The sequence below is a fragment of the Triticum urartu genome, chromosome 6 (genome assembly GCF_003073215.2).
Source record: "Triticum urartu cultivar G1812 chromosome 6, Tu2.1, whole genome shotgun sequence".
Taxonomy (NCBI): Eukaryota; Viridiplantae; Streptophyta; class Magnoliopsida; order Poales; family Poaceae; genus Triticum; species Triticum urartu.
The window spans coordinates 165,541,045-165,612,472 of record NC_053027.1 but is presented as its reverse complement, the minus strand read 5'-3'; the positions used below and the strand labels follow the sequence as shown (position 1 = coordinate 165,612,472).

General features: G+C 48.0%; 3 protein-coding genes and 1 pseudogene across 3 annotated transcripts; all 4 read left to right on the top strand.

Moving 5' to 3' along the window:
* Positions 1-25,184: 25,184 nt before the first annotated feature.
* LOC125517634 (nicotianamine aminotransferase 1-like) lies at positions 25,185-28,744 on the top strand. The gene is made up of 7 exons (XM_048682840.1): positions 25,185-25,575; positions 25,973-26,312; positions 26,411-26,629; positions 27,006-27,065; positions 27,221-27,376; positions 27,474-27,567; positions 28,356-28,744. The coding sequence occupies exons 1-7, from the start codon at positions 25,250-25,252 to the stop codon at positions 28,475-28,477; spliced, it is 1,317 nt and encodes a 438-aa protein (XP_048538797.1). The 5' UTR covers positions 25,185-25,249; the 3' UTR covers positions 28,478-28,744.
* A 3,176-nt stretch (positions 28,745-31,920) lies between these two features.
* Positions 31,921-34,822, top strand: LOC125517633 (zinc finger CCCH domain-containing protein 14-like). The gene is made up of 3 exons (XM_048682838.1): positions 31,921-32,163; positions 32,780-32,840; positions 33,894-34,822. Exons 1-3 carry the CDS (start codon positions 32,097-32,099, stop codon positions 34,678-34,680), a joined length of 915 nt encoding a protein of 304 aa, XP_048538795.1. The 5' UTR covers positions 31,921-32,096; the 3' UTR covers positions 34,681-34,822.
* A 134-nt stretch (positions 34,823-34,956) lies between these two features.
* On the top strand, positions 34,957-40,537 carry LOC125517632 (annotated as a pseudogene).
* A 1,474-nt stretch (positions 40,538-42,011) lies between these two features.
* On the top strand, positions 42,012-43,589 carry LOC125516675 (zinc finger CCCH domain-containing protein 14-like). The gene is made up of 3 exons (XM_048682025.1): positions 42,012-42,199; positions 42,697-42,760; positions 42,978-43,589. Exons 1-3 carry the CDS (start codon positions 42,034-42,036, stop codon positions 43,579-43,581), a joined length of 834 nt encoding a protein of 277 aa, XP_048537982.1. The 5' UTR covers positions 42,012-42,033; the 3' UTR covers positions 43,582-43,589.
* Positions 43,590-71,428: the final 27,839 nt, after the last annotated feature.

Below are 71,428 nucleotides of genomic sequence, written 5' to 3'. Positions count from 1 at the left end.
TTTAAGTAATATGATTAATTGAACCTAAATTTATCATGAACTTAGTACCTGATAGTATCTTGCTTGTTTATGTATGATTGTAGATAAATGGCCCGTGCTGTTGTTCCGTTGAATTTTAATGCGTTCCTTGAGAAAGCAAAGTTGAAAGATGATGGTAGCAATTACACGGACTGGGTCCGTAACTTGAGGATTATCCTCATTGCTGCACAGAAGAATTACGTCCTGGAAGCACCGCTGGGTGTCAGGCCTTCTGCTGGAGCAACACCAGATGTTGTGAACGTCTGGCAGAGCAAAGCTGATGACTACTCGGTAGTTCAGTGTGCCATGCTTTACGGCTTAGAACCGGGACTTCAACGACATTTTGAACGTCATGGAGCATATGAGATGTTCCAGGAGTTGAAGTTAATATTTCAAGCAAATGCCCGGATTGAGAGATATGAAGTCTCCAATAAGTTCTATAGCTGCAAGATGGAGGAGAACAGTTCTATCAGTGAGCATATACTCAAAATGTCTGGGTATAATAATCACTTGATTCAAATGGGAGTTAATCTTCCAGATGATTGCATCATTGATAGAATTCTCCAATTACTGCCACCAAGCTACAAGAGCTTCGTGATGAACTATAATATGCAAGGGATGAATAAGACTATTCCCGAGCTCTTCGCAATGCTGAAAGCTGCGGAGGTAGAAATCAAAAAGGAGCATCAAGTGTTGATGGTCAACAAGACCACTAGTTTCAAGAAAAAGGGAAAAGGGAAGAAGAAAGGGAACTTCAAGAAGAACAGCAAGCAAGTTGCTGCTCAAGAGAAGAAACCCAAGTCTGGACCTAAGCCTGAAACTGAGTGCTTCTACTGCAAGCAGACTGGTCACTGGAAGCGGAACTGCCCCAAGTATTTGGCGGATAAGAAGGATGGCAAGGTGAACAAAGGTATATGTGATATACATGTTATTGATCTGTACCTTACTAATGCTCGCAGTAGCACCTGGGTATTTGATACTGGTTCTGTTGCTAATATTTGCAACTCGAAACAGGGACTACGGATTAAGCGAAGATTGGCTAAGGACGAGGTGACGATGCGCGTGGGAAACGGTTCCAAAGTTGATGTGATCGCAGCCGGCATGCTACCTCTACATCTACCTTCGGGATTAATATTAGACCTAAATAATTGTTATTTGGTGCCAGCGTTAAGCATGAACATTATATCTGGATCTTGTTTGATGCGAGACGGTTATTCATTTAAATCAGAGAATAATGGTTGTTCTATTTATATGAGTAATATCTTTTATGGTCATGCACCCTTGAAGAGTGGTCTATTCTTATTGAATCTCGACAGTAGTAACACACATATTCATAATGTTGAAGCCAAAAGATGCAGAGTTGATAATGATAGTGCAACCTATTTGTGGTACTGCCGTTTAGGTCATATCGGTGTAAAGCACATGAAGAAACTCCATACTGATGGACTTTTGGAACCACTTGATTATGAATCACGTGGTACTTGCGAACCGTGCCTCATGGGCAAGATGATAAAACACCGTTCTCCGGTACTATGGAGAGAGCAACAGATTTGTTGGAAATCATACATACAGATGTATGTGGTCCGATGAATATTGAGGCTCGTGGCGGATATCGTTATTTTCTCACCTTCACAGATGACTTAAAGCAGATATGGGTATATCTATTTAATGAAACATAAGTCTGAAACATTTGAAAAGTTCAAAGAATTTCAGAGTGAAGTTGAAAATCATCGTAACAAGAAAATAAAGTTTCTATGATCTGATCGTGGAGGAGAATATTTGAGTTACGAGTTTGGTGTACATTTGAAACAATGCGGAATAGTTTCGCAACTCACGCCACCCGGAACACCACGGCGTAATGGTGTGTCCGAACGTCGTAATCGTACTTTACTAGATATGGTGCGATCTATGATGTCTCTTACTGATTTACCGCTATCGTTTTGGGGTTATGCTTTGGAGACGGCCGCATTCACGTTAAATAGGGCACCATCAAAATCCGTTGAGACGATGCCTTATGAACTATGGTTTGGCAAGAAACCAAAGTTGTCGTTTCTAAAAGTTTGGGGCTGCGATGCTTATGTGAAAAAGATTCAACCTGATAAGCTCGAACCCAAATCGGAGAAATGTGTCTTCATAGGATATCCAAAGGAGACTATTGGATACACCTTCTATCACAGATCCGAATGCAAGACTTTTGTTGCTAAGTTCGGAAACTTTCTGGAGAAGGAGTTTCTCTCGAAAGAAGTGAGTGGGAGGAAAGTAGAACTTGACGAGGTAACTGTACCTGCTCCCTTATTGGAAAGTAGTGCATCACAGAAAACTGTTTCTGTGACACCTACACCAATTAGTGAGGAAGCTAATGATAATGATCATGAAACTTCAGAACAAGATACTACTGAACCTCGTAGATCAACCAGAGTGAGATCCGCACCAGAGTGGTATGGTAATCCTGTTCTGGAAGTCATGATACTAGATCATGATGAACCTACGAACTATGAAGAAGCGATGGTGAGCCCAGATTCCGCAAAATGGCTTGAAGCCATGAAATCTGAGATGGGATCCATGTATGAGAACAAAGTATGGACTTTGGTTGACTTGCCCAATGATCGGCAAGCAATTGAGAATAAATGGATCTTCAAGAAGAAGACTGACGCCGACGGAAATATTACTGTCTACAAAGCTCAACTTGTCGCAAAAGGGTTTCGGCAAGTTCAAGGGATTGACTACGATGAGACCTTCTCACCCATAGCGATGCTTAAGTCTGTCCGAATCATGTTAGCAATTGCCGCATTTTATGATTATGAAATTTGGCAGATGGATGTCAAAACTGCATTCCTGAATGGATTTCTAGAAGAAGAGTTGTATATGATGCAACCGAAAGGTTTTGTCGATCCAAAGGGAGCTAACAAAGTGTGCAAGCTCCAGCGATCCATTTATGGACTGGTGCAATCCTCTCGGAGTTGGAATAAACGCTTTGATAGTGTGATCAAAGCATTTGGTTTTATACAGACTTTTGGAGAAGCCTGTATTTACAAGAAAGTGAGTGGGAGCTCTATAGCATTTCTGATATTATATGTGGATGACATATTACTGATTGGAAATGATATAGAATTTATGGATAGCATAAAGAGATACTTGAATAAGAGTTTTTCAACGAAAGACCTCGGTGAAGTTGCTTACATATTAGGCATAAAGATCTATAGAGATAGATCAAGATGTTTAATTGGACTTTCACAAAGCACATACCTTGACAAGATTTTGAAGAAGTTCAAAATGGATCAAGCAAAGAAAGGGTTCTTGCCTGTGTTACAAGGTGTGAAGTTGAGTCAGACTCAATGCCCGACCACTGCAGAAGATAGAGAGAAAATGAAAGATGTTCCCTATGCTTCAGCCATAGGCTCTATCATGTATGCAATGCTGTGTACCAGACATGATGTGTGCCTTGCTATAAGTCTAGCAGGGAGGTATCAAAGTAATCCAGGAGTGGATCACTGGACAGCGGTCAAGAACATCCTGAAGTACCTGAAAAGGACTAAGGATATGTTTCTCGTATATGGAGGTGACAAAGAGCTAATCGTAAACGGTTACGTTGATGCAAGCTTTGACACTGATCCGGATGATTCTAAATCGCAAACCGGATACGTGTTTACATTAAACGGTGGAGCTGTCAGTTGGTGCAGTTCTAAACAGAGCGTCATGGCGGGATCTACGTGTGAAGCGGAATACATAGCTGCTTCGGAAGCAGCGAATGAAGGAGTCTAGATGAAGGAGTTCATATCCGATCTAGGTGTCATACCTAGTGCATCGGGTCCAATGAAAATCTTTTGTGACAATACTGGTGCAATTGCCTTGGCGAAGGAATCCAGATTTCACAAGAGAACCAAGCACATCAAGAGACGCTTCAATTCCATCTGGGATCTAGTCCAGGTGGGAGACATAGAGATTTGCAAGATACATACGGATCTGAATGTTGCAGACCCGTTGACTAAGCCTCTTCCACGAGCAAAACATGATCAGCACCAAGGCTCCATGGGTGTTAGAATCATTACTGTGTAATCTAGATTATTGACTCTAGTGCAAGTGGGAGACTGAAGGAAATATGCCCTAGAGGCAATAATAAAGTTATTATTTATTTCCTTATATCATGATAAAAGTTTATTATTCATGCTAGAATTGTATTAACCGGAAACATAATACATGTGTGAATACATAGACAAACAGAGTGTCACTAGTATGCCTCTACTTGACTAGCTCGTTAATCAAAGATGGTTATGTTTCCTAACCATGGACAAAGAGTTGTTATTTGATTAACGGGATCACATCATTAGTTGAATGATTTGATTGACATGACCCATTCCATTAGCTTAGCACCCGATCGTTTAGTATGTTGCTATTGCTTTCTTCATGACTTATACATGTTCCTATGACTATGAGATTATGCAACTCCCGTTTGCCAGAGGAACACTTTGTGTGCTACCAAACGTCACAACGTAACTGGGTGATTATAAAGGAGCTCTATAGGTGTCTCCAAAGGTACATGTTGGGTTGGCGTATTTCGAGATTAGGATTTGTCACTCCGATTGTCGGAGAGGTATCTCTGGGCCCTCTCGGTAATGCACATCACTTAAGCCTTGCAAGCATTGCAACTAGTGAGTTAGTTGTGGGATGATGTATTACAGAACGAGTAAAGAGACTTGCCGGTAACGAGATTGAACTAGGTATGGGATACCGACGATCGAATCTCGGGCAAGTAACATACCGATGACAAAGGGAACAACGTATGTTGTTATGCGGTCTGACCGATAAAAGATCTGCGTAGAATGTGTAGGAGCCAATATGAGCATCCAGGTTCCGCTATTGGTTATTGACCGGAGACGTGTCTCGGTCATGTCTACATTGTTCTCGAACCCGTAGGGTCCGCACGCTTAAGGTTACGATGACAGTTATATTATGAGTTTATGCATTTTGATGTACCGAAGGTTGTTCGGAGTCCCGGATGTGATCACGGACATGACGAGGAGTCTCGAAATGGTCGAGACATAAAGATTGATATATTGGAAGCCTATGTTTGGATATCGGAAGTGTTCCGGGTGAAATCGGGATTTTACCGGAGTACCGGGAGGTTACCGGAACCCCCCGGGAGGTATATGGGCCTTAGTGGAAGAGAGGAGAGGTGGCCAGAGATGGGCCGTGCACCCCTCCCCCCTTGGTCCGAATTGGACTAGGAGAGGTGGCCGGCCCCCCTTCCTCCTCTCTCTCCTCTTCCCCCCCCCCTCCACGAATCCTATTCCAACTAGGAAAGGGGGGAGTCCTACTCCTAGAGGGAGTAGGACTCCTCCTGGCGCGCCTCTCCTGGCCGGCCGGCCCCCCTCCCTTGAACCTTTATATATGGAGGCAGGGGCACCCCCTAGAGACACAAGTTGATCCACGTGATCATATTCTTAGCCGTGTGCGGTGCCCCCTTCCACCATAGTCCTCGATATTATTGTAGCGGTGCTTAGGCTAAGCCCTGCGATAGTAGTACATCAAGATCGTCACCACGCCGTCGTGCTGATGGAACTCTTCCCCGACACTTTGCTGGATCGGAGTCTGGGGATCATCATCGAACTGAACGTGTGCTAGAACTCGGAGGTACCGTAGTTTCGGTGCTTGATCGGTCGGGCCGTGAAGACGTACGACTACATCAACCAAGTTAACGCTTCCGTTGTCGATCTACAAGGGTACGTAGATCACACTCTCCCCCTCTCGTTGCTATGCATCACCATGATCTTGCGTGTGCGTAGGAAATTTTTTGAAATTACTACAAAACCCTACAACAAATAACTTCCCAAACTCGGTCGGACCGAATAGTTAAACTCGGTCGGACCGATTCAGCAAAGCTAGTGACCATTAGGGTTTTCAGTGGGACCGACATGCAACTCGGTAGGACCGATATGATTAGGGTTAGGGCATAATGTAATCTCGGTGAGACCGATTACATAAACTCGGTGGGACCGATTTTGGTAATAAGCTAACCAGAGAGTTGGTCAGGTAAACTCGGTGGGACCGATCGTTCATTTCGGTGAGACCGAAACGTTACGAAGGGAAAATAGAGAGTTTACATTGCAATCTCGGTGGGACCGATCACTCATCTCGGTGAGACGAAATGTTACGAAGGGAAATAGAGAGATTACAACCCCATCTCGGTGAGACCGAGATCCCTATCGGTGAGACCGATTTGCCTAGGGTTTGTGGCAGTGGCTATGACATTTGAAACTCGGTGGCGCCAGATAGGAAGAATCGGTGGGGCCGAGTTTGACTTTTGGTTTAGGTCATATGTGGATGTGAGAAAGTAGTTGAGGGCTTTGGAGCATATCACTAAGCATTTTGAGCAAGAACCTCATTAAGCAACACCTCATCCCTCCTTGATAGTATTGGCTTTTCCTATAGACTCAATGTGATCTTGGATCACTAAAATGGAAAATGTAGAGTCTTGAGCTTTGAGCTTGAGCCAATCCTTTGTCCTTAGCATTTTGAGGGGTCCACTTTTCTCATCCATGCCATGCCAAATATTGAGCTTTCCTGAGATGTTAATCTTGAAATAGCATTAGCTCAATGAGCTATATGTTGTTAGGAATTACCAAAACCACCTAGGGATAGTTGCACTTTCATTATCAGGTTGAAGCTTTTTCACATAAGCATCGCAGCCCCAAACTTTAAGAAATGACAGCTTAGGTTTATTGCTAAACCACAGTTCATATGGTGTCGTCTCAACGGATTTAGATGGTGCCCTATTTAACGTGAATGCAGCCGTCTCTAAAGCATAACCCCAAAACAATAACGGTAAAACGGTAAGATACATCATAGATCGCACCATATCTAATAAAGTACGGTTACGACGTTCAGACACGCCATTACGTTGTGGTGTTCCAGGTGGCGTGAGTTGTGAAACTACTCCACATTGTTTCAAATGAAGACCAAACTCATAACTCAAATATTCTCCTCCACGATGAGATCGTAGAAACTTTATTTTCTTGTTACGATGATTTTCCACTTCACTCTAAAATTCTTTGAACTTTTCAAATTTTTCAGACTTATGTTTCATTAAGTAGATATACCCATATCTGCTCAAATCATCTATGAAGGTTAGAAAATAGTGATACCCGCCGCGAGCCTCAACACTCATCGGACTGCATACATCAGTATGTATTATTTCCAATAAGTCAGTTGCTCGCTCCATTGTTCCGGAGAACAGAGTCTTAGTCATCTTGCCCATGAGGCATGGTTCGCAAGCATCAAGTGATTCATAATCTAGTGATTCCAAAAGCCCATCAGCATGGAGTTTCTTCATGTGCTTTACACCAATATGACCTAAACGACAGTGCCACAAATAAGTTGCACTATCATTATTAACTTTGCATCTTTTGGCTTCAATATTATGAATATGTGTATCATTTGTTGGGGAACGTAGTAATTTCAAAAAAATCCTACGCACACGCAAGATCATGGTGATGCATAGCAACGAGAGAGGAGAGTATCGTCCACGTACCCTCATAGACCGTAAGCGGAAGCGTTATGAGAACGCGGTTGATGTAGTCGTACGTCTTCACGATCCGACCGATCCAAGTACCGAACGTACGGCACCTCCGAGTTCAGCACACGTTCAGCTCGATGACGTCCCACGAACTCCGATCTAGCAGAGCTTCACAGGAGAGTTCCGTCAGCACGACGGCATGATGACGGTGATGATGTTGCTACCGACGCAGGGCTTCGCCTAAGCACCATTACGATATGATCGAGGTCGGTTATGGTGGAGGGGGCACCACACACGGCTTGGAACAATCAACTTGTGTGTCCTAGGGTGCCCCCTGCCCCCGTATATAAAGGAGCAAGGGGGGAGGTCGGCCGGCCCTTGCAGGGCGCGCCAGGAGGAGGAGTCCTCCTCCTAGTAGGAGTAGGACCCCCCCCCTTTCCTACTCCTACTAGGAGGGGGAAGGAAGGAGGAGAGGGAGAAGGAAAGGGGGGCGCCACCCCCCTTCCCTAGTCCAATTCGGACTAGAGGGGGACGGGGCGCACGGCCTGCCCTGGCTGGCCCTCTCTCTCTCCACTAAGGCCCATGTGGCCCATTACTTCTCCGGGGGGTTCCGGTAACCCTCCGGCACTCCGGTTTTCTCTGAAATCACCCGGAACACTTCCGTTATCCGAATATAGTCTTCCAATATATTAATATTTATGTCTCGGCCATTTCGAGACTCCTCGTCATGTCCGTGATCACATCCGGGACTCCGAACTACCTTCAGTACATCAAATCACATAAACTCATAATATCGATCGTCACCGAACGTTAAGCGTGCGGACCCTACTGGTTCGAGAACTATGTAGACATGACTGAGACACATCTTTGGTCAATAACCAATAGCGGAACCTGGATGCTCATATTGGCTCCTACATATTATACGAAGATCTTTATCGGTCAAACCGCATAACAACATACGTTGTTCCCTTTGTCATCGGTATGTTACTTGCCCGAGATTCGATCGTCGGTATCTCAATACCTAGCTCACTCTCGTTACCGGAAAGTCTCATTACTCGTTCTGTAATGCATCATCCCGCAACTAACTCATTAGTTGCATTGCTTGCAAGGCTTATAGTGATGTGCATTACTGAGAGGGCCCAGATATACCTCTCCGACAATCGGAGTGACAAATCCTAATCTCGATCTATGCCAACTCAACAAGTACCATTGGAGACACTTGTAGAGCACCTTTATAATCAGCTAGTTACGTTGTGACGTTTGGTAGCACACAAGGTGTTCCTACGGTAATCGGGAGTTGCATAATCTCATAGTCATAGGAACATGTATAAGTCATGAAGAAAGCAATAGCAGTAAACTAAAACGGTCAAGTGCTAAGCTAACAGAATGGGTCAAGTCAATCACATCATTCTCCTAATGATCTGATCCCGTTTATCAAATGACAACTGAAAGTGCAACTACCCCTGGGTGGTTTTGGTAATTCCTAACAACATATAGCTCATTGAGCTAAAATTATTCCAAGATTAATATTTCAGGAAAAGCTTAATGAATGGCATGGCATGGATGAGGAAAGTGGATCCCTCAAAATTCTAAGGACAAAAAGTTTGGCTCAAGCTTCAAGATCAAGACTCTACATTTTATATTTTAGTGATCCAAGATCACATTGAGTCTATAGGAAAAGCCAATACTATCAAGGAGGGATGAGGTGTTGCTTAATGGCTTGCTTGCTCAAAATGCTTAGTGATATGCTCCAAAATCCTCAACTACCTTCCCACATCCACATATGACCTAAACCAAAAGTCAAACTTGGCCCCACCGATTCTTTCTATCCGGTGCCACCGAGTTTCAAATGTCATAGCCACTGCCACAAACCCTAGGCAAATCGGTCTCACCGATAGGGATCTCGGTCACACCGAGATGGGATTGTAATCTCTCTGTTTCCCTTCGTAACGTTTAGGTCTTACCGATATGAGCGATCGGTCCCATCGAGATTGCAATGTAAACTCTCTGTTTCCCTTTTGTAACATTTCGATCTCACCGAGATGAGCGAATCGGTCCCACCGAGTTTACCTGACCAACTTTCTGGTTAGCTTATTACCAAAATCGGTCCCACCGAGTTTGTGTAATCGGTCACACCGAGATTACGTTATGCCCTAACCCTAACCATATCGGTCCTACCGAGTTGCATCTCAGTCCCACCGAAAATCCTAACGGTCACTAGGTTTGCTGAATCGGTCCGACCGAGTTTAACCATTCGGTCCCACCGAGTTTGGCAAATTGTGTGTAACGGTTAGATTTTGTGTGGAGGCTATATATACCCCTCCACCCACTCTTCGTTGGTAGAGAGAGCCATCAAAACATACCTACACTTCCAATACACATTTTCTGAGAGAGAACCACCTACACTTGTGTTGAGGTCAAGATATTCCATTCCAACCATATGAACCTTGATCTCTAGCCTTCCCCAAGTTGCTTTCCACTCAAATCTTCTTTCCACCAAATCCAAATCCCGTGAGAGAGAGTTGAGTGTTGGGGAGACTATCATTTGAAGCACAAGAGCAAGGAGTTCATCATCAACACACCATTTGTTACTTCTTGGAGAGTGGTGTCTCCTAGATTGGCTAGGTGTCACTTGGGAGCCTCCGACAAGATTGTGGAGTTGAACCAAGGAGTTTGTAAGGGCAAGGAGATCGCCTACTTCGTGAAGATCTACCGCTAGTGAGGCAAGTCCTTCGTGGGCGACGGCCATGATGGAATAGACAAGGTTGCTTCTTCGTGGACCCTTCGTGGGTGGAGCCCTCTGTAGACTCGCGCAACCGTTACCCTCCGTGGGTTGAAGTCTCCATCAACGTGGATGTACGATAGCACCACCTATCGGAACCACGACAAAACATCTGTGTCTCCAATTGCGTTTGAATCCTCCAAACCCTTCCCTTTACATTCTTGCAAGTTGCATGCTTTACTTTACGCTGCTCATATACTCTTTTGCATGCTTGCTTGAATTGTGTGGAGATTGCTTGACTTGTGCTAAGATAGCTAAAATCTGCCAAGAACTAAAATTGGGAAAAGGCTCGATTTTTATTTGGTCAAGTAGTCTAATCACCCCCCCTCTAGACATACTTTCGATCCTACAACAACTCATGTTTATGGTTAGGAAACATAATCATCTTTGACCAATGAGCTAGTCAAGTAGAGGCATACTAGTGACACTTTGTTTGTCTATGTATTCACACATGTATTATGTTTCCGATTAATACAATTCTAGCATGAATAATAAACATTTATCATGAAATAAGGAAATAAATAATAACTTTATTATTGCCTCTAGGGCATATTTCCTTCAGTCTACCACTTGCACTAGAGTCAATAATCTAGATTACACAGTAATGATTCTAACACCCATGGAGCCTTGGTGCTGAGCATGTTTTGCTCATGAGAGAGGCTTAGTCAATGGGTCTTTAACATTCAGATTCATATGTATCTTGCAAATCTCTATGTTTCCCACCTAGACTTGATCGCGGATGGAATTGAAGCGTCTCTTGATGTGTTTGGCTCTCTTGTGAAATCTGGATTCCTTTGCCAAGGCAATTACACCAGTATTGTCACAAAAGATTTTCATTGGACCCGATGCACTAGGTATGACACATAGATCGGATATGAACTCCTTCATCCAGACTCCTTCATTTGCTGCTTCCGAAGCATCTATGTACTCCACTTCACACGTAGATCTCGCCACGATGCTTTGTTTAGAACTGCTCCAACTGACAGCTCCACCATTCAATATAAACACGTATCCGGTTTGCGATTTAGAATCGTTCGGATCAGTTTCAAAGCTTGCATTGATGTAACCATTTACGGCGAGCTCTTTGTCACCTCCATAAATAAGAAACATATCCTTAGTCCTTTTTAGGTATTTCAGGATGTTCTTGACCGCTGTCCAGTGATCCACTCCTGGATTACTTTGGTACCTCCCTCTAAACTAATAGCAAGGCACACATCAGGTCTGGTACACAGCATTGCATACATGATAGAGCCTATGTCTGAAGCATAGGGAACACTTTTCATTTTCTCTCTATCTTCTGCAGTGGTCGGGCATTGAGTCTTACTCAACTTCACACCTTGTAACACAGGAAAGAACCCTTTCTTAGCTTGATCCATTTTGAACTTCTTCAAACTTTATCAAGGTATGTGCTTTGTGAAAGTCCAATTAAGCATCTTGATCTATCTCTATAGATCTTGATGCCCAATATATAGGCAGCTTCACCGAGGTCTTTCATTGAAAAACTCTTATTCAAGTATCCTTTTATGCTATCCAGAAATTCTATATCATTTCCAATCAACAATATGTCATCCACATATAATATTAGAAATGCTACAGAGCTCCCACTCACTTTCTTGTAAATACAGGCTTCTCCAAAAGTCTGTATAAAACCATATGCTTTGATCACATTATCAAAACGTTTATTCCAACTCCGAGAGGCTTGCACCAGTCCATAAATGGATCGCTGGAGCTTGCACACTTTGTTAGCACCCTTTGGATCGATAAAACCTTCAGGTTGCATCATATACAACTCTTCTTCCAGAAATCCATTCAGGAATGCAGTCTTCACATCCATTTGCCAAATTTCATAATCATAAAATGCGGCAATTTCTAACATGATTCGGACGGACTTAAGCATAGCTACGGGTGAGAAGGTCTCATCGTAGTCAACTCCTTGAACTTGTCGAAAACCTTTCGCAAGAAGTCGAGCTTTGTAGACAGTAACATTACTGTCAGCGTCAGTCTTCTTCTTGAAGATCCATTTATTCTCGATGGCTTGCCGATCATCGGGCAAGTCAACCAAAGTCCACACTTTGTTCTCATACATGGATCCCATCTCAGATTTCATGGCCTCAAGCCATTTTGCGGAATCTGGGCTCATCATCGCTTCCTCATAGTTCGTAGGTTCGTCATGGTCAAGTAACATGACCTCCAGAACAGGATTACCGTACCACTCTGGTGTGGATCTTACTCTGGTTGACCTACGAGATTCGGTAGTAACTTGATCTGAAGATTCATGATCATCATCATCGGCTTCCTCACTAATTGGTGTAGGTGTCACAGGAACCGGTTTCTGTGATGGACTACTTTCCAATAAGGGAGCAGGTATAGTTACCTCATCAAGTTCTACTTTCCTCCCACTCACCTCTTTTGAGAGAAACTCCCTCTCTAGAAAGGATCCATTATTAGCAACAAATGTCTTGCCTTCGGATCTGTGATAGAAGGTGTACCCAACAGTCTCCTTTGGGTATCCTATGAAGACACATTTCTCCCATTTAGGTTCGAGCTTATCAGGTTGAAGCTTTTTTCACATAAGCATCGCAGCCCCAAACTTTAAGAAATGACAACTTTGGTTTCTTGACAAACCATAGTTCATAAGGCGTCGTCTCAACGGATTTAGATGGTGCCCTATTTAACGTGAATGCAGCTATCTCTAAAGCATAACCCCAAAACGATAGCGGTAAATTAGTAAGAGACATCATAGATCGCACCATATCTAGTAAAGTACGATTACGACGTTCGGACACACCATTACGCTGTGGTGTTCCGGGTGGCGTGAGTTGCGGAACTATTCTGCATTGTTTCAAATGAAGACCAAACTCGTAACTCAAATATTCTCCTCCATGATCAGATCGTAGAAACTTTATTTTCTTGTTACGATGATTTTCCACTTCACTCTGAAATTCTTTGAACTTTTCAAATGTTTCAGACTTATGTTTCATCAAGTAGATATACCCATATCTGCTCAAATCATCTGTGAAGGTGAGAAAATAATGATACCCGCCGTGAGCCTCAACATTCATCAGACCACATACATCAGTATGTATGATTTCCAACAAATTTGTTGCTCGCTCCATAGTTCCGGAGAACGGTGTTTTAGTCATCTTGCCCATGAGGCATGGTTCGAAAGTACCAAGTGATTCCAAAAGTCCATCAGAATGGAGTTTCTTCATGCGCTTTACACCAATATGACCTAAACGGCAGTGCCACAAATAAGTTGCACTATCATTATCAACTCTGCATCTTTTGGCTTCAACATTATGAATATGTGTATCACTACTATCGAGATTCATTAACAATAGACCACTCTTCAAGGGTGCATAACCATAAAAGATATTACTCATATAAATAGAACAACCATTATTCTCTAATTTAAATGAATAACCGTCTCGCATCAAACAAGATCTAGATATAATGATCATGCTCAACGCTGGCATCAAATAACAATTATTTAGGTCTAAAACTAATCCCGAAGGTAGATGTAGAGGTAGCGTGTCGACGGTGATCACATCGACTTTGGAACCATTTCCCACACGCATCGTCACCTCGTCCTTAGCCAATCTTCGCTTAATCCGTAGTCCCTGTTTCGAGTTGCAAATATTAGCAACAGAACCAGTATCAAATACCCAGGTGCTACTGCGAGCTTTAGTAAGGTACACATCAATAACATGTATATCACATATACCTTTGTTCACCTTGCCATCCTTCTTATCCGCCAAATACTTGGGGCAGTTTCGCTTCCAGTGACCAGTCCCTTTGCAGTAGAAGCACTCAGTCTCAGGCTTAGGTCCAGACTTGGGTTTCTTCTCTTGAGCAACAACTTGTTTGTCGTTCTTCTTGAAGTTCCCTTTCTTCTTCCCTTTACCCTTTTTCTTGAAACTAGTGGTCTTGTTGAAAGGATCGAGAAGAGGTGTCTAGAGGGGGGTGATTAGACACTAAGTAGCAAAAGTTGCAGTTTTTAATTTCGTTAAGTTGAAGTGGAGTTTCGGCACAAGTTTAACAAACACAATACATTTCAAGAAAGCATGCAAAGAGTATATGAGAAGCGGAAAGTAAAGCATGCAACTTGCAAGAATGTAAGGGAAGGGTTTGGAGAATTCAAACACAATTGGAGACACGGATGTTTTTGTCGTGGTTCCGATAGGTGGTGCTATCGTACATCCACGTTGATGGAGACTTCAACCCACGAAGGGTAACGATTGCGCGAGTCCACAGAGGGCTCCACCCACGAAGGGTCCACGAAGAAGCAACCTTGTCTATCCCATCATGGCCATCGCCCACGAAGGACTTGCCTCACTAGCGGTAGATCTTCACGAAGTAGGCGATCTCCTTGCCCTTACAAACTCCTTGGTTCAACTCCACAATCTTTGTCGGAGGCTCCCAAGTGACACCTAGCCAATCTAGGAGACACCACTCTCCAAGAAGTAACAAATGGTGTGTTGATGATGAACTCCTTGCTCTTGTGCTTCAAATGATAGTCTCCCGAACACTCAACTCTCTCTCACAGGATTTGGATTTGGTGGAAAGAAGATTTGAGTGGAAAGCAACTTGGGGAAGGCTAGAGATCAAGGTTCATATGGTGGGAATGGAATATCTTGGCCTCAACACATGAGTAGGTGGTTCTCTCTCAGAAAATGTGTATTGGAAGTGTAGGTATATTCTGATGGCTCTCTCCACGAATGAAGAGTGGGTGGAGGGGTATATATAGCCTCCACACAAAATCTAACTGTTACACACAATTTACCAATCTCGGTGAGACCGAATTGAGAAACTCGGTCGGACCGATTCAGCAAATCTAGTGACCGTTAGGGTTTTTTGGTGGGACCGACTGGATCAACTCGGTAGGACCGATGTGCTAGGGTTAGGGTAAATCCAAAACTCGGTTTGACCGATTACTCAAACTTGGTGGGACCGATTTGGGTAATAAGCGAAACAGAGAGTTGGCCAAGCAAACTCAGTGGGGCCGATTGCATATCTCGGTGGGACCGAAAATGTTGCAACAGGTAACAGAGAGTTTGCAAGCCCATCTCGGTGAGACCGAGATCCCATCGGTGAGACCGAACTGTTTAGGGTTTCTGGCAGTGGCTATGTCAACTGAACTCGGTGGCTCCGGATAGAAAGAATCGGTGGGGCCGAGTTGGATATTTGGTGTGGGACATATTTGGAAGTGAGAAAGTGGTTGAGGGCTTTGGAGCATATCACTAAGCACTTTGAGCAAGCAAGCCATTAAGCAACACCTCATCCCTTCTTAATAGTATTGGCTTTCCTATAGACTCAATGTGACCTTGGATCACTAAAATAGAAAATGTAGAGTCTTGAGCTTGGAGCTTGAGCCAATCCTTTGTCCTTAGCATTTTGAAGGGGTTCCACATCCTCTAGTCCATGCCACTTCATTGTTGAACTTATCTGAAACATACTAGGTAAAAGTGTTAGTCTAACAAGAGATATGTTGTCATTAATTACAAAAACCACCTAGGGAGCACTTGTGCTTTCAATCTCCCCCTTTTTGGTAATTGATGGCAACATACATCAGAGCTTTAGATAAAGATATAGAGAATAGCAAGTAAAGCTTTGGAAAGACATGTAACATGCATAGGCTCCCCCTACATGTATGCAAACATGTGAAGATGGAATATAGAAGCATGTGAGAGCATAACCATGACAGAGTAGCAATGTGTTACATGTATCTTGGCTATATGCATCAGGGCAAAAGATATGAATATGGGAAATGTACCTTCATGCCCATGAGTCCTTCTTGCAAACAATATGTACATTAGCAAGAATTTCTCATACACATGACTATGATGCATATACTTACCTTGTGGTCTTGAGTTGGCTAGGATGGGATGAGCCTGCGTAAACAAGGTTAGATAACACAGATGCACCCACTAGCTAGAGCAAACAAAAGAACCCACAAGAGTACCAAGACTGGAATGACATGTAGAGTGAGTACAGAGTACCACGATAGATATTGACATGTCCCCAAAGAGAAAGATATGAAATGAATTTAATAAATTTCTTTCCCTTGGATGTCTTGCTCCCCCTGAATCTAGCATGGGATACTGGGAGAAGATAGGGAACAGAAAAACAGAGCTCAAAGAAACAAATGAACAGAGCTAATGCACATAAGCACATATGAACATGTCTTTCCCCAAGAAGACATGTGGCATCTCTCCTCTTGAACATCAAGCATCTGGGATCCTTGAAGATTACTCTTTCCTGGAGTATTCCCTCCCCCTAGAGATCTCTCCCCCTAGAGATATGATTAAGCTTTGATGTGATCTCTCTCTCCCCCTTTGACATCAATTTCCAAGAAGGGTCTTCTGGAATTTGTTGTGAATGGGTTCGGTCCTTGAATCACAGTACAAAGCATTAAGGTAAATGTGATGCTTGCAGAGGACAAGATTCATTGAGTGGATCTGGATCAAGAATAAAGCAGGAATAAATGGCAAAATGTTTTTCCTGTAGTGAAATCAGTGTCACCGAGTTGTATGCTTCGGTTGCTCCGAAAATCTTTGGCTAGACCGGAGACATGAAACCGGTGGAACCGAGTTCATCACAGAGAAAAACACTTGTCACCTCAGCTCACTGGACAAATAAGATCTCACAAAGATTTGCAATGAATTGGATGCAGAAAATGCAGAACAAAAAACAAAGAAAAGAAGCTAAAAGATCTAGATGAAGTTTTTTTTTGAAAGGGGAAACAAATATGCATGAGACAATGCAAGAACACAGAAAAGAACACAAGAGAACTTCATCTAGAGTTGGGCGGTGACAAAGTCACCTATGTTAGAGTATATTGACTTAGGAGTCAAGTGAGATCACTTGATCATAGGTCGTACTCATCGTTTAAGCTCAAAATGGGGTTACCATTTTTCGTTTAAGTATCTTGATGTATTCACATCTTGTCGAGTTGCTTTGACTCGTGACTTGGAGTAAAGCTACTCTAAGATGGAATAACATACCTTGGGTGGCGGTGTTGATCTTGATCATGTAGTTGAACTTGTGTGGGTTGCTCAAGGTTGATGACTTGATGTAGCCCATCAAGAGTTGGGAGCACCCTTTGGATTTTGAGTTCATCTACCTACATGGGTTAGTTTTTGCAAGGAATAGCACTTGTGTATCCAACATTACAATCATGAAGCTCAACATAGAATTTGTCAAAGGATATGTTTGAAAGGTTTCATGCTTCCTTGTCATCAACCACCATTGTGTAGAGACTTGGTGATGTAGAGGTTGCTCAAGATGTGAGTGAGTTGCAATCTCATAGAATTAGATTCATCCAAGTACCTACAAGGGTTAGATAACATGCAAGATGCAAATTTTCAAGACATAAGATAATCATCATAGGAGAAATATCAAGTGATTAGTCGTAAGCTCAAGTCTTGCATGTATCCAATGGAGTTCCTACTCCAGGTTTGAAGCATCAATGATGTTCAATTCACCTCTTAACCTGCAAAACACTTTCTCATCAAGTGGTTTAGTGAATATATCCACTAATTGCTTATCGGTGTGAACATGCTTAAGGTTTATGTCACCCTTAGCAACGTGATCTCGAATGAAATGATGACGAACTTCAATATGCTTAGTTCGAGAGTGTTTCACGGGATTGTGAGCAATCTTGATAGAACTTTCATTGTCACAAAGTAATGGAACATGTTTCACATATATCCCATAATCTTTAAGAGTTTGGGTCATCCAAAGTAATTGAGCACAACATGAACCAGCGGCAATGTATTCCGCTTCGGCGGTGGATAAGGATACCGAGTTTTGTTTCTTGGAAGACCAAGACACAAGAGATCTACCAAGGAATTTACAAGTACCCGAGGTGGACTTTCTATCAACCTTGTCACCAGCATAGTCCGAGTCGGAGTAGCCAACAAGATCAAAGGAAGCCCCCTTTGGATACCAAATGCCAAAATTTGGTGTATGTATTAAGTATCTCACTATCCTCTTCATGGCCTTAAGATGACATTCCTTAGGAGCATCTTGATATCGTGCACACATGCACACACTTAGCATGATATCGGGACGTGAAGCACATAGATATAACAATGAACCAATCATAGAGCGGTAAACTTTTTGATCAACCGGTTCACCATCTTTGGTCAAATCAAGATGTCCACTAGTAGGCATGGGTGTAGTCATACCTTTGCATTCTTGCATATTGAACTTCTTGAATAAGCCCTTGGTGTACTTCGTTTGAGAGACAAAGGTGCCTTCCTTAGTTTGCTTGATTTGCAAACCAAGAAAGAATTTGAGTTCACTAATCATAGACATCTCAAACTTCTCCGACATTAGCTTCCCAAACTTTTCACTAAAATGAGGGTTAGTTGATCCAAATATAATATCATCGACATAAATTTGGCATACAAATAGTTCTCCATTAACCCTTTTAGTAAAAAGAGTAGAATCTATTTTTCCAATTTCAAAGCCTTTTTCAATAAGGAACTTGGTCAAGCATTTATACCATGCTCTAGGAGCTTGTTTAAGACCATAAAGGGCTTTGTGAAGTTTGTAGACATGATTAGGTTTCTTAGGATTGACAAAGCCGAGAGGTTGCTTAACATAAACTTCCTCCTCAATTTCACCATTTAGAAAAGCACTTTTAATGTCCATTTGGTATAAAGTGATATCATGGTGATTAGCATAAGCAAGTAAGATGCGAATGGACTCAAGTCTAGGAACGGGAGCATATGTCTCACCATAGTCCATACCTTCGACTTGTGTGTAGCCTTGGGCGACGAGACGTGCTTTGTTGCGAACCACTTGTCCATCTTCATCTTGCTTGTTGTGGGACACCCATTTGGTACCGATGATGTTGTGGTTGTTGTCGGGCTTCTCGACCAATGTCCACACTTGATTTCTCTCAAAGTTGTGTAGCTCTTCATGCATAGGGTTTATCCAGTCCGGATCCTCCAATGCTTCTTCAACCTTCATAGGTTCAATGTTAGAGATGAATGAGTAATGTTCACAAAAGTTAGCCAAACGAGTTTTAGAGCGAGTGATTCTCCCGGTTTGGATATCATTGTAGATTTGCTCCACAGGATGATCTTTAGCAATTCTTACTCGAACTCGTGAAAGCTTTTGCTTGGGTCTTGGTTGAGCATCTTCTTCATCTTGTTCTTCTTCTTGGCCTTCTTCATTGTTAGCGTTGTCGTTCTCTTGTCGTGGTGGAGAAGGAGGTTGTTGACGTTCGTCTTGGTGCACTTCCTCGTTTTCTTCATCTTGGTGTGTCCCACTCATGGATGCTTCCGTATCAACTCTTGGTTCACCTTGTCGTGAGGTAGAAGCTTCCACTTGGATGGACGAGGTACTCTCCTTTATCTCCATTGGACGAATCTTGCCAATAGACAAGTCTTGGATTGCTTCCGAGGGATCTTTGTATCCTACATCAATTGGCAATTGCTCTACTTGCGAGTCGTTAGATTCATCAAACTTCACATCTACCGTTTCTTCAACCTTTCGGGTGAAATTGTTGTAGACACGGTATGTGTGAGAGTTTGAGCCATAACCAAGTAGGAAACCTTCATGAGACTTAGGAGCAAATTTAGAACGACTATGCTTATCAAGAATGTAGCACTTTGAGCCGAATACTCGAAAGTATCCAACTTGGGGTTTGTTACCGGTGAGGAGCTCGTATGCCGTCTTGCCGAGTAGCTTGATACTAAGTTCATGATAAATTAAAGTTCAATTAATCATATTACTAAAGAACTCCCACTTACATAGACATCCCTCTAGTCATCTAAATGATCACATGATCCATATCAACTAAACCATGTCCGATCATCACGTGAGATGGAGTAGTTTTCAATGGTGAACATCACTATCTTGATCATATCTACTATATGATTCACGTTCAACATTTCGGTCTCCGTGTTTCGAGGCCATATCTGCATATGCTAGGCTTGTCAAGTTTAACCCGAGTATTCTGCATGTGCAAAACTGGCTTGCACGCATTGTATGTGAATGTAGAGCTTATCACATCCGATCACCACGTGGTGTATCGGCACGACGAACTATAGCAATGGTGCATACTCAGGGAGAACACTTATACCTTGAAATTTAGTGAGGGATCATCTTATAATGCTACCGTCGTACTAAGCAAAATAAGATGCATAAAGGATAAACATCACATGCAATCAAAAATATGTGACATGATATGGCCATCATCATCTTGTGCCTTTGATCTCCATCTCCAAAGCACCGTCATGATCTCCATCGTCACCGGCTTGACACCTTGATCTCCATTGTAGCATCGTTGTCGTCTCGCCAACTATTTCTTCTACGACTATCGCTACCTCTTAGTGATAAAGTAAAGCAATTACATGGCGATTGCGTTTCATATAATAAAGCGACAACCATATGGCTCCTGCCAGTTGCCGACAACTGTTACAAAACATGATCATCTCATACAACAATTTATATCGCATCACGTCTTGACCATATCATCACAACATGCCCTGCAAAAACAAGTTAGACGTCCTCTACTTTGTTGTTGCAAGTTTTATGTGGCCGCTACGGGCTCTAGCAAGAACTGTTCTTACCTACGCATCAAAACCACAACGATTTTTCATCAAGTGTGTTATTTTAACCTTCAACAAGGACCGGCCGTAGTCAAACTCGATTCAACTAAAGTTGGAGAAACAGACACCTGCCAGCCACCTGTGTGCAAAGCACATCGGTAGAACCAGTCTCATGAATGCGATCATGTAATGTCGGTCCGGGCCGCATCATCCAACAATACCGCAAAATCAAAGTAAGACGTTGGTGGTAAGCAGTATGACTATTATCGCCCACAACTCTTTGTGTTCTACTCGTGCATATCATCTACAGATAGACCTGGCTCGGATGCCACTGTTGGGGAACATAGCATGCAATTTCAAAAAAAAAATCCTACGATCACGCAAGATCTATCTAGGAGATGCATAGCAACGAGAGGGGGAGAGTGTGTCCACGTACCCTCGTAGACTAAAAGTGAAAGTGTTAGGTTAACGCGGTTGATGTAGTCGAACGTCTTCACGATCCAACCGATCCAAGTACCGAATATACGACACCTCCGTGTTCAGCACACGTTCAGCTCAATGACGTCCCTCGAGCTCTTGATATAGTAGAGGGTCGAGGGAGAGTTCCGACAGCACGACAGCGTGGTGACGGTGATGGTGATGTGATCTGCGCAGGGCTTCGCCTAAGCACTACGACGCTATGACTGGAGGAGTAAACTGTGGAGGGGGGCACCGCACACGGCTAAGAGAAATCTTGGTGTCCCTTTGGAGCGCCCCCCGCCCCCATATATAAAGGAGGGGGAGGAGGTGGATGGCCAGGGGTGGCGCGCCATGAGGGGGGAGTCCTACTAGGACTCCGTTCCTAGTAGGATTCGGACCCCCTTTCCTTCCAACCGAGAGGGGGAAAGGGGAAAGGAGGGAGAGGGAGAAGGAAAGAGGGGGGCCCTCCCCTTGTCCAATTCGGATTGGGCAAGGGGGGGCGCGCGCCTCCTTCCGTGGCCTGCCTCCTCTCCTACACTATGGCCCATTAGGCCCATTAACTTTCCTGGGGGGTTCCGATAGCCTCCCGGTACTCCGAAAAATCCCTGAACCTTATCGGAACCATTCCGGTGTCCGTATATAACCTTCCAATATATGAATCTTTACCTCTCAACCATTTCGAGACTCCTCGTCATGTCCGTGATCTCATCCGGGACTCCGAACAAACTTCGGTCACAAAAACACATAACTCATAATACAAATCGTCATCGAACGTTAAGCGTGCGGACCCTACGGGTTCAAGAACTATGTAGACATGACCGAGACTCATCTCCGGTCAATAACCAATAACCTGCATGCTCATATTGGTTCCTACATATTCTACGAAGATCTTTATCGGTCAAACCGCATAACAACATACGTAATTCCCTTTGTCATCGGTATGTTACTTGCCCGAGATTCGATCATCGGTATCCTCATACCTAGTTCAATATCGTTACCGATAAGTCTCTTTACTCGTTCCGTAATGCATCATCCCGCAACTAACTCATTAGTCACATTGCTTGCAAGGCTTATAGTGATATGCATTACCGAGAGGGCCCAGAGATACCTCTCCGATACTCAGAGTGACAAATCCTAATCTTAATCTATGCCAACTCAACAAACACCTTCGGAGACACCTGTAGAGCATCTTTATAATCACCCGGTTATGTTGTGACGTTTGATAGCACACAAGGTGTTCCTCTGGTATTCGGAAGTTGCATAATCTCATAGTCATAGGAACATGTATAAGTCATGAAGAAAGCAATAGCAATAAAACTAAGCAATCATTATGCTAAGCTAACGGATGGGTCTTGTCCATCACATTATTTTCTAATTATGTGATCCCGTTCATCAAATGACAACACATGTCTATCGTCAGGAAACTTAACCATCTTTGATTAACGAACTAGTCAAGTAGAGGCATACTAGGGACACTCTGTTTTGTCTATGTATTCACACATGTACTAAGTTTTCGGTTAATACAATTCTAGCATGAATAATAAACATTTATCATGATATAAGGAAATATAAATAACAACTTTATTATTGTCTCTAGGGCATATTTCCTTTAAAATTACGAAGCCACACTGCAGTTTTCACCTGCTCTCTACCTAGCTTCGCTAAGCCATGACTCACAGAGTTGGCTTCGCGGTTTATCTTAATAATAGATACATCTCTTTCCTCGATATGTTCTCGAATAACCTAAACCCTAGATGAATATCGAGATGTGTTGGGCGTAGATGGATTCACCAAAGTGACCTCTTCAGAACTATCGGTCTCCAACGTCAACGGCAGGGGTGACCAATGTAGGGCAAGGGCGAGGCCTTCCTCCGTTGCTGCCAACTCCGCGTCCACCGCGTCTGCACAGCCGAAGAGGTACCTGCATGCAACGAAGATAGACGATCCCACAGAATCTCGGAGTGCCATCCCAGTCCCCACTGGTTTATTCATGAAATCGATCCATGTGGGAAAGGGATCTAATGGAAAAAGCACTGCAACGATTAAGGTGAAGACTATACAACATGGTGTTTGTTTCCTGGGAGGAAGAATATGTGGAGGGGAGGTGGAGGTGAGGCCTTGATTCAATGGACGAGGACGAAAAAGGGAATTTTGTCGTGACACGGTTTGCGCTCACTCTCACTGAAGAATGAATCCTAACACCGGTCCACACGCTTTGTCAAGTCACAAGTATGAGGTTTGGGGTATTAAATTGGACCCCTTACGTTGTCCTCATATGCCCGGACTATCCGCATACCCTCGTACTCAATCCATACATGGAGGCCTTGTTGACACCAACTGAATGACTGGTGAAGACTTGTACCCATTAACGAACGATACTTCGGTGCCTTAAGACACCTACCTTTGTGTCTATGACATATGAACTCAACAGGTGGCTGGCCCACATGTCAATGACCCAAAGGGCATATACTTTTAAGGCACCGAAGCTGCTTCCGCCATTGACCATCGTCGAGAATCAAATAACAAGTTGGTTGTATTACCCGGTGTCCGATCAGGGACGAATCTAGGGGGGGACGAGGGGGGGCGAGACCCCCCCCCCCAACGATCGCCTCGTCCCTTGACAGCGATGGCTTGTTCGCTAAAAAAAATCACGTGCGCACTTGATCGTAGCTCGTTCGCCCCCCCTATGCCTCTTGGGCCTTTTTATTAACGTGAAGCCTGAGCCCATATATAGTCCATTTGCAAGTTAAAAACACAAAGTCCACGTAAAGAAGAATGCTATGCAGCCCATCGTGGTCTCTTCGATAGAAAAAGGCCATCGTGGAAGGCAAAGTGGCTTGTTAGTTGCAGCCACTACGCGGGGACAGATCTAAAAAAACATGTCTATCGCTGCTAATATCTCCCTTTCCAAGCCGCCATGAACTGTAGGCCTGCTGCGATCGGATCTGTCCATCGCGCTCGCGCTGTTGCGCCGCCATCTAGAAACGGAGAAGGGAAGGGGACGCCAGGACAGACATGCGTCGATCAGCGGACCACGGACAGGTTGCCGGCAAGCCGGACGCATGGATGTGCGGCAACAACATGAGGGGAAAAGGTATTTTATTTCGCATCAGATTAGTTCGTGGCTTTACAAATTATTGAAGAATAATCATACACGGTAGGCATTAAGAATCAAATTATGTCATTTTTAGTTATCATTTGTGCTTGTGTAGATGTGAAGAGGAAGAGAGCAGAATCAATTCATATTTTTTAAACCCAGTTGATTCAAGCTCTCAACTGTCGGAATATGATGCTACTGCAGACGATGTGCAACACTTCAATTGATGCCATGGTGTAGGCAAGAAGTATTTAATTTTGAACATTTAGAATTTCATAATACATGATATTTAATAATTTTTCTCTATTGATTGCATCAGGTGGTTACTGTCCAAATCATCTCCCTTCGAAGGAAAGATGAATATGGGGATTTCAAGAACCAAGGTAATAGCCGGAACATAATTTAGTTCTTATGCAAACTCCTAATCAAACAATTATGCCACTAATAAAATTTCATGAATCTACATCTCTTGTGTCGTTGTCTTTATAGGAGTATTAGTTTGCTATATACCATTGTCCTTTTATCATTGCAAGAGGCGGGTTAGTTCTATTGTGAAATTAGTGTAAAGGTGTTAACCTAAGGAAAAAATAAAATCTTATGCCGTTGTCTTCGCCCTCCCTATGCTCAAATCCTGGCTCCGTCTCTGTGTCCGATGCTCTGTCCATTACGAAGCTGGTTGCCTTGAAACAAATAGAGTTAAAAAACACTGACAGTAGCACTAAATGCCAAGAAGGAGTAACCTAACAAGGAAATAGGAATCCCTTGAACAAAATACACTGGCAAGCAACCAAGAGACACGTACGGCCACACAGAGAATGGCGAACAACGGCGGCAGCAGCCGCCGCGGGGACGACGGCGTCGGCGTCGGCGTGACCCCATCCCGATGGCGTTTCTTCCGGCCAACGGCCGGCACGCCGCTGGCGGCCGCCGGCAGCATGAGCATCCGCTCGGTTCTCAACCGTCTCAACTCGTCCGTCGACGCGTCCGGGACGCGCCCCGTCGTGCCGCTCGGCCACGGCGACCCCACCTCCTCCGCCTGCTTCCGAACCGCGCCGGAGGCCGAGGACGCCGTCGTGGACGCGCTCCGCTCCAGGAAGCACAACGGCTACTCCCCCACCGTCGGTGTGCCCCAGGCGCGCAGGTGAGCACGTCCACCCACCCGCCCACGGGCCGGCTACTCCACCAGCATCGGTGTATGGCCAGGATTCAATCTGCTCCATGTATGGCTAGGAAAGGAAACTATCTAGTCGTCTGGAATATACTCCTAGGAGTGTTCTCATAAATGCACTTACCCTGTTTGATGTATTTCGCAGTAGGAGTAGCACAAAACAACACAACCTACGTACTAATCTAGGACTACTTCTTTTGAACACGTTTCATCCGAGTAATTGAATTTATTGGCATGAGGTGTTCATTTATAAATTTTCAACCTGTAACATTTAGTTTGTCCAAAATTTTGCTGGCCAACATCACATTATCTGTATCCAAAAGTTGCCATCCCAGGACAGAGCATCTCATATCTGTTTGCCAAAACACAGTGCTATTGCAGAGTACCTGTCTCGAGACCTTCCTTATGAGCTTTCACCAGATGATATCTACCTGACCTCCGGATGCGTCCAAGCCATCGAGATCATGATCTCCGTCCTTGCCCAGCCCGGGGCTAACATCTTGCTCCCAAGACCCGGGTTTCCGATGTACGAGTCACGGACCACATTCAGCGAGCTAGAGGTTCGATATTTCGACCTCGTCCCTGAAAGAGGCTGGGAGGCAGACCTTGAGTCTGTGAAGGCTATCGCTGATGAGAACACGGTTGCGATACTCATCATCAATCCCAGTAACCCTTGTGGGAGTGTCTACTCACACGATCATTTGGCCCAAGTGAGTATATGTTCCTAGAAAAGTAAGTAAGTCTACAGTGTGTTCACTACTGTTTTGTATCTGATGCAGTTTGCCCAACATGTATTTGCAATGAGCAGATTGCAGAAACCGCAGGAGAACTTGGCATATTGATAATTGCTGATGAGGTATACGACCACTTGGCATTTGGAAGTAAGCCTTTTATACCAATGGGCATTTTTGGCAAGACGGTCCCAGTCATCACCTTGGGAGCTATATCTAAAAGATGGCTTGTGCCTGGTTGGCGACTTGGATGGATCGCAACGTGTGACCCAAATGGCATCTTAAAGGAAACCAAGGTGACCATTTGATCTACAATTGGATGCATCTTCTATTTTGGTATTTGCATTCTGACTGTGGCGAATGGCCAATCCATTATATATAAATTTTGCGCTTCATCCTGTCTAAAACAGTTTAGTTGATAACAAAACTTGAGTTGTTTTTGTGCCATACTGGCTTGAAATTTTGGGCGAGTTCAAAGCAACATACTGTGCCATACTTACATGTTGTTTCGTTGGTAACTGAGTTTCGAAGTACAATTACGGAAATTTCTGTGTACCCTCCTAAAGTTTTTGCTATCGACGTGTACCGAGTCCTTCTGAAAGGTCATGTTGGTAGTCTTAATATTATCACCCGGTTGTGTGGCTTGGTTACTTATCTTTGTTCTCCTAACAGATTGACCAGTCAATTCAAAACTATATTAACATCACAAGTGATCCTGCAACATTCATTCAGGTACATATATGCCTTATCATTTCCACTTTTTGAATAAATATCTATTCATTTCCACACGTGTTGTTTAAGATAATATGGTTTACCGATGTACGTCTATCTCTCACGCCATAGGTTTCCAGCAAGTGTCTTACACTCTAAATAATTGTTTATCACAGGGAGCAGTCCCTCAAATTATAGCCAACACAAAGGAAGAATACTTCAACAAAATTCTTGATTTATTAAGAAACTCAGCAGATTTATGTTACGGTAAAATAAAGGACATCAGGGGCATTACATGTCCGCACAAACCGGAGGGATCAATGTTTGTGATGGTAAGGAAATGCGCAGGTTAACATGCTCTAGATCAGCTGGTTAAGTTGTATTCTAGTCCAGTGAGGATATAATTCTGAGTTGATGCTTGTTTTTCAGGCTAAGTTGGACCTCTCTTGCTTAGATGGCTTTTCTGATGATATAGATTTCTGCTGCAGGCTGGCAAAAGAAGAATCTGTAATAGTTTTACCAGGTGAAGTTCTATATTATGTTGAAACTCTTTTGTTGTTGTATCAATTTGATAAGGTGCAAAGAATAAATAGAAGATTATGTTACCAAGAAAAGTATATATGTTGATTTTCTAGTTTGCAAGACCGGCTCCCTCTGTTGGAAAAATCCCTCTGTTTCATTATACAAGAGTCTTAACAATATGTACTTACCAAGGAAGGACCAGATTATATACAAAGAATTAATGAACTGGACCAGACATGCATGACCCTAAAAATGTTTATCTGCATTATACATTTCTAAAGGATGGAGTATATTACTAGTTTCATGATATTATTTACAAAACCAACCTTACCTTCCCAATTATGGGTTGGGAGCTCGTTCTAAAGAGTTGGTTTTTTGCCCTATTACAACTCTGCTATTTTACCATCTTTATGACATAGACATGCTAAAATGCAAATGAAATTTATACTAAATGGATTTACTAAAGAACGCCGAGTTCAAAAAATAGTAGTCCCTCCGTTTGTTTTTATAAGACGTTTCAGACAGCTTGCTTTGTACTGTTTTAAACAATGTCTGAATGTCTAGAACGTCTTATAAAAATGAACAGAGGTAGTACTTACTGAAGAATGTTAGAAGTCACTTTCACCATTCACAAATTTTCTGGCAGGCCATATATAGCTAAAACTTCATTCTGAAAGAAATTCCTCAAGAACTAAAACAAATGTACACAGCAACAACACAAAGTTGGGAAAAAATTGTGCTGCTACTCCGTTGCTCAAATCTTCCCTGATGTACATGAATTTTTTGCAGGTACTGCACTGGGAATGAAGGATTGGGTTCGGATCACTTTCGCCATTGACCTGCCATCTCTTGAGGATGGCCTTGAAAGGCTGAAATCTTTCTGCGAGAGGCATGCTAGAGTAGAAGCCTAAGCTCAAAGATGATTGAGCTTTTACACTGCTGTGGCGAATCGCCAGCTATGCGTTGGATCGCCCTGGTGTTGTTTTCAATAATCGCTTCTCTTTATGTCACCACAATGAAGATATTTAGCGTTCCACACATATTTTGTACTCTTCCTGGTTGACTCGTACCGGTTTGTAAGTGGCATACTATCGAAAAATGGTGTAATTTGTAACCATTATTGGTTACAGTGATTTAAGGGTCAGTATTTTCCGGCCTTTTGGGTCAGACTCAGGCAATTGAAGTTGAAAATAACTCGAATATGATGCGCTATGAGAAAAAGGCAAGTCCAGACTGGCTTACCGCATTTCTCAAGCCCCTTTCTTAGAGCATCTCCAACAGCCGTGGTGCTAAAAACTAGTTTGCCGTGCGCCGTTCGTCTGGTTTTGCACGGCCGCCAGCGCTGGCTCCAACATCAACGCTAAAATGCAGCGCGCGCGCCGCTCCAGCAGCACGCAATAAATGCAGCGCGCGCGACTCGCACAAACAACATATACATTTCAAATAGAAGCAAAAATGATCAAACTAAACAAAATAAATCAACAATAAATAGTTCAATTTCGTTATTATAACCCAAACAAATAGTTTATCGTTCAGTACAACAAATAGTGCAATAAACACAACAAATAGTGCAATGAACACAACAAATAGTATGACGAACGCAGAAATCATGCTCTTTGTCGTCCATGCCATGCCCACAACTCCAATGCATGCAATATATTGAGCCAAGCATACCAGGAAAGCCGCAAGCTTTGTTCATCGCCAATAGCTTTGCGGCGTCTTCAGCATTGGGAGATCTCAAATACTCCTCGTCAAACACTTGCACAAGTCCGACTGCGAAGCGCTTGACACACATGATGGCTTGGCTCTCACCCATAGCCAAGTGATCATCAACTAGATCAGCCGGGATACCGTATGCCAACATACGCAAAGCGGCTGTCACCTTCTGAAAAGGTGCTATGCCCGAGCTCTCCGACGACATTTCTCTTTTGCTGAAAAAACCGGTCATGGCTCGCTAGTTTCTCTGCAATGCGCCTGAACAAGTCGGTGCTCATCCTAAACCGACGACGAAAATACGACTCCGGGTATGTGGGATTCTCCATGAAATAGTGCCTCATCAATCTGTTATGGGCATCGATCCTATCTCTCCAAATTTTCTGCCGACCCATAACCAAACCACCGTGCTTCGGTTTTTTATTGATATGCATAGCTAGGATCATTGCAAGATCCTCCTCCTCTTCCATATCAAATTCTTCTTCGGAAGAATCATACGACGAACTCATCTACAGTGTTCAATACTATGCTACAAAAACTACAATCAACATGCACCAAATTCATGAAGTTTGAGCAATACATACCTTGTAGGCGTTTTGTCGAACACCTTGCGGGCGCCGAGCGGCAGCGAGCGCTCGGGAGCTGTTTGTCGGAGGATGGACGCGCGTGAGGGGCGGCGGGACTACGGAGGGGGGGGGAGGGGGCGGAGAAGCCGCGGCGACGCGGGGATAGGCCGGGGAAGCTCCGGGACGGTCGTCGGGTGGCGCGGGCGGCGGCGGCGCGGCTGGATGGGGGTTGGGAGTTGCGAGCGAGCGCGCGAGAGTCCAGCGGGCGGGAGCGGGCGCAGCAAATAAGCGGCGCGCGATTGAGTTTCGGCCCGCGCGCTAAACTACATATGCCGCACGCGCTGTTTTTGCGCGCCCGCTGGAGCAACTATACCGGTTGCGCGCACGCTAAAACGGGCAATTTTGCGGCGCGACACTAGTTTGGCGCGGCTGTTGGAGATGCTCTTACATGTGTGCCCTAAGATTGGTGTGTAATTATCCCAGAGATAGCCCAGTCCAGAGAGCACACTTCTTGCTCGCCTCTTCTCTCTCTCGCTACTCGCTAGGGTTCACTGCTTTCGCCGCAGAGCGCCTGCCCACCTCCCATCGCCTCCCTCCTCCATCCATGGCCTCATGCTCTTTCATCTCATAGCAATCACAAATCCAATGGGTTCAAGGTTGTTGCAGTTCTCCTGTGTTGTGTTGCAACTTCGACATCGTCATTTCGTTGGGAAAGAGGTACGCCTTGTCGATTCAGCATAAGAACCCACATGGGGAAATTAAGTAAGTGAACACACAAAAAAACTCAAAACACAAAACACAAAACACAAAAAGAGCATAAAATGGCCAGCTTGGAGGAAGGGATTCGATCTTGATCCAACCAGGGGGGCAAGAGAGGAAGCTGAATGTGTTGAAGGGGTAATGAAATTTGCATACTTGGGAGATGTCTATGGGTTGGAGTGTTGGATGTCATGCTTGGTGAACACCCTTGCCGCGCACCCATGTTGATAATCATCAAGGATGATCATCCTATACCCTATGAAGATCACCTTACAAAACAAGAAAAAACGCAGATTAAAATGTGGTAGATGAGTCATGTGGGTAGTCGAAGACCAAGAAGTTGTTGTACCGGCTAGGCACTTCCCCCGTGACATCACCAATGGTGAAGGGGAAGAAATCCCATGCGTACGTCGTCGTCGACAGAGCGACAACCAACGATGAAGAGCTCCCCCCTCCCTAAGCTCCTTGTCATTCCGCCGACACAAGAATGCCATTCAGGAGGTACTGCTCACCACGTCATGATTCTCGTCACCGTAAGCATTCACATAGTATCAGTTGTGTGGAGAAATATGGATGTGGAAATCCAGCCTCATGTTCAACCCCTGTCCTATTTTATGTAGTGTTCCTCATCTTCATTGCACGAAACGGAGTAGTGGCGCCACACGAGGGGGGTGGCTGCCAGGGCATTAAAGAAGGTGAGAGCAGAAGATGGTGTGGAAACTTCATGGGAGACGGTGACTGGGAAGCCGCTGGAGGGATCACATGAGCATGAAAGGGGATGGGTGGTGAAGGATGAGCCGAGGGGTGAGGTTGACGACAAAGTTCTGAGTGATATCATGGCACATTTGCAACGGGCCACGAGCTTGTGAATGAACGACAACCTAAAAGGTGGAGTGTCAATGATTTCAAATGCGGAAGAAAGTAGCATGCATGAAGTAATACATGAGAGATTTCTATGAAACGGATATAATTTGTTCGTAGAAATGTGTCGACCCTTCTAATTCATTTTTTACATTAAGTGAATGGATATCACTGCCATTCTGCATGAAATTATGTTATTTTGACAAGCTCCCACGTTTCATAGTGAAGTATGATTGTGGGCAGATTAGATTTCAAAAATTTAGGCACCGCGAAACAAAGAAACGAAGAGGAGAAGAAAAACAAAAATAATATTAAAATGTCTTCTCGAACCATCCGACCCGGCCGTTTGACCCAACACCGCGCTCAAAATTTAAGTACCACGAAATGGAGAGGAAAAAACAACTAAAATGTCTTCTTGACCCATCCGGGCCGGCCGTCCGACCCAACACCGCGCCCGTAGCCTATCCGACCGGTAGCCTTTTAAGCCTTTCCTCACTCCTCCGTCCGGATCTCTTCAGCGACCGTGCCGTGCCGTTCCGGTAGCCTCCCTCCGTCCCTGCTCGCCGCCACGACTCACAGGCCACAAACCCTAGCCAAGCTCGCCGGAGCTACCGCGCGCGCGCACGCAGCGATGGAAGGCGGTGGACGCAAGAGGGGCACGGCCGACGGCGCCGCCGTCGGAGGCAAGCGCACGCGAGGTGAGTCGGGTGGAGCCCTGCCCTAAATCACCCTCCCCGGCGGCTTCTCTAGGGCGCCCTTCTTGTGTAGTCCGGTGAAGCTTCCGGCTTAGTGTTCCCGGGGAATGCCGCTGAGTTGCTCTGTTGCTAGGTTAGGGTTTTGGGATTTTTTTTTGGGGGGAAGCTAGGTGGTGCGGTGGCCTGATGGGATCTGTACTTCTCCATGGTTGGGTTTTGGGGGTATTCAGAAGCTCGCGTTGCTTACGATATGCCAATTCGCCGCATGCTGGTTTGTTGGGGATCAGTAATTTTACCCGAGCACATGAATATTCGCCTATTAAATGCCGCGTATTGTTGCCTTGCTCGATTGGAGCTGTCTGCCTCTTTTTTTCTGTATTCTGCGCATTAATACTTGGCATGCCCTCGCTCCCTACTCAACAATTCGCCTGGAGTTTGGAGCGAGGCTCTGAGTGCTGGATACTAGTTCAAGCTGAAGAGTTCCTACTAGTAATCTATGCTTCGACTAATGCACTATATTGTACAATTAGTCAACAGCCTATTAATGTCCTTTTATGCATCGCGATTAGTTAATCAACAGCTTATTAACTTGGCGCGCATAATTAATTTGATTCAACAGAATCGGAGTCATTTCAAACCGGCGTAGGAAGCAAATCGAAGCCATGCACCAAATTTTTCAGGTTATAGTCCAACTTAAAATGAACTCCACCTGGTAACATTTATTCTGCATACCTGTTATTTTGTTAAAACTTTACTTTTATCATGAAAGAATGCTTGCTGCTAACAAATCATTTAAGCAAGATTGTGCGACAGGTTCTCCCTAATCCAAGCTTAAGAACTTCCACTGGAGTAAAAATTGGAATGTGCATGGGCTGTGCAAAATCACTTCTGAATATGTGAAAGTGCAAGAACAGTATAAGGATATGTAACTTCTTTTCAGACGAACAACCAGCCAGTAATATCATATGATACAGCCTCTTGTTGAATTGAGAGAAAAGAAGATTGAATATATGAGTTGGACACTTGAAATTCTGCCAGTAATATCATGATACAGCCTCTTATCAAATTGAGAGAAAAGAAGATTGAATATATGAGTTGGACACCTGAAATTCTGCCACATATATCCTTCTTGATATATACTATTTATTCTAACATTTGGTACATGCAAGAATAGTTTTACTGTATGGTTTAAAATTATATGTCCATCAACAGTTGCTTGTTGAGTCATTGAAGCATCACAAGCAGTAATAAAATTTGTACTTATGATCCGTAAGAGAGCCTTCCTGAAACAGACGTTCAACAAACATCAGTATTTAAGTACTTTGATGAAGACACATATAACAGAGAATGTTGACTATGGAACTGTTCAATTTTTTCTCTTGCCGAAACACACATGAATAGTTTCTTGTCTGCCAAACTGCATTTGATTTGGTGATGCAGAATGAGCCAACACAGAGAAATGATTATTATCAACAAACATTCGAAATGTAGATTAGTTCCACTCTATATCAGAACATCATTCACTGTAGAACTTCTCTTCTGTCCATTTGGATTGTAAGTTTGCCCTAGGATGTTTATTGTTCTTCAGATGCTATCAACACCTGTAATCATATTCCTGAGCCTTTTGGCTTATGAATTTTGATGTCTGCATCCTCCTAGTCAATATCAGTTGTGCTTAAATGAATTGTTTTGCTAATTAATTTACTTACCCATACCTTATTCTCATTGTGCAGTACCGCTGGTTGCCCCTTTGGTGAGGGTTGCCATTTCCTCCATTACTTCCCCGGTGGCCACCAGGCTGTTGCAAAGATGAGCAACCTAGGTGGCCAAGCATTTGCACATCCCCAAGGAAGAATGCCCTCAGGATCTGCTGTTCCAGATGGCCACCCTACACCAACTGTCAAGACTAAATTGTGCAACAAGTATAACACTGCAGAGGGATGCAAATGGGGCGACAAGTGCCACTTTGCACATGGTGAGAGGGAGCTCGGCAAGCAGACGTTCATCAACAACTCCATGCCACCCCATATGGGACCAAGGCCCACTGGTCACTTTGGACCTCCGGCAATGCCCAGCCCTGGCATGGCCACCCCGGCAGGCTTCGGGGCTTCTTCCACAGCCAAGGTCAGCGTCGATGCATCCCTCGCAGGCGCCATCATCGGGCGGGGCGGAGTCAACACAAAGCAGATATCCCGGGTCACCGGGGCCAAGCTGGCCATCCGGGACCACGAATCGAACGAGGCCTTGAAAAACATTGAGCTCGAGGGCACGTTTGATCAGATCAACAACGCCAGCGCCATGCTCAGGGAGTTGATCTTCAGGATCAGTGGCGGTGCCAACGCTCCTCCGCCGGGCGTGATCCCGGCTGGAGGATCTCACCGCGGCGGCGGCGGCGGTGGGCAGGGAAGCAACTTCAAGACCAAGCTGTGCGACAACTTCACGAAAGGATCGTGCACGTTTGGCGACAGATGCCACTTTGCCCATGGCGAGAACGAGCTGCGCAAGTCGGCTGCCGTGTGAGGTTGATCAACCTCACCCAACGTGATTTGTAGTAGCGATTAGTCGGTGTAACTCTGAACCTTGAGGGCTGATGATGGATTTTCTGACTGTCCCTGAGATTATGCCATCGATTTTATGGATTTCATATCTGTCATGACTCTTATCAGCCTGTTGTGGTCTTAGTAGAAAGCTTGACATGTTCATTTCCTGAAGTATCTGACTGACCTGAACTTTCATGTTGAAACCTGAACCTCTGCGTGATGTTGCCGAGGCCGGGGGAGACATGTTAAGTTGCAGAGTCGCAACACTGACCAACAACAGGATTTCCCTCAGACTCTTGGTCTGCGATCTCAACGTTCGTGCTCTGCTCGCACATTAATAAGCCTGGGGAGTTGAAGAAGCTCTGCTCGCACATTAATAAGCCTGGGAAAGTCACAATCGACGCCTCGTTCCTGGGTTCATTTTAATAGTATAAAGCTCCCTAGCATAGGAGGGGCGCCGCCGGCCGCACGTCCACTTGCCTCCCTCCGCCCCGGCCGTACTAGGCTGAGTTCCCGCCGCCGGCGAGATGAGCTCGGCCTCGGCGCCTCGTGATGATGCCGCTATTCCTCCCTCCGTCGCCACGCCGAGGTACGCTCGTTCATACAGCGACGGCCGTCTGTCAATTGATTCATCTGACCGGCCGATCGTTGCAAGGGAGGAGGAGGAGGGGCGGAGTGACGTCATCTCGAGGCGGACGAAGAGGATGACGTACTCGAGGGAGCTCCTGCTGGCCGTCGGCAGCTTGGAGGCATGCAAGCTGCTGCCCGCCGACGCCGACTTGGCCAAGCACCCCGATGACGCGGCACTGTGGGTTCCTTCCCAAACTCTGGCTGCCCGCTCGGCTGGAGGTGCACCTGGAGGCCTAGGGGATCAGGAATTGCCTCGGCGAAACCGAGGTGAGCGAGCCGAGTGAGTGCAGACGAAACTGGCTTGCTCGTTTCCTCTCCATATACTGTACAGTATATAGTACTTCCTCCGTAAACTAATATAAGAATGTTTTTTTACAGAGGGAGCACTGTGCTATCGTATTAACTTGGCAGCGCATGATGATCGATTGTTTTGGTGTAACAGTGCCGGAGGCGTTTGAAGCAGGCGCAGGAAGCAAATCCAAGCCATGCGTCAGGTTCTTAAGGTAATCCCTTTCTGGGACAGCGCCAACATGGTCCGAGTACTGTATTTTCTTTTATTTTGATCCTTTGTACTACCTCTCTCTCAGTTGACAGGGCGTGCACGTATTTCTAGGTCGTCAATTTAACCAACCTAATACAAGTCATATATTACAAAATATATACCAATATAAACTTCAGATGTTCTATTTTCAGACGGTATAATTTTTGTGTTATATAGTTTATATTAAGGGGATAAAATTGACAACTTAGGTATACGCGTAGGACTTGTAAACTGAAACGGAGGTAGTAGTACATATACTTAATTAATGAAAAATTGAAAATTACCGCAGGACGACTGTTCCACAGTTTTGGGGTAAAGAGAAACATGATTTGATTACCTTCGGCATCAATGCAGTTCTGATTGCCTTCTTGTTCCGTTAGTTCAGGTTCAATTACTTATCCGCATGTTGTTTCCTGTCGTGCAGTACCGCAGGTTGCCGCTTTGGTTCCAACTGCCACTTCATCCACGACATCCCGGGCGGCTCTCAGGCCGTTGCAGAAACGAGCATCCCGAGTGGTCCAGCTCCAGCTCCAAAAATAACAGGTACTGTATGCGATTAGTTAATCAACAGCTTATTAACATGGCGCGCATAATTAATTTGATTGAACAGTATCGGAGTCATTTCAAACCGGTGGTGGTCCAGCTCCAGCTCCAAAAATAACAGGTACTGTATGCGATTAGTTAATCAACAGCTTATTAACATGGCGCGCATAATTAATTTGATTGAACAGTATCGGAGTCATTTCAAACCGGTGTAGGAAGCAAATCGAAGCCATGCACCAAATTTTTCAGGTTATAGTCCAACTTAAAATGAACTCCACCTGGTAACTTTATTATGCGTACTTGTTAGTAATTCGTAAAAACTTTACTCTTATCTGTGAAAGAGTGTTTGTTCCTAACGAATCATTTAAGCCATAGATGCGGCCAACGGGTTCTCTCTAATCACAAGCTTAACAGAGCATTCTCCAAATAGATGATCCAGATGCAAAGATAACTAACTTTGCATCTTTGAGTTTCAAAAACCCACCTCCAACAGATGATGTAGATGCAAAAAAAAAAATTACATCTTCACCTCTCGGAGATGTAAAATACAACACCTCACGATGCAAATTTGCATCTCCACCTCTAATATAAAGACGGTGGTCGCGTGCCAACCGCCAACTGCCCTTCATTTCCTTTCCGTTCTTCCTCTCTCTGCCCCTCGCACAGCCGCCGCCGCCCCGATTCACCCGCGGTACTGCCGCCGCTGCCGCATGCGCCACCTCCGGCCATCTTGTCGGAGTAATGGGCCACGGGTAGGCCAACCCGAGGCCCACGACCTTTCAAGACATCGGGGCAGGTTGCGCCCCTCAAGACCACAGGGCGAAGAGCCGCCTCCTGGCGAGTCTACGGCAAGGCGGCCGACTGCCCGCTCACGGCCGAGTCCCAGGGACGACTTCCAGAGAAGCCGGCTTTGAGGAGTCGGCCGGCGACTCCAACAAACCGTGACCTCATCGAGAAGGACGGGGCAGGGGCGTGGCTACAATAAAGCCCACTCCCTGCCCCTTACCAAGGGCAGGCATGGCTACAGCGCGCCGTACTTGGGAAGATCTCCCCGCGGTGTGGCACTGTTGCCCAGCCGGCCCCGGCATCAGCACCACTGTACCTAGTCCTGCGCCCACGACGGCTTGTCTGTACGGCCTGGAGGCAGTAGGGCCCACCAGCCAGCGAGACCTCGGGAGACGGCGGGGGCACCGCCAGTCGGACCCAACGGGAGTCGGCCAAGGGAAGTCGGCCGAGCCCTCCCCTGGGCCCACGCGCCATTAATCAAGAAGAGATGGGGAGTGGCCACAGTGATCGCCCGCCAGGCGGCGGCGGCACCGCCAGTCGGACCCAACGGGAGTCGGCCAAGGGAAGTCGGCCGAGCCCTCCCCTGGGCCCACGCGCCATTAATCAAGAAGAGATGGGGAGTGGCCACAGTGATCGCCCGCCAGGCGGCGGGGCTGTTGCCACGACCCCATGACCAAGCTTGCATCATCAGGAGCACGACTACAGTAATCAGCAGCCGGCAAGACCCGCCTGCGGCGGACGCGGCCTGTCGGCTCCGTACCAGAACAGTCGGCGGGGCCCACCAGTCGGCGGGCCCCAGCAGTCGGCGGAGAAGTCGGAGGTCGGAGACACTGACGGCTGGGCCCGCACCCAGTCACATTACCATTGTACCCCTGGGGGGTAGGCCTATATAAACCCCCCAGGGCACCCATGCAAAGGGTTGGATCCCAGTAGTTCTATACCTCACCAGATAGAGGGAGAGAGCTAGCCTTGCCCTCTCCTACCACCATACACAGCTCAAGGAGCAACCGTGTAAACACTTGACTATAGTGATCATGCGGAGACCCCGCAGAGCAGCAGTAGGGGTATTATCTCCCCGGAGAGCCCCGAAGCTGGGTAAGATTCGCCGGCGTGCATGTCTTCGCCTCATCCCGTTTCCAGGCACCGGCGACGTTCTACTCGCCCCCACCATGATAAGCCATCCGTTGGCATATGTCGCACCAAACCCCCGACACATCTACCACCCCTGCCGCCCCTCCGCCGCCACTCTGCCTCAAATCGCCGCCCTGATTCGCCACCCCCGCCACTCCGTTTTCGCCGTCGTCGCAGCCACCACCCGACCGCCAAGCACCTGCCCAGCCACCACCGTGCCCAGCCACCACCGCACCACGCTCTGCCCGCGCGCTGCAAATCGACCGCATTTTTCACCGCTCCACCGCCGCTCATCCGCCACCGCCTAGCCCCTGCACCCACCGCCGCCCCGTCGCATAGCTTTTGCCCCACGGCCGCCGCCCCGATTCAAACGCCGCGTTTCAGCTGCGGCCGCTCAGTTGCCCCAATTCTAGTTTTACATTGCATCATCTATTGGAATTGCACTTTTACATCACCAATTTCCATCATCTGTTGGAGCTGTCTCTTTTTTGGAGATGTAAAAGGCACTTTTTGGATATGTAAATTTTTACATCTCCAAATCTGCATCTTCTATTGGAGATGCTCTAAGAACTTCCACTGGAGTAAAAATTGGAATGTGCACGTGTTGTGCAAAATCGCTTCTGAATATGTGAGAGTGCAAGAACAGTATAAGGATATGTAACTGCTTTTCAGACGAACAACCAGCCAGCCATACCATGATACAACCTCTTATCGAATTGAGAGAAACGAAGATTGAATATATGAGTTGGACACCTGAAATTCTGCCACATATATCCTTCTTGATATATACTATTTATTCGAACATTTGGTACATGCATGAATAGTTTTACTGTATGGTTTAAAATTATATGTCCATCAACAGTTTCTTGTTGAGTCACTGAAGCATCACAGGCTTGTGATACTTAATCATGAGGGAGTAACAAAATTTGAACTTATGATCTGTAAGAGAGCCTTCCTGAAATAGACGTTCAACAAACATCAGTATTTAAGTACTTTGACGAAACTGACAATGTTGACTATGGAACTGTTCATTTTTTCTTTTGCTGAAAGACACATTAATAGTTTCTTGTCCACCAAACTGCCTATGATTTGGTGATGCAGAATGAGCCAACACCAAGAAATGATTATTATCAACAAATATTCAAAAATGTAATTAGGTCCATTCTATATCAGAACATCAGTCACTGTAGAACTTTTCTTCTATGCATTTGGATTGTAGTCCACAATGTCTCCTGTGTTCAGCAAAGTTTGCCCTATAATGTTTATTGTTCTGCAGATGCTATCAACACCTGTAATCATGTTCATGAGCCTTGTGGCTTATGAATTCTCATGTCTGAATCCTCCTAGTCAATATCAGTTGTGCTTAAATGAATTGTTTTGCTAATTAAGTTACTTACCCACATCTTATTCTCGTTGTACAGTACTACTGGTTGCCCCTTTGGTGAGGGTTGCCATTTCCTCCATTACTTCCCCGGTGGCCACCAGGCTGTTGCAAAGATGAGCAACCTGGGTGGCCAAGCATTTGCACATCCCCAAGGAAGAATGCCCGCAGAATCTGCTGTTCCAGATGGCCAACCTACACCAACTGTCAAGACTAAATTGTGCAACAAGTATAACACTGCGGAGGGATGCAAATGGGGTGACAAGTGCCACTTTGCACATGGTGAGAGGGAGCTCGGCAAGCACACGTTCATCAACAATTCCATGCCACCCCGTATGGGAACAAGGCCCATCGGCCACTTTGGACCTCCGGCAATGCCCGGCCCTGCCATGACCACCCCAACAGGCTTCGGGGCATCTTCCACAGCCAAGGTCAGTGTCGATGCGTCCCTCGTAGGTGGCATCATCGGGCGGGGTGGAGTCAACACAAAGCAGATATCCGGAGTCACTGGGGCCAAGCTGGCCATCCGGCTGGAGGATCTCACCGCGGCGGCGGCGGTGGGCAGGGAAGCAACTTCAAGACCAAGCTGTGCGACAACTTCACGAAAGGATCGTGCACGTTTGGCGACAGATGCCACTTTGCCCATGGCGAGAACGAGCTGCGCAAATCGGCTGCCGCGTGAGGTTGATCTACCCACCCATTAGTCAGTGTAACTGTGAACCCCCTTTTTTTTGCGGGTGAGTGTAACTGTGAACCCTTGAGGGCTGAAGATTTATTCTCTGACTGTCCTTGGGATAATGCCATCGATTTTATGGATTTCATATCTGTCATGACTTCTATCAGCCTTTTGTGGTTTTTATTAGTCGAAAGCTTGACATGTTTCATTTCCGGCAAGTCGGCATCTGAACTTTCATGTTGAAACCTGAACTTGAACTTGATATACTCCAAATCGGCCTCTGAACTTTCATGTTGAAAACTTAACCTCCGCGTGATGTTGCCGAGGCCGGGGGAGACATGTTGAGTTGCAGAGTCGCAACACTGACCATAGAGGCTCGGACTCTTGGGGCGTGTTTGGGTGCCGTAGTCTACAGTAGCTGCATTGCATAGCCTTCTCAACTTAGTCATGCTATGCAAATGTAGCCTCAAATGCATCATCTGCAAGTTGTTTGGTTGTTTGCATGCCCTCTTGTCTGCATGGGCTGAACCACACTGTCTGGTGTTTGGTTGCCTGCATGTTAGTGGATAAACTCAAGGCATGATGTTTGGTTGTATGCAACGTCTGGTGTGTGACAACCTTTTTGGCTAGTTGGTGAGGTTACCAGTACACTTCAGCACAACCATGTACCACACATCATAAACAGAGCAGAGTATAAACAGAGCATCAACTACTTAACAACATAGTTCAGATAGCATAGTACCACACATCATAACGATAGTTCAAACAGTTCAACGCATAAACCATAAAGCAGACTCGATAGTACTTAGGAAGGAGGTGCCCCGACCCTAGTCCCTGGCGGCGAAGGCTAATAACTGCCGGCGCTTCGGGAAGCAACGCAGCTTCTCGAGCGTGGCCGCGCGCGTGCAGCCGCCGCCGCCCACGTGCACCGTACGGGCCCGAGTCTGGAGAAACCGCCGATTCGAGCGTTCTCAGGAAGCTAGACTCAAAAGTGCTTTAATCATCGTGCCATGCAGACCCAACCGTATATAAAACTAATCAAACAGCTTGTTTTCTTCCAACGCGGGTCTGATAGGCCTCATGCAAGCAACCAAACACGTCTTTAGTCTGCATTCTCAAAGTTTGTGATCTGCTCGCACATTAATAAGCCTGGGGAGTTGAAGAAGCTCGCTGCATCTCGCGCATGCAGCGGTCGAACTAGTTGCACCAGCCAATCGTCGCCACGGATCAACGTCTCAATCGACGCCTCGTTCCTGGGTGCATTAGTCAATCCATTCAATTACCAGTAACGCTCCCCAGCATGGCAGCATAGGAGGGGCGTCGCCGGCCGTACGTCCACTGGCCTCCCCCACCTCGGATTATATACATAGTGCGGCTTGGCTCGTACTGTAGAGATTCAGTGAACCGCAGTAGATGTATTAGGCTGAAAATTTCCGCCGCCGGCGAGATGAGCTCGTCCTCGGCGCCTCGTGATGACGCCACTATGTCGAGGTACGCTACGCTCGTTCGTGCAGCGACCGTCGTGCGGCCTGCCGACTGACGGAGGCATGCGCGTGGTTAATTCCTTCTCGACTTATGCGATTATTCTGACCGGCCGATCGTTGCAAGGGAGGAGGAGGAGAGGGATGCCGTCATCGCGAGGCGGATGGAGAAGATGACGTACTCGAGGGAGCTCCTGCTTGCCGTCGGCAGCTTGGAGGCATGCAAGCTGCTGCCCGCCGACGCCGACTTGTCCAAGCACCCCGATGACGCCGCACTGTTGGTTCCTTCCCAAATTCTGGCTGGCCGCTCGGCTGGAAGAGCACCTGGAGGTCAGTCGAGTGGCGAAACTAGCTTGCTCGTTTCGTCTCCAGATTTTCCATGTATTTGTTGAAATTCACCCATAGGGTCGATCACATTAAAGTAGACAAACACGCACGCTCAAAATTTTTTAGCCAAAGGCACCTGTCGTGCCTTGTTTTTTTTCTTTATTTCTCCTTGTTTTGCCCTTGGACAACTTCTAAGACTACACGGACACGAACTAACCTATAGTATCATCCGGGCTCTAACCTTGGCCGGACTCAACACACACGGCTAACAACGACTCATCATTGGACTACATGACCGACTCCTACACGAAACTACTCACGTCTAAGCAAAACCTACTATGCCTAGGACTAGTACTCGTACCCGGACACAACATGCAATCTTGCCGGATATACTAATGATTTGGCTAATCTAATTACTTGACACTAAATCAAGATTATTTCTAACAGTATTACCATCGTACTATTAACTTGGAACCGCATGATTGGTCGTTTTGGTGTAGCAGAGCCGGAGGCGTTTGAAGCAGGCGCAGGAAGCAAATCCAAGCCATGCGTCAGGTTCTTCAGGTAACCTCTTTCAGCCTTTCTGGGACAGCGTTAAATGAACATGGCGTGCGAGTTGGATGAGATGAATTGTATGGATGGGTTCGATGGCTCTCAAGTTTGCCGAATTTGTTGTTTGCATTCCCTCTGATTGTAGTGTCCAGCTAGTTACTTAACCACCAGCTTCCCTGATTTCGGCATCAGTACAGATCTGATCACTTTCTTGTCCCCCATCGTGCAGCACCGCAGGCTGCCGCTTTGGCTCCAACTGCCACTTCATCCACGACATTCCGGCCGGCTCCCAGGCCGTCGCAGAAACGAGCATTCCGAGTGGCCCAGCTACAGCACAAGACGAGAACGAGCTTGCCATGCTCAATCCAACGCTACCGCCCATGGGCATGGACCAACCAAGCCCCACCGGTGACCATGCACTCAGAGCGCCGACGCCTTCCAGCGCAGCTCCGGCGAGCTTCGGCGCTTGGGCGACGGCCAAGATCAGCGTGGACGCGTCCCTCGCAGGCGCCATCATCGGGCGGAGCGGAGCGACCATAAGGGAGATATCCCGGGCCAGCGGCGCCAGGCTGCGCATTCGCGACCACGAGCGGGACGCCGGCCTGAAGAACGTGGAGCTGGAGGGCACGCCAGAGCAAATCAGGCACGCCAGCGCCATGGTCTGGGAGCATCTGCCCGTGCCCGGCGGAGGGCGATATAACGGCGTCAAGACCAGGCTGTGCGCGCACTTCGCCAGAGGGTCCTGCACGTATGGCGACGGCTGCCGCTTCGCCCACAGCGAGAGCGAGCTCCGCAGGCCGGCTCCTGCTGCTCGAGAGCCGTGTGGTTGGTAGCGATCCATCGACCGCTGGATGAGATCAGTGTAACTCTAAACTTGGGATTATGCCGTCGATTTTATGGATTTTGTACTGCACCTTAGTCACTCATGACTTTTATGAGGCTCTTCTGTTTTCAGTACAGTGGTTCATTTATCTGAGTGACCGGCAGTTTAGCGGCCCTGTCACCATCTACCTAGGCCGTAGCGGCTTGTGAGAGGCCTCTACATTTTTTTCCTCGAAAAGAACGAATACCCTCAGCCTCTCCATCTCACGATGCACACACTCATTTTATTAAAAATTGTGTGAGGTTCAAAACATGGTCTCAAATAATCTGACAAAACTCTAAAAAAGTTGTCACATCTGGTAAAAATAGGGTAAGATGACTAGACACCTATGCTATTGTTGGCCCGTCATCCAAACCGGTTCTAAGTATTCTGTGCAACCATTTTTTATTGGTTGCACCCAATATTTATAAAAGTTCCTATGCTGCCATGATTGAGTAACGACCACATATGGATCCATATCGATGCCTTGAAGATACTGTAAAAAATTGATGATTGTTTGTCTGTTAAAGAAGACGGCAATTTCAAATGGTCCAAAGTAATGTACACATTCCTTCTTGAATATGTACCGTCATCTTAGACTCTACCCTATTTAACTATGCCCCAAATAAATTTGATAAAGTGGTGGGGGGAGAACATTGAAGGACGCATGAATGGTCCACCACAGTATCGTTGTTTTGATTCATTGTGATCACAGAAGTCACACCGTTTACTATCAACCCAACTATACTTTGCTAAGTTATTCTTTGTCAAAATTACTCTCTTATGCACAAATCACATAAATACTTTAATTTTTAACGGCATCTTGATTTTTAAAGAATGTGAAGCGGCCTCAGGATAGGCGTGGTGAGAGGCCTCTACTACTACAGCATGGCGCCTCAAATCCACCTCAAACGTCTGGGCGGATGACACAGTCACGCAAATGCGACCCAGACGGGCTTCTCAAATGCCTGGGCTGACCAACACCCCTCATATACAGCCCAAATATAGGATGAATATGAGGGCGCCCGGGCGCGTCCATCACGTCGGACTAACGATGGGCCCCATGCGGAGTCGCCCGGAAACCCGGCGGTCCGACGGGCGTCTCCTTTGGTGGAAGGTGTGAACGTCGCGTGCCGCTACTCCGGCTCGCCGCCCGGGGGCAACTCCGGCTATTTAAGTCGACCGACATCCCCCAACCCTAGCCCATCCACCTCCCTCTCCACGCCGCCAACCCAAATTCATCCACCTCCTCTATTGTGACGCCCCCGATTTGATCGTACACTAATTATACACGCAAATGTGTACAATCAAGATCAAGGACTCACGGGAAGATATCACAACACAACTCCAGACACAAATTAAAATAATACAAGCTTTATATTACAAGCCAGGGGCCTCGAGGGCTCGAATACATAAGCTCGAAAACACAAGAGTCAACGGAAACAACAATATCTGAGTACAGACACAAGTTAAACAAGTTGCCATAAGATGGCTAGCATAAACTGGGATACAAATTGAAAGAGGCGCAAGCCTCCTGCCTGGGATCCTCCTAAACTACTCCTGGTCATCGTCAGCGGCCTGCACGTAGTAGTAGGAGTCGTCATCGACGGTGGCATCTGGCTTCCGGACTCCATCGTCTGGTCGCAACAAACGGGTATCGAAAGGGGAAAAAGGGGGAAGCAAAGCAACCGTGAGTAGTCATCCAAAGTACTCGCAAGTAAGGAGCTACACTACATATGTATGCATTGGTATCAAATGGAAAAGGGGTAGCATATGTGGACTGAACTGCAGAATGCCGGAATAAGAGGAGGATAGCTAGTTCTGCCGAAGACTACGCTTCTGGCAACCTCCATCTTGCAGCATGTAGAAGAGAGTAGATGGTAAGTTCACTAAGTATCACCGCATAGCATAATCCTGTCGGCGTTCTGGGAACGGGGGTCCCCAGACTTGCCTGCCTGCGGCCTGCGGCGTGGCTCAAAGGGGGCCCAGCACGGCCCGTCTTCATCAACATAGACCCAAGACCCTCGCGGGGGGCCAAGCCTCGCGGGGCGGACGACACGGAGCTTCCTCAGGCACGGCCTCATCAGGCTGGCTCGCGAGGAGGCAGAGTGTAACACCCCGGATATGACTTTCCCAATTTGTACTCCAACTCTTGCCATTTTCGGCGTTAAGTTATTTTATTTTCTCGGGTTCGGGTCTTTGTCTTCGTGTGTTGTTATCGTTGTCATGCATCTCATATCATGTCATCTTGTGCATTGCATTTGCATATGTATTCATCTCATGCATTCGAGCATTTTCCCCGTTGTCCGTTTTGCATTCCGGCGCTTCGTTCTCCTCCGGTGGTCATTTCTAGCTTTCTTTCGTGTGTGGGGATTAAACATTTCCGGATTGGACCGATACTTGCTAAGCGGTCTTGGTTTACTACCGGTAGACCACCTGTCAAGTTTCGTATCATTTGAACTTCGTTTGATACTCCAACGGTTAACCGAGGGACCGAAAAGGCCTGTGTGTGTTGCAGCCCAACACCCCTCCAATTTGGCCCAAAACCCACCTAAGCCTTCTCCATCATCTAGATCGTTCGATCACGATCGCGTGGCCGAAAACCTCACCTCATTTGGACTCTCCTAGCTCCCTCTATACCTATATAAAGTCCCCTCCCGAAATCCGGATCTCCTTCGTCCCCAAACCCTAAATCATCTCTCTCCGCGCCGGACGTGTCCGTCCGCCGCCGGACACGCCACGCCGCCACCCGCGGCCACTGGCAGAGCGCCACGTGGCACACCGGCCGCTCCACCCTGCCGCGGCCCGCTCGGCCCGGGAGGAGGCCCCCGCGGCCCAGGCGCCCGCGCCGCCGCCAGCCTTCGCCTCCCTCCCGCGTGGCGAGCGCGCCCGAGCCGCCCCGCTCCGGCCGCCGCGTACGCCATCGCCGGCGAGCTCCGGAGATCCCTCCGGCCGGCACCGCACCTCTCCGCCGCCTTCTCCTCCGCCGCAGCCGCGCCTCCGCCGTCCGTCGCCACGGCCCCGAGCTCCGGCGACCGGATCCGCGCCTCCCCGCCGTCTCCTCCCGCGTCCGGCGAAGATCCGGCGACCCCGAGCACTGTTCCGGCGAAGCTCCGGTCATCCTCGACGTCCGTGCCACGAAACCCTAGATCTGGCCGAGGTCCAATTTCTTCCAAGTCCCAAAAATCCCAAATCCATATGCTCCTGTTCATCATGCCGTAACTTTGCATCCGTAGCTCCGATTCATGCATATAGCATATCAAAATGTTCATCTCAGAGAGTACATCATTTCATTCCATTGCATCATTTTCATTTGAGTTCATCTTGATGCCTGAAATGCTGTTAGAAGAGTGCTACTTGAGATAATTGTCAGATCTGCTGCTCCATTTAGCTTTTTGTCATTTTTGCCATGATTATTGTGTGCATGATATGCCCATGAGTTCTACATATGTTTTGTTAAGAGTTTTGTCATCTTTCCATAGGTGCAACCCATGTATTTTTGTGATGTGTGTGGTGACTAGCACAAGCTTGCAAAGTGATGCACTTGTTAATTCTGATTTCAGGGACTTAGCAATTCTACTAAGTCCTTGAGCTGTTTATCTCATGATGCCATATGTTCTTGTTGTTTCCTAGTGATCCGTGCCTCTTTTGAGGATGATCAGTAAGGATGTTTTGTTAATCTTGTAGTGCTCTATCCATCCATGTCTTTGTTTGCAATTATAGAGTACCCTAGCTTGAGTCAATCGAGCTCTACTTTTACTACTTTGTGAATCTGGGCAGATTGTCAACTTGTTTGCAATTTTGCCGATGATGTTGTAGTTGATCCATGCATGCTATGCTATTGTTCTTGCCATTTCTAGCTTGCATTTTGTGTATATTTGATGGGTGTATGCTTATCTTGTCATGACTTGGACCGTAGTGAGTGCGTCGAGCTCGTAAACATGCCTACTTGAGATATGTTTCAGCATGCTCCAGTTTGCACTAAGTCTGTGATCTGATTATGTTTTTGCTATGTTCACATGTTTGCAATTGTATTTTCTGATCCCTTTTGGCTCAAGGTCACTAAGGGACTTTTGTTAAGCTCTTTGAGTAGCTCCATGCCATGCTTTATTTTGTCTTGTTTGGGTCCTGTAGCATGTATTTTTGTTGCTCCGAAGAGGGCTACCTGGTCTGAGATTCCAGACAAGTGTTAATTTCATTAAGTCTGAAATCTGTTTACCATATGCATTTTTGCCATGCTTGTTTGAACCTGTTAATGGATGAATTGGCCGTAGCTCAGTGCTAGACTTTTGTTAAGCATCTTGAATGCATCCCTGCCATGTATTTTGTTGCCATGTTTGGGTTCTGTAGCATGTTCATCTCATTGCATTTAGATGGCTACTTGCGGTAAATCACAGACTGGTGTCATTCTTGAATCTCTTGCCATTTCCAAACCGTAACTCTGATTCCGGTGATCTTTATATCGTTTTCAAGCGATTTCATCTCTTCTTTCCAGTGGCACACTTGGATTCCCAAGTTGAGGCCAGGTTCATGCATTCCTTGTCAAATCTTGCATATGCATCCCGCATCGCATTCCGCATAGCTTATCATCTTTGCATCATGTTGTTTGATCCTTGCACGTGGTTGATTGTGTCCTTGTTGTTTGTTTGTCTTGTTTGGGTAGAGCCGGGAGACGAGTTTGCTAACGAGGAGCCCGTTGAATTTGCTTTCCGAGGATCCAGTCAACTCTGACAACTGTGCAGGCAAGATGATCATACCCTTGAAATCACTACTATCTTTGCTATGCTAGATTGCTCGCTCTTTTGCTATGCCAATGCTACGATGCCTACCATTTGCTTTCAAGCCTCCCAAATTGCCATGTCAAACCTCTAACCCACCTTGTCCTAGCAAACCGTTGATTGGCTATGTTACCGCTTTGCTCAGCCCCTCTTATAGCGTTGCTAGTTGCAGGTGAAGATTGGAGGCCGTTCCTTGTTGGAACATTATTTTACTTGTTGGGATATCATTATATTGCCAGGCTATCTTAATGCATCTATGTACTTGGTAAAGGGTGGAAGGCTCAGCCTCTCGCCTAGTGTTTTGTTCCACTCTTGCGCCCTAGTTTCTGACATATCGGTGTTATGTTCCCGGATTTTGCGTTCCTTACGCGGTTGGGTTATAATGGGAACCCCTTGATAGTTCGCCTTGATTAAAGATTTTCCAGCAATGCCCAACCTTGGTTTTACCATTTTCCACCTAGCCTCTTTTTCCTTTGGGTTTCCGGAGCCCGAGGGTCATCTTACTTTAGCCCCCCTTTGGGCCAGTGCTTCTCTGAGTGTTGGTCCAAACTAGAGTCCTGTGCAGCGCCCCCTCGGGGAAACTCGAGGTTTGGTTTTAGTTGTATGGAGAGCTCATCTGAGTGTGCCCTGAGAATGAGATATGTGCAGCTCCTATCGGGATTTGTCGGCACATTCGGGCAGTGTTGCTGGTCTTGTTTTAACCTGTCGAAGTGTCTTGAATAACCGAGATACCGAGTCTGATCGGAACGTCTTGGGAGGAGGTCTATTCCTTCGTTGACCGTGAGAGCTTGTCATGGGCTAAGTTGGGACTCCCCTGCAGGGATTTGAACTTTCGAAAGCCGTGCCCGCGGTTATGGGCAGATGGGAATTTGTTAATGTCCGGTTATAGATAACTTGAACCTTAACTTATTTAAAATGAATCAACCGAATGTGTTACCGTGATGGCCTCTTCTCGGCGGAGTCCGGGAAGTGGACATGGTGTTGGAGTAATGTTTGCGCAGGTTGCTCTCTAGTTTCTCGCTCGCGCTTTGCCTCCTCTTCTCGCTCTCTTTTGCGAATAAGTTAGTCACCATATTTTGCTAGTCGCTTGCTGCAGCTCCACATATTTACCTTGCCTTACCTATAAGCTTAAATAGTCTTGATCGCGAGGGTGCGAGATTGCTGAGTCCCTGTGGCTCACAGATTACTATTACACCAGATGCAGGGCCTGATGATTCCGCTCCAGGTGACGCGCTCGAGCTCAAGTGGGAGTTCGACGAAGACTCTCAACGTTACTATGTTTCCTTTCCTGATGATCAGTAGTGGTGTCCAGTTGGGGGTGATCGGGACCATGTCGCTTGTTGGGTTATCTTTTATTTTGGCGCCGTAGTCGGGCCATGAGTGTTTGGATGATGTAATGTTATTTATGTACTTGATTGACGTGGCGAGTGTAAGCCAACTATGTTATCTCCCCTTTATGATTTATATTACATGGGATGTTGTGAAGATTGCCTAACTTGCGACATATGCCTTCAATGCGATTATGCCTCTAAGTCGTGCCTCGACACGTGGGAGATATAGTCGCATCGAGGGTGTTACAAGTTGGTAATCAGAGCCTTCCCCGACCTTAGGAGCCCCATTGCTTGATCGTTATTAGCGGTCGAGTTGTGTCTAGAAAAATGTTTTGAGTCATTCAGGAATTATATATCGGAGAGTTTAGGAATTCTTTTTACTTCCCAGTCTCCTCATCGCTCTGGTAAGGCATCCTGACGTAGAGTTTTGACTCTTCTCTTCTCAAATTTCACTAATTTTTTTTTAGGATCACGCGAGTATCTTGGAATCGTTCCGATGGTGTTATGATGAGAACATTGTCTTGGTGCCTCCTGTCAGGTGTTTTGTGGAAGTGTCCCGGGGAGTTGAGCTCTGAGGTGTTGTCGTCATAATTTTATCGTTGCAGTTCTGGAATACCTGAGTTTAGTATGCCGACATCGAAAATCTCTTTTATGTAGTTCGTTGGTGAGATAACCTCGACGCCACCCAGTACTGGGGCGGGAGTTCGGGAGTATCGCCATAACTTGTATAACAGATGCTTTTTGAAGGTTGAGGTAGATGGTTTCCGAAGGTTTCTTGGTTATGTGTTGAAGGATGGATACAGCTGGATGTAGGATTTGCTAGATTTGGGTGAGATATTATGCTTCCCCTGTATCCCCAACACCTGATTGCATAACCGGAAAGGTTCGGGAGTTTCATAGGTGGGAATTCTAGTAGCTCTAGTTCTTCTTCCACGGATATTGGTTTGAGATTGGCATTTCTTACCGATTATTCGTTCTTGATCCGTACCTTCTTGATTTATTTCTCTACCTTAATTCTAAGTGGCTTCTCAATTATGGATATGTGACCATTTCAAGAGGAATGCATTCGTTCATTTTGTTCGGATGTGAAGACTATATGTTGCAATTTTCATTCCGTTGGATTCAGCTTCAATATTTATCTGACAATGTGCTAATGGTGGTCAACCTCTTCAGGATGGCTCCTCCAACGCGCACGACTCCGAATCCTGATCCGCCACCATCTCCACCTCCTCCGGAGGCATGGCAAGCTGTGATGGCCGCAACCAATGCAAACACACAGTTGATCATGCAAATTCTCCAAGAGCGCAATCAAGGCAACCAAGGGAACCAAGGCAACAATCAGAATCACTTTGCTTCACTCAACCAGTTCCTTGCTAACGGGCCAAAGACTTTCAGCAATTGTGTTGAGGCAACCGATGCTGACGATTGGCTAGTGGATCTGTGCAAGCATTTCGAGTGCAGTAACGTCAGGCCTGAGGACTTTGTTAAGTTCGCTTCCTTCCAACTCAAAGATCAAGCTGCAGATTGGTTCCAGCAATACAAGGATTCCAGAGGTGGACGTGTTATCACCTGGCATGAATTCCGTCGAGATTTCCGAGCTCATCATATCCCTCAGAGCATGGTTGAAAGCAAGCGTGAGGAATTCCGCAACCTGAAGTAAGGCTCTTTGTCTGTCTATGACTACAACAAGTTGTTTCAGAAGCTCGCCCGCTTTGCCAAGCAGGACGTCCCTGATGAGAAGAGCATGATATATCAGTTCAGGGGTGGTCTTAGAGAAGAAATTCAGCTAGCTCTTGTTCTCTTCGAGCCCTTGAGATACGATGAGTTCTACAACATGGCATTGAAGCAAGAGGCTGCGCAATTGAGGTGTGATGCTTCCAAGAAGCGAGTCAGAGATGTTACTTCTTCTTCCTCTACTCAAGTGGCCAAGCAGCAGAAGTATTGGCTTCCTCCTCATCCGTTCCGTCAGCCATATCAGCAGAAGAGCAAAAGTGGCAGTGGTTCTTACCACCCACCCAACCCTGGCTCTCAGAACAAGACTTCGTCTCAAGCTCCAAGATTTAGTGCTCCATATCACCGTCCGCTTTCAGAGGTCACGTGCAACAAGTGCCAACAGAAGGGTCACTATGCCAACAAGTGTTTCAACCAGAGGCGTCTTCCTCCTCCTCCTCCTCCTGTCAGATCGGCAAGTACAGCTGTGGTCAAGCATAACCCCAAGCACGCCAAGGTCAATTTGTTGAATGCAGCTCAGGCAGAGGACTCACCAGATGTGATCATGGATAACCTTCCAGTTAACGATATTCCTGCAAAAGTTCTTTTTCACACTGGTGCATCGCATTGTTTCATTTCCAAACCTTTTGCATCGAAGTATGAGTGCGACTATCATTATCTGCAAAATTCCTTGCAAATCGTGTCATCGGGCAAGCAAATGACAGCTAATTTCTGCGTCCCGGATATTACTATCACGTTGGGCGACTACAAATTTCTAGCTTCTCCTATTGTTCTGGGTGACTCGGATATTGATCTTATTCTCGGAATGGATTGGCTTTCTAAGCACAAGGCTCACCTTGATTGTGCAGCCAGGCAGATTCAATTGACTCATTCATCTGAGGATGTAATTGTCTTTGCCGCTCGTGATGATACCATCCATCTGTTTTCTCTCAATGAGAAGGGTGAACTCGATGCCATCTCGCAAATTCCAGTCGTTTGCGAATATCAAGACGTCTTTCCAGAAGAGCTTCCAGGAATGCCTCCGCACCGGCCAGTTGAATTCGTTATTGATCTTGAGCCTGGCACGGAACCTGTGTGCAAATGTCCTTACAAGCTCGGACCTGAAGAGTTGAAGGAGTTGAAGAAGCAACTCGATATTCAAGAGAAAATGGGTCTCATCCGGCCTAGTTCTTCTCCGTGGGGTTGTGGTGTTCTTTTTGTGAAGAAGAAGGATGGAACGGACCGACTTTGTGTTGATTACCGTCCATTGAACAAGAAGACCATCAAGAACAAATATCCACTTCCTAACATCAATGAGCTGTTCGAACAACTCAAAGGTGCTCAAGTATTCTCCAAGCTTGATCTCCGTATGGGTTATCATCAGATTCGAATCCGTGAGCAAGATATTCCCAAGACGGCTTTCAGGACAAGCTATGGTTCATATGAATACACTGTCATGTCTTTTGGCCTCGTCAATGCTCCTCCGACGTTCTCTCGTATGATGAACTTCATCTTCAACGCCTACACCAATGACTTCGTTTTGGTCTATCTCGACGACATTCTGGTTTTCTCGAAGAACAAGGAAGATCATGCCAAGCATTTGCGTTTGGTGCTCGATAAGCTCAGGGAACATCAATTCTACGCCAAGTTCTCCAAGTGCGAATTTTGGCTCGATGAGGTTCTTTATCTTGGTCATATCATCTCTGCCAAGGGCATTGACGTGAATCCTGAGAAGGTGTCTGCAATTGTGAATTGGGAACCTCCTCAAAACGTGAAGCAACTCCGTAGCTTCCTCGGTCTCGCAAGTTATTGCCGAAAATTCGTTGAAAACTTTTCTAAGATCGCGAAGCCTCTCTCAAATCTTCTCCAGAAGCACGTCAAGTATGTTTGGTCTCCGGAGTGTGACATTGATTTCAACACTTTGAAAGAGAAATTGATCAGTGCTCCAGTTCTGACTCCGCCTGATGAGTCCAAGCCGTACGAGGTCTTTTGTGATGCCTCTCTCCAAGGTCTTGGCGCAGTATTGATGCAAGAGAAGAAAGTTGTTGCTTATACCTCTCGCCAGTTGAAGCCTAATGAGAAGAACTACCCCACTCATGATCTCGAGTTGGCGGCAGTTGTGCATGCTCTTTTGACTTCAAGACATCTCTTATTGGGAAGAAAAGTGGACATTTTCACCGATCACAAGAGTCTCAAGTACATCTTCACTCAGCCTAATCTCAACCTCAGGCAAACTCGATGGGTCGAAATGATTCAAGAGTATAATCCGAGTATCGAGTATACTCCAGGCAAGGCCAATGTGATTGCTGACGCATTGAGCAGGAAGGCTTATTGCAATAGTCTGATTCTCAAGCCTTATCAACCCGAGCTTTGTGAAGCTTTCCGCAAACTTAATCTGCAAGTTGTTCCTCAAGGTTTCCTCGCCAACCTTCAAGTCTCTCCTACCTTGGAAGACCAGATTCGCCAAGCCCAGCTTCTTGATGCTATGGTGAAAAAGGTGAAGATTGGGATTGCCAAGAGTCAACCCAAGTACAAGTGCTACCGCCTTGATGACAAGGATACTCTCTTCTTCGAGGATCGCATTGTTGTACCCAAAGGTGAACTCCGTAAAGTGATCATGAACGAGACTCACAATTCTCTCGTCTCCATCCACCCTGGGAGCACGAAGATGTATCAGGACCTCAAGCAGGCTTATTGGTGGACTCGAATGAAGCGCGGATTGCTCAATTCGTGAATGAATGTGATGTCTGCAGAAGAGTGAAGGCAGAACACCAAAGGCCAGCTGGTCTCCTCCAACCTCTTGCCATTCCAGAATGGAAATTTGACCACATTGAAATGGACTTCGTGACTGGGTTTCCAAAGTCCAAGCGTGGCAATGATGCTATATTCGTTGTCATCGACAAACTCACTAAAGTGGCTCACTTTCTGCCTATCAAAGAGTCAATCACTGCAGCTCAATTGGCGGAACTCTATACCTCTCGAATTGTCTCTCTGCATGGTATTCCACAAGTGATCTCTTCAGACCATGGCAGCATCTTTACGTCCAAGTTTTGGGATTCTTTTCAGAAGGCCATGGGCACCAACATCCGTTTCAGCACAGCTTTCCATCCTTAAACTAGTGGTCAAGTCGAGTGTGTCAACCAGATCCTTGAAGATATGCTCAGGGCTTGTGTGATCTCCTTCGGCATGAAGTGGGAGGATTGTCTTCCTTATGCTGAATTCTCCTACAACAACAGTTTTCAAGCAAGTTCGGGCAAGGCCCCATTTGAAATTCTGTATGGCAGGAAGTGCCGTACCCCTCTCAACTGGTCTGAAACCGGAGAACGTCAGCTTTTGGGTAATGACTTAATCACAGAGGCAGAGGAAATGTGCAAAGTCATTCGTGATAACCTCAAAGCAGCCCAATCCCGCCAGAAGAGCTACTATGATAGTAAGCACCGTGATTTGGCTTTCGAGATCGGAGATCATGTTTACCTCCGCTTCTCTCCTGTGAAAGGTACTCGTCGCTTCGGTATCAAAGGGAAGCTTGCCCCTAGATACGTGGGACCTTTCAAGATTGTCAGCAAGAGAGGCGACCTCGCCTATCAACTCGAGCTTCCTTCAAACTTTGCAAATGTTCATGATGTGTTCCATGTCTCTCAGCTCCGAAAGTGCTTCAAGACTCCTGACCGCACTGTCAACTTTGAGGACATTGAGCTCCAAGAAGATCTCTCCTATCGTGAGCACCCCGTTGCTATTCTTGAAGAGACTGAACGCAAGACTCGCAATAAGTCAATCAAATTCCTCAAAGTCAAGTGGTCACACCATTCCGACCGTGAAGCTACCTGGGAACGCGAGGATCACCTCCGTTCTGAGTACCCGGCGTTCTTTCAGTCCTAGATCTCGGGACGAGATCCTTTCATAGTGGTGGAGTGTTGTAACACCCCGGATATGACTTTCCCAATTTGTACTCCAACTCTTGCCGTTTTCAGCGTTAAGTTATTTTATTTTCTCGGGTTCGGGTCTTTGTCTCCGTGTGTTGTTATCGTTGTCATGCATCTCATATCATGTCATCTTGTGCATTGCATTTGCATACGTGTTCATCTCATGCATTTGAGCATTTTCCCCGTTGTCCGTTTTGCATTCCGGCGCTTCGTTCTCCTCCGGTGGTCATTTCTAGATTTCTTTCGTGTGTGGGGATTAAACATTTCCGGATTGGACCGAGACTTGCTAAGCGGTCTTGGTTTACTACCGGTAGACCGCCTGTCAAGTTTCGTATCATTTGGACTTCGTTTGATACTCCAACGGTTAACCGAGGGACCGAAAAGGCCTCGTGTGTGTTGCAGCCCAACACCCCTCCAATTTGGCCCAAAACCCACCTAAGCCTTCTCCATCATCTAGATCGTTCGATCACGATCGCGTGGCCGAAAACCTCACCTCATTTGGACTCTCCTAGCTCCCTCTATACCTATATAAAGTCCCCTCCCGAAATCCGGATCTCCTTCGTCCCCAAACCCTAAATCATCTCTCTCCGCGCCGGACGTGTCCGTCCGCCGCCGGACACGCCACGCCGCCACCCGCGGCCACTGGCAGAGCGCCATGTGGCACGCCGGCTGCTCCACCCTGCCGCGGCCCGCTCGGCCCGGGAGGAGGCCCCCGCGGCCCAGGCGCCCGCGCCGCCGCCAGCCTTCGCCTCCCTCCCGCGCGGCGAGCGCGCCCGAGCCGCCCCGCTCCGGCCGCCGCGTACGCCATTGCCGGCGAGCTCCGGAGATCCCTCCGGCCGGCGCCGCACCTCTCCACCGCCTTCTCCTCCGCCGCAGCCGCGCCTCCGCCGTCCGCCGCCACGGCCCCGAGCTCCGGCGACCGGATCCGCGCCTCCCCGCCGTCTCCTCTCGCGTTCGGCGAAGATCCGGCGACCCCGAGCACTGTTCCGGCGAAGCTCCGGTCATCCTCGACGTCCGTGCCACGAAACCCTAGATCTGGCCGAGGTCCAATTTCTTCCAAGTCCCAAAAATCCCAGATCCATATGCTCCTGTTCATCATGCAGTAACTTTGCATCCGTAGCTCCGATTCATGCATATAGCATATCAAAATGTTCATCTCAAAGAGTACATCATTTCATTCCATTGCATCATTTTCATTTGAGTTCATCTTGATGCCCGAAATGCTGTTAGAAGAGTGCTACTTGAGATAATTGTCAGATCTGCTACTCCATTTAGCTTTTTGTCATTTTTGCCATGATTATTGTGTGCATGATATGCCCATGAGTTCTACATATGTTTTGTTAAGGGTTTTGTCATCTTTCCATAGGTGCAACCCATGTATTTTTGTGATGTGTGTGGTGACTAGCACAAGCTTGCAAAGTGGTGCACTTGGTAATTCTGATTTCAGGGACTTAGCAATTCTACTAAGTCCTTGAGCTGTTTATCTCATGATGTCATATGTTCTTGTTGTTTCCTAGTGATCCGTGCCTCTTTTGAGGATGATCAGTAAGGATGTTTTGTTAATCTTGTAGTGCTCTATCCATCCATGTATTTGTTTGCAATTATAGAGTACCCTAGCTTGAGTCAGTCGAGCTCTACTTTTGCAATTTTGTGAATCTGGGCAGATTGTCAACTTGTTTGCAATTTTGCCGATGATGTTGTAGTTGATCCATGCATGCTATGCTATTGTTCTTGCCATTTCCAGCTTGCATTTTGTGTATATTTAATGGATGTATGCTTATCTTGTCATGACTTGCACCGTAGTGAGTGCGTCGAGCTCGTAAACATGCCTACTTGAGATATGTTTCAGCATGCTCCAGTTTGCACTAAGTCTGTGATCTGATTGTGTTTTTGCTATGTCCACATGTTTGCAATTGTATTTTATGATCCCTTTTGGCTCAAGGTCACTAAGGGACTTTTGTTAAGCTCTTTGAGTAGCTCCATGCCATGATTTACTTTGTCTTGTTTGGGTCCTGTAGCATGTAGTTTTGTTGCTCCGAAGAGTGCTACCTGATCTGAAATTCCAGACAAGTGTTAATTTCACTAAGTCTGAGATCTGTTTGCCATATGCATTTTTGCCATGCTTGTTTGAACCTGTTAATGGATGAATTGGCCGTAGCTCAATGCTAGACTTTTGTTAAGCATCTTGAATGCATCCCTGCCATGTATTTTGTTGCCATGTTTGGGTGTTGTAGCATGTTCATCTCATTGCATTTAGATGGCTACTTGCGGTAAATCGCAGACCGGTGTCATTCTTGAATCGCTTGCCATTTCCAAACCGTAACTCCGATTCCGGTGATCTTTATATCGTTTTCAAGCGATTTCTTCTCTTCTTTCTAGTGGCACACTTGGATTCCCAAGTTGAGGCCAGGTTCATGCATTACTTGTCAAATCTTGCATATGCATCCCGCATCGCATTCCGCATAGCATATCATCTTTGCATCATGTTGTTTGATCCTTGCACGTGGTTGATTGTGTCCTTGTTGTTTGTTTGTCTTGTTTGGGTAGAGCCGGGAGACGAGTTTGCTAACGAGGAGCCCGTTGAATTTGCTTTCGAGGATCCGGTCAACTCTGACAACTGTGCAGGCAAGATGATCATACCCTCGAAATCACTACTATCTTCGCTATGCTAGATTGCTCGCTCTTTTGCTATGCCAATGCTACGATGCCTACCATTTGCTTTCAAGCCTCCCAAATTGCCATGTCAAACCTCTAACCCACCTTGTCCTAGCAAACCGTTGATTGGCTATGTTACCGCTTTGCTCAGCCCCTCTTATAGCGTTGCTAGTTGTAGGTGAAGATTGGAGGCCGTTCCTTGTTGGAACATTATTTTACTTGTTGGGATATCATTATATTGCCAGGTTATCTTAATGCATCTATATACTTGGTAAAGGGTGGAAGGCTCGGCCTCTCACCTAGTGTTTTGTTCCACTCTTGCCGCCCTAGTTTCCGTCATATCGGTGTTATGTTCCCGGATTTTGCGTTCCTTACGCGGTTGGGTTATAATGGGAACCCCTTGATAGTTCGCCTTGATTAAAGATTTTCCAGCAATGCCCAACCTTGGTTTTACCATTTTCCACCTAGCCTCTTTTTCCTTTGGGTTTCCGGAGCCCGAGGGTCATCTTACTTTAGCCCCCCTTTGGGCCAGTGCTCCTCTGAGTGTTGGTCCAAACTAGAGTCCTGTGCAGCGCCCCCTCGGGGAAACTCGAGGTTTGGTTTTAGTTGTATGGAGAGCTCATCTGAGTGTGCCCTGAGAATGAGATATGTGCAGCTCCTATCGGGATTTGTCGGCACATTCGGGCAGTGTTGCTGGTCTTGTTTTAACCTGTCGAAGTGTCTTGAATAACCGAGATACCGAGTCTGATCGGAACGTCTTGGGAGGAGGTCTATTCCTTCGTTGACCGTGAGAGCTTGTCATGGGCTAAGTTAGGACTCCCCTGTAGGGATTTGAACTTTCAAAAGCCGTGCCCGCGGTTATGGGCAGATGTGAATTTGTTAATGTCCGGTTATAGATAACTTGAACCTTAACTTATTTAAAATGAATCAACCGAGTGTGTTACCGTGATGGCCTCTTCTCGGCGGAGTCCGGGAAGTGGACCCGGTGTTGGAGTAATGTTTGCGCAGGTTGCTCTCTAGTTTCTCGCTCGTGCTTTGCCTCCTCTTCTCGCTCTCTTTTGCGAATAAGTTAGTCACCATATTTTGCTAGTCGCTTGCTGCAGCTCCACATATTTACCTTGCCTTACCTATAAGCTTAAATAGTCTTGATCGCGAGGGTGCGAGATTGCTGAGTCCATGTGGCTCATAGATTGCTATTACACCAGATGCAGGGCCTGATGATTCCGCTCCAGGTGACGCGCTTGAGCTCAAGTGAGAGTTCGACGAAGACTCTCAACGTTACTATGTTTCCTTTCCTGATGATCAGTAGTGGTGCCCAGTTGGGGGTGATCGGGACCATGTCGCTTGTTGGGTTATCTTTTATTTTGGCGCCGTAGTCGGGCCATGAGTGTTTGGATGATGTAATGTTATTTATGTACTTGATTGACGTGGCAAGTGTAAGCCAACTATTTTATCTCCCCTTTATGATTTATATTACATGGGATGTTGTGAAGATTGCCTAACTTGCGACATATGCCTTCAATACGATTATGCCTCTAAGTCGTGCCTCGACACGTGGGAGATATAGTCGCATCAAGGGTGTTACACGGAGAGATCAAGGCGGGGTACCTCACGAGGTGCCCGTGACGCAAGCCATGACGACCAAGGGTGCCAGGCGGGCGCCAGCCGCGCAGTGTCCTCCTTTCCTCTTTGGTGCAAAGGGAGCAAGCGCAGGCGAGAGCATCAAGCAAAGGCACCCGTTTCGGTGCAACAAGATCAAGACCAGTCCAACGGCAGGGAGGAAGTCATTGTGGAGCCCAAGCCAGCGTCACCACCAGAGCCTTTGGTAGACAAGGACCAACTTTAGTCAGGATAAGTGTACCAGATGTTCCCCTTCAAAATGGCCAATTGTTGGCGCCCTTCCCGCTCAATATTTGGGAAGAGGCCTAGGTCCTTTGCCTATAAATAGGACTAGCCACCCACAGGGTAGAGGAGATCGGAATCAAGAAGGGAGAATCTAGAAGCCAAGAGAGAAACTAGCTAGGATCGAAATCGGAGAGAGAATCGAGAAGAGAGAGAGAGAGAGAGAGAGAGAGAGAGAGAGAGAGAAGGGTGACTGAACTCCTCCTAGTAGTTCATCCCCTCAGCTAAGAATAGACCCTCGCGAGGCTGTTCTTCCTTGTATTTCTCATCATCATCAGCCCAAGAGGCAATCCACCACACCACACACTGGAGTAGGGTATTACACCACAACGGTGGCCCGAACCAATATAAACTCTGTGTCTCTTGTGCTGTTCTTTCCATAGCTTAGATCTTAGCGGGGCGGAGGGGTGCAGGTAGGTAGAAGGCGAAATCTCCGCGCGCACCCTAGTGTTCGAACCTCAAGGGTCTGCCGGAACCCGAAATCCGACATTTGGCGCGCCAGGTAGGGGTGCGCCGGAATCCACCTTCTACCGCTTCGTGTCCCGTCGCGTCGTCATCACCATGTCCGGCGACCAGGCAGGCAACCCAGATTCTTGGGCGGCGTGGCCCGTCGGCGCGGAGCCGCTCGCCTCCGGCGACCCCATGCCCCAGGCAGCTCGTGGTTCGCAGGGCGCTGCGGGCCGCGGGCGACGCGGACAGGCTTCGGCAGCTCTCACACCGCGGCATGCGTGGTCGGCAGCAAGGGCCTCCAATCACGCCGCGACCACGACACCGTACACCCGCCGGGAGTAGGCGAACTCGAGGGCCGCGCTCACGGTGGCCGAGAGCTGCTGCAGTGCAGGCTGCTGGAGGGCGGCCGCGACGTGCTGCTGGAGCGGGTGGCAGAGCTCCTGGGCTTCGCCACCTCGGGGGCTCACCCCTTTTGCACCCAGCTCCCATCTCAAGCACAGGGCGGCCCGCGCGGGGGCTCCACGCGCGCCCGCGGGCTCCAAGGCTACCCCAACACCGGCGAAGCTGTTGGCACCGGACCGGCGGTGGCGCTGCCCCCGCTCCCGGTCCGCGAAGAAGAAGGACTCGACGCGACCCGCGGCCCTAGTGGACAGCCGCGCTACCACCCCACGGTGGGCGCGTCAAGCGGGACTGCATGGCACGCGGAGCACTACGGCGTGGCCTTCGGGATGACGGCGCCAGAAGAATACGTGCCCCTCATGATGGACCAAGGACACCCTCACGACGGCGAACAAGGCTCGCTCCTCAGCCCAAACTGGGGGGACGAGGCGCCAGAAGCTGAGCCCTTCCAGGAGCCCTGGGACGGTCCCACTGGCCACGCTGGAGGCAGCGATTATCGGGTACCGCTAATTCCTCAGGAGCAGGCATACGCTAATCATGGATCGCAGGAGGTGCAGGTCGCCACAGCGAGCAGCTGCCCCACTCCCACAGTCTCCTACCCCTCGGGAGGAAGGCGCAGGGGGCTGCAGGAGAGGGGCCGAGATCCGACATCACCACCACGGCGTTCGGAGCAAGGTGTTCTCAGGAGGTAGGCCCTCTGCTGGGGAGGTGCCTCAGGGCCTGCCCCTGGCGGAGGACCCGTGGTCGTGGGGGAACCGCTGGCGACCGCTCTACCCCATCGGCGGCGTCCTGGTTTCCGGACGTCGTTGATGGCACTAGAGTGTGGCGCAAGGCGGGGCCCTCGTCTGGCGATATGAAGCAAGGCCGGTACCTGTGAAGAAGGCCCAGTGCTTGTGAAGCTCGCCGCCCCGTGACACTCTCACGTAATAATGAGTGGGGCTGTACACGCCACGGAGTCTCAGGGGTGCCGGCCTCAGGCCCTGGGGCTCCCTCCCACGCCCAGTGGCAGCACTTAGCTCCGCGCTGGTGAGAAGACGTCCAAGACTAGATTAGGTGCCGGACACGGCCTTTTGTCTGCTTTCATTGCTTTTCCCTTTGTTTGTCACTTTCCCCCGCTGGATTTAAGTTGGATTCGAATTTGAGATTTGCGTGTGTTCGGGGAAGGTGTGCTTAGTCTCGTTCGAGGAATTTCTCGCGTTTTGGTTACCACTTCGCCTCAGCTGCCTTCCCTCATAAGCCCCTCGCGAGCCGGGTCAGGCCCAGCTTGCGCGCAGCCCAGACTGCCGCCGCCGCGTCCTCTCATGAGGGTTTTTTACTGCAGATCCTACGGATTCGATCAGGGAACACTCGGGACACCACAACCTCCCACAGGCTACCTCAGGGCCCGCACGGGACAAAGGTAAATTAGCCGACCAGCGCGTCGCTTAAGCCAACCACTTGGCGCGGGTGCATGGGCAATGTAACGTCTACTAATGCGATGAACACAAGTTTTACATGAGGGGCTCCCCCTCCAAAATGCTCTCACAGCCATCAGGCCAAAACCTGAGTTCTATTCATGCAGGGTAAGGAAGCAGGAACGATGCACAATCAATCGGATAAATCCCCCAATGCGTCCTCAGGAGCACCACCCGAACCGTTGCTGGCGTCGCTGGACTCGCCATCGCTGTCTGCGTCGCCGCCAGCGGCGGCAGGGCCGTTCACCACACCGCCCTCGTCAGCAGCCACGATCACGCCGTCGTTGTCTGAAGCGAAGGCCCTGACAAGAGCATCCACATTGTCTTCCACCCAGTGTGCCAGGTCGTCTCGGACGGCCTGGGGGACTGGGGCGATGGCGGCATCGAAATCGAAGTGGGGATCCATGTTTCGGAGATGGCTGAAGACGCGAGAAAAGGCGCGCCCGAGCAGGGCGCGGCTCCTCTCTTCCACCAACTTGTCAACCCTGACCGACCGCACCTCCAGCTGCGTCACCACGTCGGTGAAGAACTGAAGGTTTCCAGCGTAGTTGACTGCGTGCGGCTCGCCAACAGCCGCCTCGCAGATGTTGCCCAAGGCTGTGTTGGCTCTCTCCCGGAGCGTGGTGAGCATGGGGCCGTGCTCATGCTCCAGGATCCGCCGCTGACGTATCTCGTCCGCATTCTGGCGTGCGACGACCTCAGCCTCCTCCACCCGCTGGCGAAGAAGGAGCACCTCGGCCTGGGAGGTGGTTGACTCCCCTTGTGCTACCTCAAGGGCGGCCCGAAAAGCATCGGCCCGCCGCATCGCTTCCTCCAGCTTGGCCCTCAAGGCAGCAGTCCTACCTTCAGCCTCGGCCCGCATCAACCCCAGTCTCTCCTCGAACTCGTGCTTGAGGTTCAAGCGCGCCATCCCCACCCGACGTCTGACCTCCTCCAGGACACGGGCTTCCCGTGCAGCGACATCATCGTCCACCTGCGTCACCAAGCGCTCCCTTGTCTCCAGACACTCGTACTCGCGGGTGCGTTCGGCAGCTTCCAGCATCAGCGCCTCCTCACGCTTCTGGAGCTCTGCTGGGTCGCCAGAGGCCACCTTCATCGACGCGAGGTTTGCCTCGCGCAGCTCCTCTTGCTCCTCCAGTGAGTGGCACCAGGCCAGGAGCTCCCGAGCCCGCTCCTCCGCCGCCTCTCGCCGCCGGTCAGCTTCCCGGGCCTCCTCAGCGGCCCAAGATCGGGCCTCCCGAGAGGCCACCAGCGACGCCTTGGCCTCTGCGTCGTCAAGATCGCGCTGACGGCGTGCAAGGGCGATGGCGCCCTCCAGCTCGCGCCTCTCTGCAGCCAGGCGCAGGCCCTCGGCCTCAAGGCACGCGTCTTCATCAGCAAGCTCCTCACCAAGCAGGCTCACCACGTCAGCCGCCCTTCGAAGGAATCCTTGGCGAAGAGCGCGACGCTCCCGGGCGCGCTCGAGCATGTCTTCCACACCATCATCTGCCCCAAGCAAGCGCCGGGGGCCACGAATCAGCACTCCCCCTCCGGGCAGGGGGCTGGGGGCTGGCACCCTCGCGACGGCCGGGCACGCCACGCCAGAAGCCCGGCCTGGAGCCAGCCCGTCCCTAGATGAAGAGCGCAGGGAGCGCCTCAGCCAATCACAGTCCACGACCAGGCGAGAAGCCCACAGCAGGCTGGCTATGCCACAAGAAGGCCCGCGAAGGAGGATCGCGAGGTGCGTAGGGCCACGATGCGCCTCGGGACAGTTCGCCTCTCCGATCGCCCTCACCACAAGGGCTCTGCTGCTCGGAGCGCTTGAGGACGGTGGAGGGGGCGAAGCCAAGGGGGACGGCACCTCAGCCATCTCCGCGAGCTCGGCTGGAAGGGGCCTGCGGAGCAAGGATCAGTAAAAGCAATAGAAGGTTCAGGAGCTGGGAAAGGAGGAGGCTTACTCATCAGTGGTGAAGTACTTCCTACGCTTCAGCAGGCAACAAGGGTAATCGTCGCCCAGGGCCTCCCTTCTCTTTCGGAGGGCCTCAAATTCCACGCGGAAGTGGCCCAAGAGTTGAGCGCAGGAATCAACCTGCGACGAAGACGGAGCGTCAAGGCGATCCGCGTCAGGGGCGCCTGCCTGATGCGCACTGCCAATCGCCTCGCCAAGAGAAGCGGCTGGAGCCTCAGGGGCCTCAGTCGCAGGCGCTGAGGGCAGCTGCTTGCCACCCTCAGCCTCAGCGGCACGGGCCCCAAGAGCTGCTCCCTCATGAGCGTCGCTCGGCGCTGTCACCCCGCCGGAAGCCCCCTCGGCCTCTGGCGCCTCATGCCTCCTTGCTCCGCCACTTGAGGAAGAGTCGCCTTGGCCGACTGGAAGGGCAGTCACCATCACTGGGTTCTCGCGAGGCCCCTGGAGGCCGGCGGGGCGCGGCCTCCACTCATCAAAGATAGGCATCTGATTCACAAAATCGCCCCTGTTCTGGCAGAGGTACAGCAAGGCCCCTCCCTGCTGGATGCTGCCAGGGTTGGGGTCCCAGTCAGGATCAAGAGCTCTGTCCTCAGCACTTCAGGTGTCAGGTCCTCTTCCTGGAGCCTCATACGATCATCACGCCCGCTGAAGGCCCACATCCGGCGGGAGTGGCGTTGGAGAGGAGCAACGCGGCGTAGCAGGAACTCCTTCATCACCTTGGGCGCTGTCACGCCAAGCAACCTCAAGAACGCGAAGCGGTGCCAAACGAAGACGAGCCGGGGGCTCTCAAGCGTCTCCTGGCCCCAGCCCGAATTGGGGACAGCAGGCAAAGTTGGCTCCGATAGCAGGGGGCTGGGCACCCCTACATCCACATACAGCCACCGCTCGCGGAACCCAGCCGCGGGCAGAGGAAGCCTGAAGTCAATCCCTGAGGCCGCTTTCTCAGACGCGGCAGCGAAGCTCACGCACGCCGAGCATTGGGTAGGGTCGACAAGACGTAGAGAGAAGAAGTGGCGCAGCAAGGCAACCGAAGGAAGGATGCCCATCATTGCCTCGCAAACAAAGGCGAAGACCGAAAGTAGGGTGATGGATTCAGGACCCAGATGCATCATGTGGATTTGATAGTGGGAAAGCACGGCATTGAAGAAATCAGAAAAGGGGGGAACCAGACCCGCCCACAGGGCATCGGCGAAATACTGGACCTCGGTGACTATCCTGTCGATGGAGAAGTGAGGCGCGGGCCAGGCCGTCGTCCTCCCGCATTCGTTGAAGATAGTGGCCAGAGCCGAGCTGACCTTGCCCAAGCCCTCGGTGGGGGCCGCCAACGGCAGCGAGCAAGGCGGAGGCATGGGTTTCTTCCCTCTTCCCTTCTTCGTCGGAGCCATGGCGATAGGAAGGGGGGGGAAGGTTCGAGATTGGGTTGAAAACAGAAGCTGGAGTTTGAGCGGAGGAAGGACAGAGGGCGCTCGAGCAACAGAAAGGGGAGCGGCTATGTACGACTACGAGTCCGCCTAGCATGGCGCAAAATAAGGGGGGAGTGGGGGAACAGTGCCGCCCACGCCCAACCAACCGCCACGCGGCGCCCAAGGCCGCAGGCTGTTAGGGCCCGCGGCGCTTCGCCCTTGCCCTTTCGCCTCCCTGCACGGCCAAGTCTGGGCGCGCCTTGGGCCTGGGGGCTACTGTCGACGTTCTGGGAACGGGGGTCCCCAGACTTGCCTGCCTGCGGCCTGCGGCGTGGCTCAAAGGGGGCCCAGCATGGCCCGTCTTCATCAACACAGACCCAAGACCCTCACGAGGGGCCAAGCCTCGCGGGGCGGACGACATGGAGCTTCCTCAGGCACGACCTCATCAGGCTGGCTCGCGAGGAGGCGGAGAGATCAAGGCGGGGTACCTCATGAGGTTCCCGTGACGCAAGCCATGACGACCAAGGGTGCCAGGCGGGCGCCAGCCGCGTAGTGTCCTCCTTTCCTCTTTGGTGCAAAGGGAGCAAGTGCAGGCGAGAGCATCAAGCAAAGGCACCCGTTTCGGTGCAACGAGACCAAGACCAGTCCAACGGCAGGGAGGAAGTCATTGTGGAGTCCAAGCCAGCGTCACCACCAGAGCCTTTGGCAGGCAAGGACCAACTTTAGTCAGGATAAGTGTACCAGATGTTCCCCTTCAAAATGGCCAATTGTTGGTGCCCTTCCCGCTCAATATTTGGGAAGAGGCCCAGGGCCTTTGCCTATAAATAGGACTAGCCACCCACAGGGTAGAGGAGATCGGAATCAAGAAGGGAGAATCTAGAAGCCAAGAGAGAAACTAGCTAGGATCGAAATCGGAGAGAGAATCGAGAAGAGAGAGAGAAGGGTGACTGAACTCCTCCTAGCAGTTCATCCCCTCAGCCAAGAACAGACCATCGCGAGGCTGTTCTTCCTTGTATTGCTCATCATCATCAGCCCAAGAGGCAATCCACCACACCACACACTGGAGTAGGGTATTACACCACAACGGTGGCCCGAACCAGTATAAACCCTGTGTCTCTTGTGCTGTTCTTTCCATAGCTTAGATCTTAGCGAGGCGGAGGGGTGCAGGTAGGTAGAAGGCGAAATCTCCGCGCGCACCCCAGTGTTCGAACCTCAAGGGTCTGCCGGAACCCAAAATCCGACAAATCCTACCCGGCGATCCTCTCCTCGTTGCCCTGTGAGAGAGCGATCACCGGTTGTATCTGGCACTTGGAAGGGTGTATTTTATTAAGTATCCAGTTCTAGTTGTCATAAGGTCAAGGTACAACTCGGGGTCGTCCTTTTACCGAGGGACACAACTATTCGAATAGATAAACTTCCCAGCAGGGGTGCACCACATTTCCCAACACGCTCGATCCCGATTGGCCGGGCACACTTTTCTGGGTCACGTCCGGCCTCGAAAGATCAACACGTCGCAGCTCCACCTAGGCACAACAGAGAGGTCAGCACGCCGGTCTAAATGCTATGCGCGCAGGGGTCTGGACCCATCGCCCATTGCACACCTTCATGTTGCGTACGCGGCCGGTGAGCAGACCTAGAAACCTCCATTACAAAGGAAGTTGCGTTACGCGGTCCAACCCGGCGCGCGCCGCTCAGTCACTGACGTCACGAAGGCTTCGGCTGATACCACGACGTCGAGTGCCCATAACTGTCCCCGCGTAGTTGGTTAGTGCGTATAGGCCAGTGGCCAGACTCAGATCAAATACCAATATCTCGTTCAGCCCCCACATGGGTGGAACCACCTGCCCCTTCAGCCCCCACATCAAAATGACATGCGGGTACTCTACGAGCCGACCCGACTTTAGTCACCACCTGTATAGTATGTATGTATGTATGTATGTATGTATGTATATACCCGTGATCAACACCCAACGTGATCACGGCCTGATAGTATGGCATGGCAGACGGACAAGAATGTAGGGTCACTGATGATAAACTAGCATCCTATACTAAGCATTTAGGATTGCAGATAAGGTATCAACAACGGTAGCAACAATGACAGACTATGCATCAGGATAGGATTAACGGAAAGCAGTAACATGCTACACTACTCTAATGCAAGCGGTAGAGAGAAGAATAGGCGATATCTGGTGATCAGGGAGGGCTTGCCTGGTTGCTTTGGCAAGATGGAGGGGTCGTCAACACAGTTGTCGATCAGGGCACCAGCAGCAACGTCAGTCTCGTAGTCTACCGAAGAGAAGAGGGGGAAGAAACAATGAATACAATGCAAACAGATGCATAACGATGCATGACATGACAACAAGCGGTGCTAGGCGTGCCCTAACGCGGTAGGAGGTGATACTGGTGAAGGGGGGAAACATCCGGGAAAGTATCCCCGGTGTTTCGCGTTTTCAGATAGATGAATCGAAGGGGAAAAGTTGTGTGTTCGCTATGCTAGGGATGTGTGGCGGACGAGCGAGCTGTGTATTCGGATTCGTCTCGTTGTTCTGAGCAACTTTCATGTACAAAGTTTTTCCATCCGAGCTACGGTTTATTTTATATTAATTTTTATAAGAGTTAATCATTTTTAGAATTTATTCAATTATTTTAAATCAACATTATCCAGAATAGTGTTTGCTGACGTCATCATGACGTCCGCCTAACGTCAGCAGTCAACAGGGTGTTGACTTAGTCAAACTGACATGTGGGTCCCACATGTCATACACTGTTAGTTAATTAACAATAGTTAATTAGGTTAATTAGGCTAATCTAATCAGGATTAATTAAGTTAATTAATTCTTTAATTAATTAATAATTTAATTATTTTTAATTATTATTTTTTAATTAATTCCTTTTTTCTTTTTTTAAACGTTCAGGGGGCGTGGGCCCCAGCTGTCAATGGGCCAAAGGCCATAGTGGGTTAATGGGGCGGGCACAGGCGCACCCGAACGGGCGCTCGCCCGCAGGGGGGTGCGTCAGAACGAGGCCGTAGGGGCGCGCGCGGCCGGCGATGGGGCAGCTGCAGCGGGGGCAAGGCGTGGCCCGGGTGAGCGGCGGGGCGCCGAAGGCAAGCGTGGCGGGGGCTGGGGGGCGTGGGGTGCTGGCTGCGACAACGGATTGACGGGGCCGGCGCGGGCAACCGCGGCAGCAGGCGAAGGGGCATGCGGGGGTGGCAGCAAGCGGGGCCAGGGCGCGGTCAGCAGGCGTCGTCGGCAGGCATGCGACGAGGGTGCGGGAGCGAGCGTGCCCCAGTGTGCGTGGGGCTGCAGGCGCAGGCGTGCGGGAGCAACGACAGGAGCAGGGCGGGCGAGCCTGCGCGCGAGCACGTCGTGTGTGGGTGGAAGAGCTCGCGCGAGCAGGGAGGCGCAAAGCAGGAGGCCGCAGCCGGTCGCGTGCGTGTGCATACGGGACAGGGGGAGAGAAGAGGTTGGGGCTCACGACGGTTCGTAGGGCAACGACAATGGGTGTCGAGGATGAGTCGAGGAGGTCCGGCGAGGCGGCATCGGCGACGGGGACGGGGAGCGCCGGTGATGGAGAGGACCGTGGCGATGGCGTCCGGCGATGGGTCGCAGGGGGGTCGATCGGCGCGGTTGATCCCAGAGGGAGAGGCGATGGAGGTCTGGGGATGGCAGCGGGCAACGGGGCAGCGCCGGGCGGCGTGGTCGGGGCTGAGCCTCGATCCAGATCGGGGTAGGGGCAAGAGGGAGGAGAGAGTGGGGGAAATCGTGTGGGGGAGTGGGGGGTTAGGGTTCCCGTCGGTGGGGGTTATGGAGGGGAGTGGGTGGGGCGGCCTGGCTAGTGGGCTGTCCGGCTAGGCCGGTTGACCCAGTGGGGGGTTTCTTTTTTATTTTTTATTTCCTGTTTTGTTTTTTTCCTTTTATTTATTCTTTGGTTTGTTTTTATTTTACTTTCCATTCTGTTTATTTTTTACTAAAAATCTAAAATGACCCCTAAATTAGTAGTAACACAAAACCCACTACAAGCAAAAGGTTTTACCCCAAAACCATTTAGTTTAGTATTTTGTTAATTATAAAAGCATTTAAATATTGGTTTTTGCTATGGTTTTATTCACCTTAGAGTATTTAAACATTTTATAAAGTGGGGTTTCCTCACCACAATTACTTGCGATTTATTTGTCACAAACCGAACATTTTACTATTAAAGTTTGAAAACTTTTGATGTTTGCCTTTAATCAAATTTTGAATTTGGATTGGTTTCAAACTAATGCGAGATTAGCAACAGTAATCGAGGTGACGTGGCATCGTTAGTAGAGGTTTACTGCAGCGTAACTATCTGGGCGTTACAATTCTCCTCCACTACAAGAAATCTCGTCATGAGATTTAAGAGGAGAGTAAGGGTGAAGGGATTTGGTTACGAAATTCTAACGAGTCTTCTCGGTCTTGGTTGCTCTCCTCGAAGAGGTCGATCCATAACGATGATGTCTTCATACTTCAGCTTGAGGTCATCATGATGAAGTCGGCATCCTTTCTTCGGGAACTCCATCGTACTTACAAAAAGATAAGAGGGGAAAACTCTATAAGGATGGATTCTAACAAAATTGAGCATCAGACGGTTAACTCAGGGGAAGAAGCATAAGTATCCCTTGAATTGAAACTTAAGAAGATATAGAGAGCAAAGTAAGATGGTACCATGAGAAGTTTCAAACGGATAGGCAATGGTTCGATGTCTGAAACAACATGCGAAAAGGGTCTAGAGCAATGAGATTGAGTATTTCTTCTGTTACCAGAATGGATGACTAGGACGGTGGCCCGTGAATTACATACGAGGTCACACGCGAGGGGTAACTTTGGAAACCGTGGGTGTACAGGAGAGTCAGGTTTCGATCCTGTGGAACTATGGGTTATGGTCCCACCATGTGGGTTAAAAGTAGGAAGGGCGGTAATGTCTTGCATGATCATGTAAGCAAGGCATGTCAGAGGATAGCCTGTCAGTTATGTCGGCAACAACATCGGTACCAAGGGCGAGGGACGAAGAGAACCATTTTCCTGCTCGTTGATCGAGGCGGACAAATAAGCAAAGTTCTCATCCATCGGTGGCTACTGGAATGTCATGAACAATAATAACAGGGTCTTGCTGACAGAATTGTAGACCGAGGTGTTTACATAAGTAGGATAATTTTACTGCTTAGATCATATAGACCTCAAGAAAGGTTAAACCAAACAATGGAAAGGAAAAGGTGATCATCAGATTAAATAGAACAATAGAAAGGAAAATGTGCTTAAACCTATATTTCAAGGGTATATCCTTCCCAAGGACAAGTAGAGCATGATATCCATGACAGGATATAATGTAGTAAACTCTTTAGGTATGGGGAGAGACATTTCCTGACATTACCCATACAACGGTGTTTGGATAATTGAGCAGGAAACATTTAGCATTGGGCTTCAAATGTTCTTGTTGAAAATTGGAGTACCATAGACATGCATCGAGATAGCATTGACATGGTCATCAGGTGAAGATCAGACTTTGGAAACACAAAGGATCCATCAGGAACGGCTTGTAGAATAAGTCTTACAATTTCCTCATGGAAGAATGGCTAACCTTGCTAAAAAGGAAACTATAACAATAGGCCCTCCGACCAGGTGTGCTAGGCATGACATCACCTTACCGGGTCATATGAGGACCAGTGATATAACTCTTGAAAATATGTTCCAACCATCATATCTGACCGAGATTCAGATCTGATTGGTGTCAGGATACCTTAGACTCAGGATGCCTCAAAAGAAAAGGTGCAACACAATTGATGAGATGTCATTGTAAGACTCTCGGGAAATGAACTATGGAAGCGAGTTCCGAAATAAGAGTTCA

What these genes read in the sequence shown, in the direction of transcription:
- LOC125517633 (XM_048682838.1), top strand. Translation starts at nt 32,097, where the DNA reads ATGGAAGGCGGTGGACGCAAGAGGGGCACGGCCGACGGCGCCGCCGTC. An exon ending in CGGAGGCAAGCGCACGCGAG is followed by an intron (nt 32,164 to 32,779) that starts GTGAGTCGGGTG and finishes TTGATTCAACAG; the next exon opens with AATCGGAGTCATTTCAAACC. An exon ending in CCATGCACCAAATTTTTCAG is followed by an intron (nt 32,841 to 33,893) that starts GTTATAGTCCAA and finishes CTCATTGTGCAG; the next exon opens with TACCGCTGGTTGCCCCTTTG.
- LOC125516675 (XM_048682025.1), top strand. Translation starts at nt 42,034, where the DNA reads ATGGAGAAGATGACGTACTCGAGGGAGCTCCTGCTTGCCGTCGGCAGC. An exon ending in GGCTGGAAGAGCACCTGGAG is followed by an intron (nt 42,200 to 42,696) that starts GTCAGTCGAGTG and finishes GTTTTGGTGTAG; the next exon opens with CAGAGCCGGAGGCGTTTGAA. An exon ending in CCATGCGTCAGGTTCTTCAG is followed by an intron (nt 42,761 to 42,977) that starts GTAACCTCTTTC and finishes CCCATCGTGCAG; the next exon opens with CACCGCAGGCTGCCGCTTTG.
- LOC125517634 (XM_048682840.1), top strand. Translation starts at nt 25,250, where the DNA reads ATGGCGAACAACGGCGGCAGCAGCCGCCGCGGGGACGACGGCGTCGGC. An exon ending in GGTGTGCCCCAGGCGCGCAG is followed by an intron (nt 25,576 to 25,972) that starts GTGAGCACGTCC and finishes GCCAAAACACAG; the next exon opens with TGCTATTGCAGAGTACCTGT. An exon ending in AGGGATCAATGTTTGTGATG is followed by an intron (nt 27,377 to 27,473) that starts GTAAGGAAATGC and finishes CTTGTTTTTCAG; the next exon opens with GCTAAGTTGGACCTCTCTTG.